This window comes from Mobula birostris, chromosome 13 (assembly GCF_030028105.1).
Source record: "Mobula birostris isolate sMobBir1 chromosome 13, sMobBir1.hap1, whole genome shotgun sequence".
NCBI lineage: Eukaryota > Metazoa > Chordata > Chondrichthyes > Myliobatiformes > Myliobatidae > Mobula > Mobula birostris.
In genome coordinates, this window is record NC_092382.1 from 27,889,180 (window position 1) to 27,961,268 (window position 72,089).

The 72,089-nt window shown below is 45.4% G+C and overlaps 1 protein-coding gene across 2 annotated transcripts; it reads left to right on the top strand.

The window, feature by feature from the left end:
- Positions 1–20,558: 20,558 nt before the first annotated feature.
- Positions 20,559–59,270, top strand: LOC140208631 (NACHT, LRR and PYD domains-containing protein 3-like). 2 transcript variants are annotated; one of them, XM_072277454.1, is made up of 12 exons: positions 20,559–20,784; positions 33,788–33,880; positions 34,610–34,776; positions 35,695–35,866; positions 35,965–36,015; positions 40,328–42,065; positions 43,212–43,298; positions 43,452–43,622; positions 43,778–43,948; positions 44,106–44,276; positions 58,326–58,493; positions 58,658–59,270. In XM_072277454.1, the coding sequence occupies exons 3-12, from the start codon at positions 34,705–34,707 to the stop codon at positions 58,743–58,745; spliced, it is 2,889 nt and encodes a 962-aa protein (XP_072133555.1). In that variant the 5' UTR covers positions 20,559–20,784; positions 33,788–33,880; positions 34,610–34,704; the 3' UTR covers positions 58,746–59,270. The 2 variants fall into 2 exon arrangements, with proteins under 2 accessions (XP_072133555.1, XP_072133556.1); XM_072277455.1 differs by having other exon boundaries at positions 20,559–20,730.
- The last annotated feature ends 12,819 nt before the right edge of the window (positions 59,271–72,089 follow it).

Genomic DNA, 72,089 nt, shown 5'->3' on the forward strand with positions numbered 1-72,089 from the left:
TTCAATAAACTGGAGTAAACCCCATAAGGCTCTGGGGACACATTTAACTATCAAAGGTTACGGGGAACAGGCCAGGGAGTGGGGTTGAGGAGGGGTAACAAAGGATCTGTCATGTTTAAATGGCGGGCAGACTCGATGGGCCAAATTCGATAATTCTACTCCTATGTCTTCTGGTCTGATAGTCTTAATACTACTCACTAGGAGCCCAACACCTCCTCCTCCTTGACTTCGAAACGCCCTAACGCTCCATATCTTCTTTCTTCATAAATATTGAAACAGGATATTCATTAAATACCTCACTCACATTCTCTGTATCCAAGCAAATATTTCCCCTTTATCCTTGAGTAGTCCCACTGATGTCTGTACGGAATGCCTTAGGTTTCTATAAAGGCATACCTTAATCCAAATTGCCAAGGACTGTTCATAACTCGCTTGGATTTCCTAATGCCTTTATTTAGTTGCACTTAACAAATTCTACCCCAGCCAAACCCTTACACTAAGTAGGACCCCGTTCATATTAGAGACGTTGGAATGCACCATGACAACAACCTTATTAATTTTACAAATTTTCTTAATTTGTTTACATAACTGTGCCTTCATGTTCCAGTGGTTATTAGGGGGTTTGTAGTACATTACATCCTCCCTCGTCCTCAGTTCCACCGAAATGGACTCAGTGTCAGACCACTTCATATATCTCCCGAGTGCAGCTGAGATATTGTCCCTGTTTAGTCGGCACTTCCCCTCTTTTCACTTTCACCGCCTCTTCTATCTCTTATAGAACTTCGAAAACCTGGTACATTAATCACCCATTTCTACCCATCTCTCAACCAAGGTTCAGTTATGCCTGCAGTGTCACCCTGACCCATAATGCTCCCGGTATTAAAATATACACACTTCAGGCTGTCCGATCAACCGTACCTGTTAAATTGATTTTGCTTTTCAGCATATTCCCTCAGACCTACCTTCTCGTCCGATGCTTCCCTTAATGACCTGGATCTCTCGGTCCCAGCCCCATGCAAAACTAGTTTAAACTCTCCTGAATAGCATCAGCAATCCTTCCGGACAGGATATGGGTTCCCCGTCAGTTCAGGTGCAGCCTCCCTTCTTGCACTGGTCATCCCTTCCCGACAAAAGGATCCAATGATCAAAGAACTTGAAACCCTGCGACTTGCACCATCTCCTCAGCCACTGGTTCATCCGTGCAATCGCCCCATTCCTACCTGCACTTGCCATGGCACAGGGAGTAACCCGGAGATTACAACCTTGGAGGTCCTGCTCTTCATCTTCTTTCCAACTCTATGTACGCACTCTCTAGGATGTCTTTCCCTTTTTTGACTATGCCATTGGCTGCAAAATGCTCCACGATCTCTGGCTGTCTCCCTAACCCCTCCTTGAGAATGTCCTGCAGACGTTCTGATACATCATGGGTCCGAGCAGCCGGCAGGAAACTCACCCTCCTGGTGTCTCTTCTGTTGATCCTTCTCACACCTTGTGGCACAGCGGGCGACATTTTCTGCACTTTCCTTAGCACGTGACTGCTGTTTACATGAGGCCGAGTTGCTAGCTGAAGGCTCAACACAGCACGGATGGAAAGAGTGCCAGGAGCTGGCCCGATTCGAACTTGGGCCTTTGCGTCCGATGCGGTTGTCACTGCACCACCGCTTCTCTGTTTCCGTCCCAATATCTACGTTCTGTCTCCCTAATTACCGAATCTAACGAGGCTTCATGACTGGAACCGAGGAATAAAGAAAAGGTACGATGGAGTTAATGGACTATAAACCACGTGTTTAGACAACCGGTTTGCAGAGAGATCGCATTATTGCAAGAAACTTAATTTGTTTAGGGTAGGAGATTTTAACTTTCCACATATGGAGTTGGAATCAAATACTGTAAAATAACTAGATATTAGAGTTTGTCAAAGGTGTTCAGGAATGTTTCCTTAATCAGTGTGTAGAAGTTCCAACGAGAGTGTCTGTGAGTGATGCTTGATCTCTAATCAGGGAATAACATAGAACATAGAATATAGAAAAGTACAGTACAGTGCAGGCCCTTCGGCCCACAATGTTGTGCCGACCCTCAAACCCTGCTCCCATATAAGCCCCCACCTTAAATTCCTCCATGAAACAGGACACGTGACACAGGCTTATGTAGGGGACCGTTTTGATTCCGGTGATCACAACCTCTTTATATTCAAAGGAAATATAGAAAATATTAGCTTTACTTCTTGTTGAGAGTTTAAATTGGAAAAAGGACAATTTTGATGGCATCAGAAAGTGTGGATTGGAACAGTTTGATTTCTGGCAAAGGTGAACTGTGTCAGTGAGAGAACATGAGAGGTGAAATACTGATTCAAAGCTTGTATGTGCCTGTCAGAACTAAAAGTAAATGTACAAGCTTTTAGGAATCTTGGTTTTCAAGAGACATTGAGCCCTGGTAAAGAGAAAAGTGGAGGTGTGTGGCATGGAGACACAGGTAGGGATAAATTAGGTACTCATGAAGAATAGGAAATTTCAGAGAACACTTAGGAAGGAAACCAAGATGGCTATAAAAAGGCACGAGGTTGACCTAGCAGGCAAGGTGATGACGAATCTTAAGGGATTATACAAATATATTAAGAACAAAGGGATTGCAAGGGACAAAATTGACCTTCTGGAGTTTCAGTATGGTAATTTAGGCCTGGAGACAAAAAGAAGATGAGGGAGTTCTTAAAGGGACTTTGTACATCTGTATTTACTCAGGAAATGTATAAAATCTGTAGAGACAAGGCGGAATCGGTCACGAACGCGACACAGATTACAGAGGAGAATGTGTTTGATGACCTGAGGCAAATTAGGGTGGATAAATCCCCAGTGACAGACAAGTTGATCCCTTGGACCCGGAGTGAAACAAGTACGGAAAATGCAGTGGCCGCAGCCGATATATTAAAATTATGTTCAGCGACAGGTGAGGTATCAGAGGATTGGGGGATTGCTATTTTTGTTTTGCTGTTTAAGAAATGTTCAAAAATATTAAGCAGGAAAAAATGGGCCGGTGCGCCTGATATCAGTAGTGGGAAAGTTATTGATAGGAGTGGATATATGAGTATTTGAACATTTGAGGACAGATTAGGGATTGTCAGCATGACGTTCTGCTTTCCAGACCATCTTACGAGGAAAGTTGATGAAAGCAAGGCAGACGATATTGTCTATTTTGCATTTGAGAAGTTCCCGCGTTGAGTGGTTGACCAAGAAAATTCATTTGTTTGGCATTCAGAGTGAGGTAATAAATTAGAGTAGAAATTGACATTGTGGGAGAAGGCAGAGAGTGCTAATAAATAGCTACCTCTCTATGTAGGCCTGTGGCTAGGAGAAAGACAGCTCCCTGTACCTGAACAGGTGAGGGACGTTTGCGCTGAAACTGTACCTAGACCGGGCAGTAGGGTGGAGCTCAGACCCTGTCAGAACCGGTACTGGGTCAAATTCGCAGCCTGGGACTCGCTGAGTTAAACAGAGAAACTCCGCCCCGCTGGTTGCGCTGAAAGAAAAAGGAGAGACCTACACGGAAATCCGGACAGAAAGGTTAACGCAGCCTGTTTGTTTTCATCTTTAGGGTTGCTACATTGATCCCGCTCCCGCCTCCTCCCGCTGTCAGACCCGTCCTTAGCCGGTGAGAGTTAATGTTTGATGTGTGTTGCTTGAATTTCCAGCATCTGCAGAATTCCTCGTGTTGAGAGTTAGTGTGACCCGGACTGCGGCAGTCCCGCTCTACCCCGGCTCACCCGGCCCCGTCCATCTGTAATGAGCCACGGACACATCACAGCCGAGTGGCCTCGGGAGCAGCAGCTCAGACTCAGCTCTCCGTACAGGGTGAGAACACCGGTGCGCGAAGATTGTCGGTCACCCGGGTAGTCAGACTGATTTCCCGGGACCACACTGAAGGCCATCTGGTTACAACATCAGAGGTAAGTGTTGTCTGTGATTCTGTACAACTATTCAGTGTGTACAGCGAGGCTCGGCTTTGGTCAGGATCGGGAGTGAATTTAGTGGGAGAAGGGAGTCCTGACATGTTCATCTTAACGAGTCAATTACTGTCCAAATGGATTCAGAGAAGCGAGGTCTTTGCCATTAACCAGAAATACTCTCCAGGGTGTTTTCTACTGAGTGCGAGCAGAAGGCGTCTTTCACCCCAGTAATGACATGCGAAATATCCCACGGGGCAGTGACCCGTCACCGATCTCTCTGAAACAAGAGAAAGTTAGCAAATGCTGGAAATCCAAGCAACCCGCACAAAATGCTGGAGGAACTCAGCAGGCCAGACAGTATGGAAAAAAAAAAGTACAGTCAGCTTGGAGGCTACATGTAATGTTCTTTACATCGCGCCATGTAGCAGCAAGAGTTAAATGCAACATTAAACTTTCTTCACATTTGAACAACAGTGCTCGGTCGAAGCGGTTTGGATTTGATTTCAGCGGAACGGCCGCTCCCTGTTCTCAGGAATGTGCACGGACGGGAAGCTGCTTGCTCGCAAACCCTGAGCACCGAGTCTCACAGAACAACAAGCCGCACCTTCCAAATCAGTCAATCAACTGCCCGCTTCCCCTTTCCATTCCAGTCCTGTTGAAAGGACTCGGTCCGTAACGTCGACTGTTTACACCCATCCGTAGAGCTGCCTGACCTGCTGAGTTCCTCCAGCATTGTGTGTGTTGCCATGGTTACGAGAGATCCGTGTGGGGCGGTGGGCGGGCTATTTGTAAAAAAAAAACGATACACCGTATTCACATTGTCAAAATATTCTCTGGGAATTGAGGTGAGAATAATTCAGCTTCTGATATTTATTTCGGATCTTTATTTCAAAACAACCAGTTGTCTGTGCATTGGATCAGCGATCAAGGAGATATTTTTTATTTTTAAGCCACTTCTGGCGGGGGTGCATTTTGTGTTCCTACTGTTAGAATTTTTTGACGATACGACTAAACACATTGACGAAGGAAGAGCAGTAGATGTAGTGTATATACATTTCAGCAAGGCATTTGATAAGGTACCCCATTCAAAGCTTATTGAGACAGTAAGGAGGCATGGGATCCAAGGGGACATTGCTTTCTGGATCCAGAACTGGTTTGCCCAGAGAAGGCAAAGAGTGGTTGTAGACGGGTCATATCCTGCATGTAGGTCGGTGGCCCGTGTTGTGCCTCTGGGATCTGTTCTGGAAACATTACTTTTCGTGATTTTTAAAAACGACCTGAATGAGGGATGGCTTAGTAAGTTTGCTGATGGCACAAAGGTTGGGGAGTGTTGTGGAGAGTGTGGAGAGCTGTCAGACGATACAGCGGGACATTGATAGGATGCAAAACTGGGCTGAGAAGTGGTAGATGGAGTTCAACCCAGATAAGTGTTAAGTGGCTCACTTTGGTAGCTCAAACATGATGGTAAAATATAGTATTAACGGTAAGACTCTTGGCAGTGTGGAGGATCAGAGGGATCTTGGGGTCTGAGTCCATAGGACGCTCAAAGCAGCTGCGCAGGTTGACTCTGTGGTTAAGAAAGCGTACGGTTTCTTGGCCATCATGAATCGTGGAATTGAATTTCGGAGCCGGGAGGTAATGTTGCGGCTATATAGGACCCTGGTCCGACCCCACTTGGAGTACTGTGCTCACTTCTGGTCGCCTCACTACAGGAATGATGTGGAAACCATAAAAAGGGTGCAGAGGAGATTTACAAGGGTTTTGCCTGGATTGGGGAGCATGTCTTATGAGAATAGGTTGAGAGACTCGGCCTTTTCTCCTTGAAGTGATGGAGGATGAGAGGTGACCTGATAGAGGTGTATAAGATGATGAGAGGCATTGATCGTGTGGAGAGTCAGAGGTTTCTTTTCCTCTGGGCTGAAATGGTTCCACAAGAGGACACAGATTTAGGGTGCTGGGGAGGAGGTACAGAGGAGATGTCAGGGGTAAGTCTTTTACTCAGAGAGTGGTGAGTGCGTGGAATGGGCTGCCGGCAATGGTGGTGGAGGTGGATACGATAGGATCTTTTAAGAGACTTCTGTATGGGTACATGGAGCTTAGAAAAATAGAGGTCTATGTGTAACCCTAGTAATTTCTCAGGTATGGACATGTTCGGCACAACTTTGTGGGCCGAAGGGCCTGTATTGTGCTGTAGGTTTTCTACGTTTTATGTTTTCCTACGTTACGTGTTTGCACAATTGACAATTTAGACAGGTTAGGTAAAGATTAAGAAGAGCTCCAGAACAACGGCCACCTGTTTCAAAGCAAGTGTGCGAAACCAGTACAGCAAACACCTGTTCCGTTTCCAGAATTTCTAATTTCAGACGAATAGATCTGTTGGTCCTGTGTCGATTGAGGGTGTATTGAACTCTTCTCCTCAATGGCCAGTGGAAGCAAAGGCTGTGATTCTGTTGAAGGCCGAGACTCTTGATAAACAGGGGGTTACAGGGATGGACATGGGGGAATGTGGAATGAAATTTTAGATCAGATCCGCAGTGATTTCATTATCTCTATCGTTGGTTTTGAGGGGCCGTGTGGTCCAGTTATGCGTATCGGTATGTTGACTGGAAAAGCTCTGACAATTTAATTAATGTAAGCTGCTATAATGACTGCATTCGAAGGGAGATATATTTTTATTTATATGGTTGAGCTGAAAACATACATTAAATTCATGAACTATTTACATCCAACATTTTGCTTTAATTGTATGCCCCAGCTGCGTCAGGGGACGGAATTTATGACTAACTCGGTGAGCTGGAGATCACGGTGTTGGACCGAGAGGCAAGCTCCCGATTGCATGTTAATCCTGTTGCAGACTCCGTGTGTCTTTCCACGACCCCTAGCCAAGTCCCCTCAGCACCACCAATGGTCTAAGGACCTCAGATGGCCATCAGTTGCCGGAGATCCTGCGGAGCCACCATTGGTCGGAAGCCGTTTGGACAACGGAGAGGGTTCGGCTGACCGGCCCTTTTACTATGACACGCACGACCTCCACATGAACTCCATCCATCGGACTCTGTGCGAACTTGAACAATTAACAAACATAATTCCTCTCAGCGACCAGCTCTCTGAATGATCCCCTGGCTTTTAGAGGAAGGGTTACCTATGGTTCACATTGTCACAGTGTTTTGTTTAGCAGGACTTAAAAACTGCACGAACGAGAGGTCTTCTGGTGTCTAATACACTGTGTGTAGACCCGGCAGGCAATTCTAGCCTACAGTCTCAAAATACTGAACAGCGAGACACTGCACTGATTAAACTCTCTAAGCCAGATCTGCCTAGATAGTTCTCCCCAAACAAGTGGGATTTTGTGACCAAACTCAAGACAAGCAGCACGCTGCCCACTCCAACAACCACACAGCCGAGTGAATCCCATGATTGATTTTGTCGTCGCTCTGAAACCATATTGAACGGACTTTCAGGTGTTTTAAAATACAAGTGCTCTCCCACACCGGGATTTGATGACACGTTTGCGGTACTTTACATCACACACACAGAAACAGAAAGCCAACAGCAAAATATGGGCCCTTAGAACTACCTAGGGTTAGCGATAGTCCTCTATTTTTCTGAGCTCCATGTACCTATCCAGGAGTCTCCTAAAAGACCCTATCTTTTCCGCCTCAAGCACCGTCGCCGGAATCCCATTCCACGCACTCACCACTCTCTGCTTAAAAAAAACTTACCCCTGACATCGCCTCTCTACCTACTCCCAAGCACCTTAAAACTGTGCCCACTCGTGTTAGCCACTTCAGCCCTGGGGGAAAAAGAAAGCCTCTGACGAGCCACACAATCAATGCCTCTCATCATCTTATACACCTCTATCAGATTACCTCTCATCCTCCGTGGCTCCAAGGAGGAAAGCCCAGTTCAGTCAATCGCGCTGCCCAGCTGCATTGAGACGGGTTAACGGCTGAGGTACTAATCACGTCATCCCACCCCCACCGACGCTGTCAACAAAGTGTTTACAAGCTACGTTATTCCCATTGGTGAGAAGAGATGTCAATCACTGGTTACACCCAATAGCGGAGAGGCGGAGCAGCCGTGACGGTGTTACCGCCATTGAACCGCTCTTCCGTTCCCGAGTCAAACTCTCCGTCAAAGCGCAACAAACCCCAAAGTAAATGTCCGCTTTCTGATTTATTTCCATTTCCCTCCGAGGGAAGTTGGGGGCGTTTGTGAAGCGTCTTCTGCAGACAGAGTCTGATGTATGGCTGAGAGGTAGGAGGAGACCACTTGGCCCATCGGCTTGATGCCGGCTCCCCGGGGAGGGAGGGATCCCGGCAGAAATGGTGGGGGGGGGGGGGGTGGAATATGGAAACGTCTGAGCCCACGGTGGTGGCGAGCAAAGGGATTCTCCACATTGAGGGGCAAACACCGGCAGAGTGTTGACCTGTAAGTGGGGCCAATAGTCCGGGCTAAGTGGGGATTAGAGTGGTGTTGGCGGGGGGGGGGGGCGGCAAGGATGGACGGGCCCGGGATCTTATTGACTGACAGGACGGGCTGCAGGGGCCGAGTGGCCTTTTACTGGTCTTGATGTCTGTGTGTTTAAAGAGAAGGAATAACCAGACTGAAGGATTTCCGAGTGGGTGTTGTAGGGACCGGTGCTTGGAGCCCAGTTGTTTCCAAACTGTGTCAAGAATTTTGACTGACGGACCAAATTCAACATTTCTAAGTTCGTTATTGTCACAAAATGTATATTTATAAATTTATCACGTTACAAAACTCTATATTTATATATTGGTAATGATATAAAACGATATTTTATATGATATTAACAGAGATTCCGTGTGTTATCTGAATGTACTTGCCTGTGACGCTGCTACAAATCAGCGTTTCTCTGTAGCTGTACCTTCCCCTACTTGTGCACTTGAGAAAATTTCAGTTAGATTTGAGTAGTGATGATCATCTTAACACCTCGGTAGGTCAAATGGAAATAGACAGTACACTGTTAAATACAAGACTCTTAACAGTGTTGATGAACAGAGGGATCTTGGAGTCCAAGTTCATCGTTCCCTGAAAGTAGCTACACAGATTGACACGGTGGTTAAGAAGGCAAATGGCATGGTTGTCTTTTTTAGTCAAAATATTGTATTCAAACTTCAGAAAACTCCAGTTAGACCACATCTGGAGAATTTCATACAGTTCTGGTCGCCCCATTCTGGGAAGGATGTCGGTGCTCTGGAGAGGGCGCAGAAGAGAAGTTGACACGGATATTGCCCGGATGAGAGGGCATGAGCTTGTAATGAGAGGTTGGACAAACCTGGGTTGTTTTCTCTGGAGCCGTGCAGGCTGAGATGAGACTTGATAGACATCTATAAGATTATGAGAGGCATAGATAGAGTAGATAGACAATATATTTTTACAGTGGTGGCAATGTCTAAAACCAGAGGCCATGCGTTTAAGGTGAGAGAGAGAATAGTTTGAAAGGAGATGTGAGGTGCAAGTGTTTCATACACAGAGAGTGGTGGGTCGCTGGAATGTGCTGCCTGGGGTGGTGGTAGGTCAGACACATCGGAGACTTTTCAGAGACGTTTTGATAGCCACACGAATATGAGGAAAACGGAAGAATATGCACATTTTGTAGTCAGAGTGGATTTGATTCGTTAACAATTTGATAGCAAATGTAATTAATTGAGCTATCATTGTGGGCCGAAGGGCCTGTTCCTGTGCTGTACTGTTCTATGTTCCGTGTCTATTATCGAGAGATTTCAGCGTAACGGAGGTAAAAAGAGTGAGTGGGAACAACGGGTCAGCTGGAGCCTAACATGGGGAATGTGAGATCACCCACTTCTGTAGGAGAAACAAAAACACTGAGTGTGATTAAACGGTGAGGGTCTGAGGCGCTGTGAGTAGGAAGGGAGGTCACAAGTACATCGTATTGATTGTAAGACTCATTGGTATAAGACTGAAAATGACTTTAACAATTATTTGCGTTTTGTTGAGATTGTACTTGGAATATAGAGTAAAATGCTGCTCCATATACTAACACGGGTTATACAGACCAAGGAACAAACGGCCGGAGAAAGTCAGTGGGTCGGGCAGCATCTGTGGAGGGAAATGGGCCGTCAACATTTTGAGCTGAGACTCACACTCTGGACTGAGAGGAGATGGGAAATAGTCAGAGAAAACAGGAGAGGGGTGGGGATGGAGCAAGAGCTGGGGAGTGAGAGGTGGATCCAGGAGAGGGGGGAGGTGGAAAGGCGGAAATAGTGACAGAGGTCCGCAGATGCGTGGAGACCGAAGGGATCGAGTGAATGAGGATTGGGACGAAACGTGGCTGAGGTGGGACAACAGCCATCATCCTGTTGATGGTTCGAGACGCCGAATGGACACCTCCTGCTGTTTGGCTCTTGATGTTTCAATGTCCCTGTCCAGTGACCCCGGGGGAATGTGAATTGATATTAGTGTTTGTAAACATAGAAATGGTTTGAATGAAACCTGCACAATTGTTTTTTGGGTCTGAATTGTCTGTTGGACAGTAATGGGAATCGAGCCTCTGTCTCTCTGGCCCAGGAGGTGCAGGGATGGGACGGCGAAGATACAGAGAGAAAAAATAAAAATGTAGCTGATGTTAATTTGAAATGTGGAGAATGTGGCAGGTGGATCAGGCAGTGTTTGAGGATCGAGGAGCAGAGTCACGGGTTTAAGTGAGAAACCCTGCACCCATCACATGATCTGTTTCCCTCTCCCTTTTTTACCGCAGATCGGCAGCATCGGCAGGATTGTTTCTGAGGCTCTGCCCCCGCTCTATGACGCAGGATCACATTGCGCATGCTCAGTCGTGGAATGGGCAGTGATTTTTGTGTGGATGGATGCGGCGGATTGTTTGTGGGATTCGGATCAGGAGAGTGACCTCGCCCCCTGGGGTGGGGAGGCAGGGGAAAGATCATTCTCTGCAGGGCGAGACCAATGAGATCCCGTAGGTGAGAATTGAGGCCGGTCCCGAGCGGTGTTGGGCAGTGATTCCCATTATTTCACTGAACAGCCTGCCTCCCCCAGCTTCCCGGACAGAACCTGCTGGGTGGGTCCGGGTTGTGGGACCTTCACACTGAACCTCCTGAGATGAGCCACCGCTCAGCCCCTGGTGCTGTGGTCCTAGGAGCGGGATCAGGTGGTCAAGCCGGGACTGAACCCATCCATTGAGATGTATCCTGGGAACTTTATCTCCATCACCTGGCCCTGTAGAGGATCCAAACTTCACCTGGATTGATACCTGAGTTCTATAATTGTTTCCATGTATCTGGGTTCCTAAAAGGATTTTTTAAACTTCACTTAACTCGTCGTGCAGAAGGTCCAACCCGGCAACCCAGGCTGTGTAATAATTTCCACACCATTAAAATGAGGAATCTGTTGATTATTGTCATATATAGAGGTTCACTGAAAATCTAGTCATGCTTACCATCCGCACACATCAATTCATTAAACAGTACATTGAGGTGATAGAAGGTAAAACAATAACATTGTTAGAAAACATTATGGGTCCAGAGAAAGCGCAGTGCAGAGAGTGTCAGGTCACTTCAAGTAACACAGTGTGGTCAGCTGTCCATCTGATCACACTGGTCATATTCAGTTCTCTTATAACAACAGAATGGAAACTATCCTTGAGCCTGGTGGTTTCAGGTTTTTTCAGCTTCTCCCCGATGGGGAACGGGTGAGAAGTGCGAATGTCCCAGGTTGTGGGTATCTTTGAGTACACGGCCTGCTTAACTGCGGCAGTGGGAAGTGTAGACAGAGTCCATGGAGGGGAGGTTGGTTTCTACGATGTGCTCAGCTCTGTCTACAGCTCTCCGCAGTTCCTTGCAGTCATGGGCAGGGCAGTAGCCAGACGAAGGTGTGAAGTATCCGGATGGGATAATTTCCATGGTACGTTGATAACATTTGGTTAGGGGAGAAGGGGATATGCCAAATTTCCTGTTGTTCTATCTAGGTCATTTTAGAATCCTTTATATAGTAGTATCTACTATTAATTCAGTATCTGTTTATTGCTGCAGGACCATCCGTGATCGTCCTTGATCCCTTCTCCCATCTGGTTCCATCTCCTCATCCACTGCCCATGTTGTTCAACCTGTGTCCCCCTCTAATTTTACCGCAGATCTGCAGCATCTGCGGGTTTCATTTCGAGCACCCCCCCCCCGCCCCCCCCCCCCCCACAGCACATTCTCACTGTTTCTGGATGAGCGGCAGTTTCCTTTCCATTCTGTGTTGGGATAGTCTGCGGGGGTCGGGATTGGGAGAGCACTCTCACCCCCTGGGGCACTGAGCTGAGGGAAGGACCACCAGCACAGGTCGAATTAAACGCAGCATGAGGCAGGGTAAAAGGAGCCATTACAACTTTAATTTGATTTTTACGGAATGCTGCCGAGTTACTCTTGGTCCTAATTAAATTCAGCATATGATGTAGAGCTTTGTTATTCGCTTTTTCGTTTATTTTTGGTGAGCCATTATTCAGTAACAGCCCACGAAAGAGTGTTGCATGTTGTTTTGTTTTGTTTTGTTTTGTTTTTTGTGGCTGTCTGATCTCTGCCCCTCAGTGAAGAGACAAGTGACCTCAGGAGCAGATGTAACAGATTGACAGTGAGGTGGGGAGAGGGGGCGGTGGGATGGATGTTGTGAACATTGGCTGTAGGAACTGTATTGGAATGAAGAGAAAATTATTGAATACGGGCATTGCATTTCTTCAAAATATCTTCAGGATTTCACAAGCATCTTGCGAACAGTCGGTGTTTGTGCATCATTCAAAATCCAAAAGAGAAATTACTGGAAATTCTGGGAGACCTCCAGCCGTCCAGATAACCACATCTGCACCAGTTGCACCAAACTGCAACTCCTCAGAGAATGAGATAAGGAACTGGAGCTGCAGCTCGATGTCATTTGCCTCATACAGGACACTGAGGAAGTTCAAAGTAAAAATTATCAGAGTACCTTTAAAACCATCATCCCCTCAAAACTAATCATTAAACACCACGACCTGACCTCAATACCTCCTTGTACAATTGGATCCTGGATTTCCTCACTTGTAGACCCCACTCAGTTCAGATTGGCAAAAACATCTCCTCCACAATCTCCATCAGTACAGGAGTACCACATGGATGTGTAATTAGTCTCCTGATCTACTCGATTGAAACCTGTGACTGTATGGCTAAGTACAGCTCCACAACCATATATCAGTTTGCTGATGACACCACTGCTGTGGACTGTATCAAAGAGGGTGGTGAATCAGCATACAGGAGAGAGACTGAAAACTTGGCTGAGTGGTGTGATAATAACAACCTCTCACTCAATATGAATAAGTCCGCAAAAAAACTGATTGTAGAATTCAGGAGAGGGAAGCCAGAGGAACTTGAGCTAGTAATCATTGGAGGATCAGAGTTGGAGGGGGTCAGTAGCTTGAAATTGTTGGGGGGTCACTCTCAGAGGTCCTCTCCTGGACCCATCATATAAATATAATTGTGAAAAAAGCACGACAGCTCCTGTACTTCCTCAGGAGTCTGTGGAGATTCAGTACGTCATCAAAAACCATAAGACCATTAGACTATAAGACAAAGAGGCAGAAGTCGGCCATTCGGCCAATCGAGTCTGCTCTACCATATCATCATGAGCTGATCCATTCTCCCATTTAGTTCCACTCCCATGCCTTCTCAACATAACCTTTGATGCCCTGGCTACTCAGACACCTATCAATCTCTGCCTTAAATACACCCAATGACTTGGTCTCCACTGCTGCCCATGGCAACAAATTCCATAGATTCAATACCTTCTGGCTAACAAAAAAATCTTCGCATTTCTGTTCTGAATGGGCGTCCTTCAATCCTTAAGTCATGCCCTCTCGTACTAGACTCCCCAATCATGGGAAACAACTTTGTCACATCCACTCTGTCCATGCCTTTCAACATTCAAAATGTTTCTATGAGGTCTCCCCTCATTCTTCAAAACTCCAAGGAATACAGTCCAAGAGCGGACAAACGTTCCTCATATGTTAACCCTCTCATTCCCGGAATCATTCTAGTGAAACTTTTCTGTACCATCTCCAACGTCAGCACATCCTTTCTTAAATAAGGAGACCAAAACCGCCCACAGTACTCCAAGTGAGGTCTCACCAGTGCCTTATAGAGCCTCAACATCACATCCCTGCTCCTATACTCTATCCCTCTAGAAATGAATGCCAACATTGCATTCGCCTTCTTCACTACTGACTCAACCTGGAGGTTAACTTTAAGGGTATCCTGTACGAGGACTCCCAAGTCCCATTGCATCTCAGAACTTTGAATTCTCTCCCCATTTAAATAATAGCCTGCCCGTTTATTTCTTCTGCTAAAGGGCATAACCATGCACTTTCCAACATTGTATTTCATTTGCCACTTCTTTGCCCATCCTTCCAATCTATCCAATTATCTCTGCAGACTCTCCGTTTCCTCAGCACTACCGGCCCCTCCACCTATCTTCGTATCGTCAGCAAACTTAGCCACAAAGCCATCTATTCCATAATCCAAATCGTTGATGTACAATGTAAAAAGAAGCGGCCCCAGCACTGATCCCTGTGGAACACCACAGGTAACCGGCAGCCAACCAGAATAGGATCCCTTTATTCCCACTCTCTGTTTCCTGCCAATCAGCCAACGCTCTATCCACGTATGTAACTTTCCTGTAATTCCATGGGCTCTTATCTTGTTAAGTAGCCTCATGTGTGGCTCCTTGTCAAAGGCCTTCTGAAAATCCAAATATACAACATCCACTGCATCTCCCTTGTCTAGCCTACTTATAATTTCCTCAAAAAAAGTGTAATAAGTTTGCCAGGCAGGATTTTCCTTTAAGGAATCCATGCTGAGCTCTGCCTATCTTGTCATATGCCTCCAGGTACTCTGTAACCTCATCCTTGACAATCGACTCCAACAACTTCCCAACCACCGATGTCAAGCTAACAGATTTATAATTTCCTTTTTGCTTCCTTGCCCCCTTCTTAAATAGCAGAGTGACATTTGCAATCTTCCACTCCTCCGGAACCATGCCAGAATGTATCGACTTTTGTAAGGTCATCGCTAATCCCTCCGCAATCTCCACAGCTACTTCCTTCAGAACACGAGGGTGCATTCCATCTGGTCCAGGAGATTTATCTACCTTTAGACTATTCAGCTTCCTGAGTACTTTCTCTGTCGTAATTGTGACTGCGCACACTTCTCTTCCCTGCCACCCTTGAGTGTCGGTATACTGCTGATGTCTTCCTCAGTGAAGACTGATGCAAAATACTCGTTCGGTTCCTCTGCTATCTCCTTATCCCCCATTACAATTTCTCCACCATTATTTTCTATCGGTCCTATATCTACTCTCACCTGTCTTTTACTCTTTATATACTTGAAAAAGCTTTTAGTATCCTCTTTGATATTATTTGCTAGCTTCCTTTCATAGTTCACCTTTTCCCTCTTAATGACCTTCTTAGTTTCCTTTTGTAAGCTTTTGAAAACTTCCCTACCCCCTGTCTTCCCACTAAGTTTTGCTTCCTTGAATGCCCTCTCCTGTGCTTTAACGTTGGCTTTAACTTCTCTTGTCAGCCACGGTTGCATCCTTTTTTCCATTCGAAAATGTCTTCTTTTTTGGAATATACCTGTCTTGCACCTTCCTCACTTCTCGCATAAACTCCAACCACTGCTGTTCTGCCGTCCTTACCGCCAGTGTCTCTTTCCAGTCAACTTTGACCAGTTCCTCTCTCATGTCACTATAATTTCCTTTACTCCACTGAAATACTGACACATCAGATTTCGGCTTCTCCTTTTTCAAATTTCACAGTGAACTCAATCATGTTATGATCACTGCCTCCTAAGGGTTCCTTCACCTCAATCTCTCTAATCACCTCCGGTTCATTACACAACACCCAATCCAGTACAGCCGATCCCCTAGTGGGCTCAACAACAAGCTGTTCTAAAAAGCCATCTCACAGACATTCTACAAATTCTCTTTCTTGAGATCCAGTGCCGACCTGATTTTCCCAATCTACTCGCATGTTAAAATCCCCCACAATTATCATAACACTGCCCTTCTGACAAGCCTTTTCTATTTCCTGTTGTAATTTGTAGTCCACATTACTGCAGCTGTTTGGAGGCCTATAAATAACTACCATTAGGATACTTTTACCCCTGCTATTTCTTAACTCAATCCATAAACATTCTGTACCTTCTGATCCTATATCACCTCTTTCTAATGATTTAATATCATTTCTTACCAATACAGCCACACCTCCCCCTCTGCCTACCTTCCTATCCTTCCAATACACAGTGTATCCTTGGACGTTCAGCTCCCAGATACATGCATCCTTTAGCCAGGTCTCAGTGATGGTCACAATATCATACCTGCCAATCTGTAGCTGTATGACAAGATCATCCACCTTATTCCTTATGCTGCGTGCACTTAAGTATAACAGCATAAGACCAGTATTTGGTACTTTTCGCTTTGATTTCACTGCAACTTTATTGCACTACAGCTCATCCCAATGGCTACAAATTTGCCCCATCACCAGTCTGTCTTTCCTGACATCTTTACTGCTCACTATCTTAGATTTATTTCTTATTTCCCCTTCCTCCGCTCTATCATTCCGGTTCCCAACCCCCGCCAAATTAGTTTAAACCCTCCCTAACAGCTCTATTAAACCTTCCCGCCAGGATACTGGTCCTCTTCGGATTCAGGTGTAACCTGTCTATTTTGAACATGTCACACTTCCCCCAGAAGAGATCCCAATTATCCAAGAATCTGAAGCCCTGCCCCCTGCACCGCTCTCTCAGCCACGCATTCATCTGCCTGATCCGACTATTCTTGCCCTCGCTAGCACGTGGCACAGGTAGCAATCCCGAGATTACTACCCTGGAGGTCCTGCTTCTCAGCTTCCTTCCTAACTCCCAGAAATCTCTCTTCAGGACTTCCTCCCTTGTCCTATCTATGTCATTGGCACCAACATGTACCAAGACAACTGGCTGCTCACCCTCTCCCTTTAGAATATTCAGGACCCGATCCGAGACATCCTGTACCCTGGCACCTGGGAGGCAACACACCACGCAGTTATCTCTATCAGGCTCACAGTATCTCCTGTCCGTTCTTCTGACTGTGGAATCCCCTACGACAACCGCATTTCTGTTCTCCCTCCTTCCCTCCTGCACAACAGCGCCAGGCTCAGTGCCAGAGACCCGGTCACCCTGGGCGTCCCCGTCAGATCCTCCCCCTCAACAGCATCTAGAACAAGATCTTTGTTGGCAAACGTTGGCAAACCTCTGCAGATGTGTGATGGAAGGTCTGATGACTGGCTGCATTATAGACTGGTCGGGGAACACCAATGCCTTTGAGCAGAAAATCCTACAAAAGTTAGTGGACTTGGCCAATATGTCACGGGTCTTAACCATTGAACACATCTAGATGAAATGTTGCTGTAGAAAGGCAGCATCTATCATCAAAGATCCTCACTGCCCAGGCAATACATTTTTCTCACTGCTGCCATCAGCTACAAAGTACAGGTGTCTCAAGACGCATACCACCAGGTTCCCGAACAGTTACTATCCTACACACATTTGGATGTGAATGTACAAGGCTTGATCAGTAAGTTCACAGATGACACAAAATTAGTAGATGGTGCTCACAGTGAAGATTATCGTAGCTTATAGGGGATCTGAATGGCAGAGGAATGGTAAATAAATTGTAAAGCCAACACAAGCAGCAACGGTTGCATATAGAGGCTGGTGATAATGTGGAGGGAAGTGCCAGAGGAAGTGGATGAGGCAGGCACAATTGTATAATTCCAGAAGCAGTTGGGATGTGTAGGTGGAGTGAAGAGGCCAGGAGGGAAATGGGCCAAACACAGGAAATTGGGACCATCTCTGTGGGCACTGTGGTTGTCATTGTCCCATTGTGCTGAAGGGTCGGTGTCTGCGCTCTGTTGCTCTGTGATTCTGTCAGTAGGATGCACCAGATATCACTGCACAGACATACAGATGTGGTGTGGGAGTTGATGTTAAAAGGGAATGTTTGCTCCCTAAGCGAACTGCTGCTCTGATACAGGGGATGTAGATACTCTCATATTTGCAAAGTAATCCTACTCTCTCTGACTCACTGTCTGCTTGTTGTGTGTAATTCAGGGCATCGCCAGCAGGTGGAGCTGTCCTGCACCGCGACCAAAGTGTAAACAAGACGACAACAATCAACAATCGTCAGTCAGAATCAGAATGGCTACAGGTATGTTCACTGGGATCTTTATCATTAAACCTCTGCCCTATGGTGCACAATACTTCAGATGACGAAACTTACATAGGCGCTAACAGGGCAGAGAAAAGTTTCATCAAGCAGTGTCATTGATGCCACTGGTAAAGCGGCTTTGTGTAATCGATCAGTCCAACAGTTCCAGCGCAGGGACCTGACACCAGTAATGGTCGAATCACTCCGCTCACCAGGCAAAGCTTCACCTGAGTGAAAGGAGCCAGAAACCCTGAATCCGGTGGTTGAGAGTCAAACATACAGGAATGCGACAGCGGTGTTGTGTTGTTTGTTATGTAAAAGTCCAGGTTCAGGGTTTGTTGCACACCAGGGCCTGTTTAGAGGTGACAGACATCTCCAACTTTCATTTACACAATTCAGAGCCAGATGATTGGAGCATTTCAGGGATTTCAGAGATTGTGTGATAACACAACATTGCAGGTTTTGGAAGGGTAGCTATCAACTCCCGCCTGGTTTTCATGACTGCTGTGCGAAGGAGATGAGGCTGAGGTGTGTTTCTGAAATCTGTTTTCTGTAGCCGAGCGAGAATAGCTGAGAATCAGGATGTAGCTCGTTGTAGATAAATGTGTGGTCTGCTTCGATGTTTTAATACCCCAATGAATGACAGGTCTGTGGACAAATGGTGAACGTGGGTCTCTCAAAAAAAAAGTTTAAGGAGCTTCAATGGCACAGGAAATATAAAACAACAGGAGACAAACATGGAATCAAAGAAAGCTATCGGGACAATGCAATGTCATTGGTGATTAGGATTAATGTGATTCAGACGGCGTTTCCAGAGGGGAACTAAAGCGGATAACACAGAAAATGATATAGGAACTCAGCATATCAGGCAACATCTATGAAGGAAGATGATTTTCTCTGAGACAGAATATGTTCTCATCCGATTAAATATTTTGTAATTGAATATTCAATCTGCAATCTCTCCAGTACTAATATAACCTTCCTGTAGTATTGTTACCAGAACGCACACGCTATTCCACCTGGTCCAACAAACAGTTTATAACCTTGTCACAAGATCTTTCTGCGCCTGTATTCTGTGCTGCAGCTAATGACGGTAAACATGCTGTCAACCCCACACATTGTTTACCCGTAATCTTTGGAGTATTAAAAGTTCAAAGTTCATTGCGAATTTATAATCAAAGTACATTGTGAATTTATAATCAAAGTACATGTATGTCACCGTAAAAAAAAAAACACTGAGATTCATTTTCTTGCGGGCGAAACAGCCGACTGGATATGGAGCTGGCAAGCTGGAAGGAATCAGATGGTTAATAATAGAGGGCTAGTCAGTTTGGAGGCTTGTAACTGTGGTGTGGGTGGGTATTGGGTCCACTGTTTGTTCTTTCAATTAAAGACTTCGTAGATAAAATTAATGTCGTTCGATAGTTTGTGGATGACGTCAAACTTGGTGGTATAGTGGGGTTATGTAAACTCACAAGGAGACTGAGTCGAACATGGAAAGTGCTCCAAGGAATGCGTTCACTTTGTAAAGTTAAACCAGGGCAGGAGTTGTATTGTAAATTGTAAGGCCCTGAACATTGTTGTAGAACGAGGGGAACCAAGGGTACAGATGCACGATTCCCTGGAGCAGTTCATACACGTAGATAGGGCACAGAATGGATGTCATTATGATGGAAAGGGTACAGAAAAGATTCCTCCAAGGGACAGGACAGTGTGCGTCTTAAGGGAAAGGTCAGTCTGTGAACCAGGGGACTGGACAGTGTGCGTATCAAGGCAATGGTCAGTCTGTGACCCAGGAGACAGGATACTGTATGTCAAAGTGTAAGGCGAGTATGTGGGGCATCCAAGGTTATGGGAAGAAGGCCGAGAAATATGATTGAGGAGGAGAAAAAAGATCAGCCATGATTGAATGGCAGAGCAGATTCGATGGGCCAAATGGCCTAAGTATGTTCCTATATCTTATGGTCTTATTGTAGCCACCCTTTGTGAATCCTTGTTTTGCTGAGCTCTAAATCACTCCAGTATAACTTGTAATTCATCATTTATTTCAGGCGGGAAATTAAATCGGCTGAGGAAAGCACTCAAGAGGTTTTCACGAGGCGGTTCATCGAATGAAGATGATTGGGACACCGGAAACAATGCACCAAAGCAGGGTCAGATTGAGAACAATGTCTCAGTTGAATGTGGTCCGGCCGCAGAGGAGGGAGAGCAAATTCAGCCCAGAGACAGTGACGTCAGAGACACTGATCAGGACCCTAAAACCGGCACAAGTGAGGCGACTGTCTGTCAGCCCAGAGACAGTGACGTCAGAGACACTGATCAGGACCCTGGAACCGGTACAAGTGAGGCGACTGTCTGTCAGCCCAGAGACAGTGACGTCAGAGACACTGATCAGGACCCTGGAACCAGCACAAGTGAGGCGACTGTCTGTCAGCCCAGAGACAGTGACGTCAGAGACACAGAGCAGGACCCTGGAACCAGTACAAGTGAGGCGACTGTCTGTCAGTCCAGAGACGCTGCTCAGGATCCTGGCACCGGCACAAGTAAGTCGACTGCCTCGTTAAATACAGAATTGTCAAGCCAACAGCAAGGAATCAGTGAGTAAAATCTGAGGGTGATGTGTTCACAGAATGTGGCAGGGAGGAGGGAGGCCTTGTTGGAGGGATGGTCAGGGGAGAGGGGAAATGTGTGGCTGTGGTACATGTGGTGTAGTGGGGCACCCGTTATCCCACTACAGGAAATCTATTACCTCTTCCGAGGATTTCCAGGATGTGCATTAGAGGAAATGCAGCTGTCCAGATAAAAGAGCATTTCTGGGATATGAATTCAGGGAAATGTTTTCGCCAGGATGCTGAGAGCATCTCTGGGAAGCGACTCTCATTGACAGCCCCAACATTTATTCCAATCCTAAATTGAAAGAGGTGAGTGGGTGGGGTGGGAGGGCTTGGTTTCTGGTAAAGTGGTCCTTATGGTAAAATAATTCCAAGAGCATTGTTGGGTAGGTTTTTGAGGCCACTTTTGGAGAGGGGGACATATATGGCTGATACCAGTGTGGTTCCTTGTGGATAATCACTGGTCAAAGATCGTCAGCCAGGTTAAGCCTCATTACCAACTGTCTGCTATGAAGAAGAAAACTATGAATCCAAAAGGCCATTTCACCACAGTTCCCAAGCATGTTAATTTTCTGTATGAGACTCCGATGTGGGACCTTGTCAAACACCCGACTAATATCCAAGTAGACAATATCCACTGTGTAACTTCATTTGTCACCTCCTGGAAGTACTCCATCCAGTTAGCAAAACACTACTTCCCCCACCCAAAGCCTTGTTTGCTGAACCCTAACCCACCGCAAAACTCTCTCTTTCATACTCCCGTGGGGCAGAGGATATCAAAGGCTGAATGGAAGTACCGCCAGCCAAAAGGACATCTCTAATTCTGCATTTTATAAGACTATTGAATGGTCACTATTCAATGTTCTTATTAGCTCTTAATAATAATGAGACAATTTTATATTTAAAATTGTAACATTGTGCATGTCATATCTAATAACCACTCACTTAGCGAACCACAATATACTTACAGAAGAGCAGAAAGAATACTGTTAATGTATGAACAGATTTAAGAAACAATTGGTAATATATTATCTAATTCTGTATCAAGTCTTGGGGAAAGCAGAAATCTTTAAATTTTATATTGTCTATCAACAACCATTTGATTCTGTCCCTCATTCACGGTTAAAAGAACTTCCTAATATATACACCTGATACTTAGAACATCTGAAGCATTGGCAGACAGTAATCACCCTATTAACAACCTCAAAGGAACAACTACTGTTTTCAAAATAAATGGAGGCATTTTCCAGAGCAAAACACAACGCCTGCTATGGTTTAGTCTAGCCTTAAACCCGCTCTCTAATTTACTGAATCGGACAAAAATCGGATATTAAAGCAGGGGGAAAAAAAAAACAAAAGAAGTATACCTTGACACATCTACTGTACAGAATGATTTGAAATTATTCACTCTTGCATCAGTAAAGCTAAAACAATTAATTCAAATAATGGAACTGATGTCCAAAGATTTAAACGTGAGCTTTAGACTAGAAAAGTACAGAACATTAAAAATTACAAAAAATATTGTAGAGCTTATAGCGTATGACAAAGCATCAGCATTCAATACAACAGATGGATGGATATGAAACATGACGATACTAAGGATATCAACAAACAAAGAAAATTGATCATCATGTGATAAAGAGAACTGTTTCAACAGAATTTCCTTCAAAGCTTAAGAAAATCTGCTAAACTGAGCTGAATAGTAACAATATAACAAAGGCAATAAACATGTTCGCTCTGCCTATATTAACGTATTCTTTTGGCATAATATCTTGGTCTGAAACCGATCTGGAAAACTTACTTAAAAAAAAAGGACTGAAATAACACTCCAGTGCACTTAAATTAACACTACCTACCACAGTATGAGGAAGAGGATTAACAGACATAAACAAAAATACGCAACAGTCAGGTAAAACTTCTCAGAATTAGAAACAGGCTTACTATCACAGATATATGTCGTGAGATTTATTGGCATTTATTTATATATAATTTTATACTATAGATAAATAGTATACACATCCCGCATGTCTAGTCCTATTTAGTAGATGACACTTTGGCAGCAATTACAGGCTTGACTTGTGCGGATAGGTCTCTATCAGCTTTGTGCATCTGGACACTGCAATTTTTCCCCATTCTTTCCAAAACTGCTAAAGCTCTGTCAAATTGCGTGGGAATCGTTAGTGAACAGAACATTTCAAGTCCAGCCAAAAATTTTCAGTTGGATTGAGGTCTGGACCCTTACTTAGCCTCCCCAGGACATTAACTTTGTTGTTTTTAAGCTCTTCCTATATAGCTTTGACTTTACGCTTGGGGTTATTTTGCTGCTGAAAAAATCTTTTCCCAAGTCGCAGTTCTCCTGCAGACTACCTCAGATTTTCTTCCAGGATTTCCCTGTTTTTTGCTACATTTATTTTACCCTCTACCTTCACAAGCCTTCCAGGGCCTTCTACTTGTGCAATGTCCCCACATCATGATGCTTCATGGTAGGAATCTTGTGATTTTGACGATGTGCACCTCCTGACTGCAAGGGGGATAGATGGGGCTGAATTTGTCAGGGGTGTTCAAGAGGGATTCCTGACACAGTATGTGGACCGGCCGACGAGAGGACAGGTCATACTGGATCTAGTTCTCGGTAATGAACCTGGTCAGGTGGCAGATATCTTGGTGGGGGAGCATTTTGGTGAGAGTGACCACAACTCCCTTAGCTTCAGCATAGCTATGGAAAAGAATAAAAACAGACAAAATGGGAAAGTGCTTAACTGGGGAAGGGCTAAATATGAAGGGATGAGGCAGGAACTAGCAAGAGTAATTTGGAAACAGATGTGAAACAGGGTGAAAGCAGAGAAGTAATGTGGAGGAAGTTTAGGGACAACTTGTGCTGGGTTCAGGATAGGTTTGTCCCACTGAGACAAGGGAAAAAAGGCAGGAAAATGGAACCGTGGCTGACGAAACACATTAGACAACGCGTCAAGAGGAAGAGGGAAGCATATGTTAGATATAAGAAGCAGGAAGCAGGAGGGGCTCATGAGAAATATAGGGTAGCCAGGAAGGAGTTTAAGAAAGGACTTAGGAGAGCTCGAAAGGGGCATGAGAAGGCCTTGGCACGTAGGATTAAGGAGAACCCCAAGGCGTGCTGTGTATGTGAAGAACAAAAGGATGACAAGAATGAAGGTGGGGCCGCTAAAGGACAAAGAAGGCAACATGTGCCTGGAGGCGGAGGAGGGAGGGGAGGTCCTAAATGAATACTTTGCTTCAGTATTCCCAAGTGAAAAATACCTTGATCAGGGTGAGGTCAAATAGAACAGGCCTGTGCGCTGGGCAATGTCGACATTAAGGAAGAAGAAATGTTGGATCTTGTTAAAAACATCAAGATCGCTAAGTCCCCAGGGCCGGACGTGATATACCCCAGGTTGCTGTGGGAAGTGAGAGAAGAGATCGCTGGAACAGTAACTATCATCTTTGAATCCTCTTTGGCTGCAGGGGAGGTGCCAGAGGATTGGAGAATGGCAAATGTAGTTCTCTTGTTTAAAAAAAGGTAATAGGGAGAAACCTGGGAACTATAGACCAGTGAGTCTTACGTCGGTGGTCTGCAAACTATTGGAAAGGATTCTTAATGATAGGATCTACGAGCACTTGGAGAAGTACAGTCTACTCAAGGATAGTCAACATGACTTTGTGAAGGGAAGGTCGTGCCTCACGAGCTTAATGGAGTTTTTTGAAGAGGTAACAAAAGAAATTGATGAGGGTAGGGCGGTAGATGTGCACTACATGGATTTTGGCAAGGCATCTGACAAGGTCCTTCACGAGAGACTCATCCAGAAAGTCATGAGGCATGGGATCAGTGGAACTTTGGCTGTTTGGATAAAAAAGGGGCTTGCAAGGAAGAAAGCAGAGGGTAGTTGTGGAAGGAAAGTATTCTGCCTGGAGGTCGGTGACTAGTGGAGTGCTGCAAGGATCTGTCCTGGGACCCCTGCTCTTTGTGATTTTCATAAATGACCGGGATGAAGAGGCAGAAGGATGGGTGAGTAAGTTTGCGGATGACACGAAGATTGGAGAAGTGGCAGGAGCTGTAGGTTGTCGAAGGTCACATGAGTATACAGACAGGATGCAGAGTGGAGCAGAAAAGTGGCAGATGGAGTTCAAACCTGATAAGTGTGAGGTGATGTATGTTGGAAGGACAAACCAGAAGATTGAGTACAGGGTTAATGGTCGGTTAAGTAAGAGTGTGGATGAACAGGGGGACCTTGGGGTTCAAATCCATACATCACTCATGGTTGCTATACTGGTTGATAGGACAGTTAAGAAGGCCTGTGGGAAGCTAGGCTTCATTAATAGGGGGATTGAGTTCAAGAGTAGAGAGGTCATGTTGTAACTCTACAAATCTCTGGTGAGACCACAGTGAGAGTATTGTGTACAGTTCTGGTCACCTCATTAGAGGAAGGATGTGGAAGCTATGGAGAGGGTGCAGAGGAAATTTACCAGGTTGTTGCCTCGATTGGAAAACACGTCTATGAGGCAAGGTTAGCAGAGCTGGGACTTTTCTCTTTGGAGCATGGAAGGATCAGAGGGGACTTGATAGAGGTCTACAAGATTATGAGAGGCATAGATAGGGTGGATAGTCAGTACTTGCTTCCCAGGGCACGAATTGCAAACACCGGAGGTCATATGTACAAAGTTAAGGGAGGGAAGTTTAGGGGAGACATCAGGGGTAAGTTTTTTACACAGAGGGTTGTGGGTGCCTGGATTGACTTGCCAGGGATGGTGGTGGAGGTTAAAACATTAGGGATATTTAAGAGCATCTTGAATAGGCATATGGATGGAAGAAAAATAGAGGGTTACGGAGTAGTCTGGGTTTAGTACACTTTTTTTAGGAATATATGAGGGCCGAAAGTCCTGTACTGTGCTGTAGTATTCTAGTCTCTAGTGTGGTGTTTTGCTTACACCAAATATAGCATTTAGACTGAGCGCCAATAAGCTCAATTTTGAGTTAATCAGACCTTCGAACTTCAGGGTCTCCCAGATGCCTTCTGGCAAACTCTGGCCGAAATTTCATGTGAGTTTTCTCTTTTCAACAGTGCGTTTGTGTTTGCCACTCTCCCATAAATCTGTGACTGGTGAAGCGCCCGGGCAACAGTTATTGTCTGCGCAGTCTCTACAATCCCAGCAACTGAAGCTTGTAAATCCTCACGAGTTGTCATAGGTCTCTTGGTGGCCTCCCTCACCCGTCCTCTTATTGCACTGTTGCTCAGTTTCTGAGGACAGTTCCTCCAGGCAGATTTACAGCTGTGCCATTTTCTTTCCATTTCTTGATGATTGACTTAACTGTACTGCAAGGGATATTCAGTGACTTGGACATTTTCTTATATCTATCTCCTGACTTAAGCTTTTCAATAACCTTTTTGCGGAGCTGCTTGGTGTGTTCTTTTGTTTTCGGGTTTTTTTTTTTTTTGCCAGGATACTGACTCAGCAGCAGTTGGACCTTCCAGATACAGGTGTATTTTACTACAATCGGTTGAAACAACTTGACTGCACACAGGTGTCCAAAAACAGATCTTATTTAACTAATCATGTGACTTATAAAACCAATTGGCTGCAACAGTGTTGATTTGGTGTCACATTAAAAGAGGATGAATATTTATACAATCAATTATTTTGTGTTTTATATTTGGAATTGAGTTAGATCACTTTAAATAGATGTTTTCACATTGACTTACGTAAGTATTTTATGTTGATCATTGTCAGAAAAGACACATTAAATCAAATGTCATTGAACGTTGTGAAACAATAAAACATGAAAAGAGAGAACATAGAAATCTACAGCACATTACAGGTCCTTTAGCCAGCAATGTTGTGCTGACCATGTAACCTACTCTAGAAAATGTCCAGTATTGTCCTACAGTATAATCCTCTATTTTTCTAAGGTCTGTATACGTATCTAAGAGTCTCTGAAAGGACCCTATTGTGTTCGCATCTACTATCTTGCTGGGAATGCATTCCATGCACCCACCTGTATCTGCATGATATCCCTCTGTACCTAATTCCAAGCACCTTAAAATATGACCCCTCGTGCTAGCCATTTCAGAACTTGGATAAAGCCTCTGTCTATCTACAAGATCAATGCCCCTCATCATCTTATACACCTCTATGAGGTCACCTCTCATCATCCATCGCTCCAAGAAGAAAAGGTCAATTTCACTCACCGTACTCTCATAAGGCACACTCTCCAATCCAGGCAACTGCCTTGTAAATCTCCTCTGCATTCTCTCTACGGTGTCCACATCTTTCCTGTAGTGAGGTGACCAAAACTGAACACAGTATCCAAGTGAGGTCTAACTATGGTCTTATATGGCTTTAAGCATCATGTGGATAGTCAGAGGCTTTTTTTTCCCCAGGGCTGAAATGGCTAACACGGGAGGCCACAATTTTAAGGTGCTTGGATGTAGGTACAGAGGAGATGTCAGGGGTAAGTTTTTTTTTACACACAGTGGTGAGTGCGTGGAATAGTCTGCTAGCGACGGTGGTGGACACGGATACGATAGGGTTTTTTAAGAGTCTCCTGGATAGGGACATGGAGCTTGGAAATATAGAGTGCTGTGGGTAACCCCGGGGAATATTTAAAGTAAGTACATGTACGCACAGCATTCTAGGCCGAAGGGCCTGTATTATGCTGTAGGGTTTCTGTGTTTCTGTTTCTGTCTCACAGGTCTCGAAATCAATCCCACAGCTGATGAAAGCACTCACACCATACGCCTTCTGAACAACACTGTCAACCTCCACAGCAGCTTTGAGTGTCTTATGGACACAAACCCCAAGATCCCTCTGATCCGCCACACTGCCAAGAGTCTGACCATTAATACTATATTCTGTCTTGAAATTTGATACCCCTGGTCACCGTTCTGAATGCAGAATTCGAACCATCTACAACTATCTTTTGCCTTCTGTGAGCAGCCAATTCTGGATCCACAAAGCAACGTCTATTGGATCCCATGCCTCATTACTTTCTGAAGGAGCCTTGCCTGGGGAACCTTGTCAAATGCCTTCCTGAAATCCATAGGCGCCACATCCGCTGCTCTACCTTCATCAAAGTGTTTTGTTGCGTCCTCAAATAGTTCAATCAGGTCCGTAAAGCATGACCTGCCCTTGATAAAGCGAAGTTGACAATCCCTAATCAGATTATTTGTTTCCAAATGCTCATAAATCCTGCCTCTCAGAATCTTCTTTAACAACTTGCCCATCACTGAAGTAAGATTCACTGCTCTATAATTTACTGGGTTATCTCTAGACTCTTCCTTGTACAAGGGAACAATATTTGCAAACCTCCAATTCGCTAGTATTTTCCCCATCATATTGATAATGGAAAGATCATCATCAGAGGCTGAGCAATCTCCTTCCTTGCTTCCCATGGTAGCCTGGGGTATATCTCTTACAGTCCTGCGACATATCTAACTTAATACATTTCACAAGCTCCAGCACATACACTTTCTTAATGCCTATACACTCAAATACCTCAGAATATTCCGCAGGATGTGGAATTCTCCTCAGGACGGAGGAGAAGATGGCGGCGTGACGCAGCGTGCGCGGCCTCTGCGGTGAATGATATCTGTATGTGTTAAGTAGGGTACCGTGAACAATTCTGATTTGATGGAGACACGTGAAAACACGGCGGAACATCTGGAGAAACTTCTGAAACGTCCACTTCGCTGCCGCTGTAACTGTGTGGTCCGGAATCTCCGGAGGTGAAGGCCTCCTGACTTTCCCAATCCACTTTCATATTAAAATCCCCCATAATTATCTTGACATTTTCCTTCTGACACGCGTTTTCTATTTCCAGCTGCAACTTGTAGTCCACATCCCGGCTGCTGTTTGGAGGCCTGTATATAACTGCTATTAGTGTCTTTTTACCCTTGCCATTTCTTCATTCCACCCACAAGGATTCTGCCTCTTCAGATCCTATGTCCCTTCTTTCTATTGTTTTGATATTGTTACTTACCACCAGGGCCACGTCACCTCCTTTACCTACCTTCCTTTCTTTCCTATACACTGTGTATCCTTGGATATTCAGCTCCCAATCACATCCATCATTTAGTCATGACTCGGTGATGGCCACAATGTCATATCTTTTAACCTGCAGCTGTGCAGCAAGGTTATCCACTTTATTTCTAATGCTGCGTGTATTTAAGTACCGTACATTTAGATCAGTATCTGCTGCCGATTTTGCTATATTTCTATTCTGCAGCAAATTATCCTGTACATTTACCGGCCTGTCCTTCTTGCCATCTTTGCTGCACAGTATTTTTGACTTATTTCTATTTTCCTCTTCCTCGATCCTAACAGATTGGTTTCCTTCCCCTTGCCGACTTAGTTTAAACCCTCCCTAAGAGCTATATTAAACAATCCCGCCAGGATATTACTGCCTTTTGAGTTCAGGTGTAATCCATCTTTTTTTGTATAAGTCATACCTTCCCCAAAATACATCCCAATGATTCAAGAATTTGAAGCCCTGCCCCCTGCACCCGTTACTTAGCCACACATTCAGCTGCTTAATTCTGCTATTCTTAGCATCATTAGCGTGCAGCTCAGGCAGCAATCCTGATATTATTACTCGGGAGGTCCGACTTTTCAATTTTCTTCCTAGCTCCCAGTAACCTTTCTTCAGGACCTCCTGTCTTTTTCTGTCTATGTCATTGGTACCAACATGTACCAACATGTACCATGGCCCTCTCTCCTCAGAATACTCTGGACTCGATCTGAGACATCCCGTACCTTGGCACCAGAGAGGCAACACAGAATCCGGGTATCCTTGTCCGGCTCGCAGAATCTCTTGTCCATCCCCCTTATGACGGAATCCCCTATAACTACCGTATTTCTTCTTGCTCTCTTGATTTCGGCACTGGGCAGAATGCCAGAGTCTCGTTCACTGTGGTCCTCCTCTGTCAGGTCTGCCTCTTCAACAGTATCCAAAACAATATATCGATTTCTGAGGGGGACTGTCACAGGGGTGCTATCCACTACCTCTGTATAGGTAGTACCTATCAGCTCCTCACTTTCCCTAATTAGCCAAAGGTCATCAATTTCCATCTCCAGCTCCTTAACACGGTCCTTCAGGAGCCTCATCTCAGTGCACCTGGTGCACATGTATCCTTGGGGGAGGCTGCGGGTCTCCCAGGGTCCCCAACCTGGCACTCCAAGCACAACACTAATGCTAGATGCATACCTCTAATGCTACTGTTTGTATTAAATACCAGAAAACTGTAACTTACTCCGTTACTGTGAGACTCAACGGTCGAAGTCCGTTGAGCCAAAACCCCTTCACTCTGCACCCTCTCACTCCGCAGCCCGCTCCGACACTGCCCGCAGGATATAGCGGTTTTCTTTTTGAACTGTTCGCGCTCAACCGGCTGACGTCACCCGCCTGCGCAGTCTGGCCTCTCTCCTACTCCGGGAAATAAAATGTCTTCTCGCTGGAAATCCTTAGCCTCATACCGCTGTCTTCTTGATCCGAAGAGAAAATTATGGTATTGCTTTGCACTGCTGTAACTATGTGTTATAATTATATGGTCTTGTCAGCGTTAGTCTTTGGTTTGTCCTTTTTTTGTGTGATATCATCTGGAGCAACATGTATCATTTCTTAGTGCATGATTTCTAAATGACAATAAACGAGGACTGAGTGTCTTCATAATCTAAGGTAATCTAATAATCTAATATTTAAAATAACCTACAGATTGAGAAACATCTGTTGAGAATGTAGCGTGAATTCTAACAAAATCAACTTGACATTGCTGGCAACCCCCAATGATATGTTATACTTGCATGACGTTCCCTCAACTCCAATGATAATTATTACAAAAGTCGATGATATGTTATTATTATTATTTAGGTGCCTTACCGTTCGGCATGGGCGATCATGTCTCTCCATCCATCACGGTCTCTGACCCTCCGAATTGTAGTTGTTGCCTCCCTTGTTTCTAACCATGATGTTAATCCAACTATAATTTTCATTCTCTGTCTGCCTCTGCTTCTTCTTCCTTCCAGCTTTCCAGTTGTACCTAAATGTTCTAATGTCTCTCTTCGCATGAAGAGTCCAAAGAACTTTGATGGTTGTTTTCTGAGTTTTTTAAAAGTAATGTACGTCTTTTTTTCGTTCTTTGCAGAACTTCTTCGTTGGTTATCCTGTCCGTATATGATATGCATCGCATTCTTCTGAGGAACCACATCTCTGCTGCATTGATTCTTTTTTCCATTGCATTTGTGATGGTCCATGAATCGCAGCCATACATCAATATAGGGAGAATGTAGCAGCTGTCAGTTCTAAGGCGGATGTCAATCATTATTTTCTTGTTCGTTAGGATGTTTCTTATTTCTGTAAATGCTGTTCGTGCCATTGCTATTCTTGCTTTTATGTCTGTTTCACATTTGCCATCAGATGTTACCCATGATCCAAGGTACTTGAAGTTGTGAACTTGTTTCAGGATTTCGTTTACCAATACGATCCCACAGTTTGGATATCAGCTTTCTTTGATATTACCATTACTTCAGCTTTCTTTTTGTTTAAGGTTAGGCCAAGTCTTTCGCTCTCTGTGTTGATGGTAGATGCTAGTTTCTTTAAATTTACTTCACTGTTTGCTATCAGTACTGTATGATCCGCATAGCGGAGGTTGTTGATATTGTATCCTCTTATGCTTATTCCAGGTAGGTCTTGTATGGTTCTCATGATGATTTCACTGTACAGGGAGAACAGCTCTGGTGATAGAACACAACCCTGTCTGACTCCTCGCTTTATTGGCTGATATTCACCAATCTCGTTGTCTATCTGTATGGCTGCACTTTGTTGCCAGTAATTCTTAGATCTTTTCCGTCGATATTAACATCTTTAAGCATTTTCATGATGACCTGGAGTTTCACTGTGTGAAAGGCTTTTGTGTAGTCAATGAAACAGAAGTATAGGTCTTGAAGTCTAGGTCTTAATTTTTCTACACCAAAATCTTCTAGCGCTTCATGCAGTTTTACCAGAAAGTTATCTGGACACGATAATTTTCCCTTTCACATTTTCTTCATAGTATGTTCCACTTCTTCTTTCAGTATTGGCAACAACAGTGATATGTATCCGATCCTTTATTAGCAATTAGCAAACATACAATCGCGAAGCAATGGAACTGAAGTGTAGCCAAGTGTCAGTTCAGCGTATTTGAATGGATAATAATAAAATATATGACATCGGTCAGTTCCTAGCTGTGTATCGCATGGAACACAGCACAAATATGTAACTAATTCCCTCCGCGTTTACCAAACCCCGGCTGATGCGGATCATAAAAAAAAGCATCATAAATACACAATGCAGATAGAGAACAGATACATGACTCCGACACACAGGCTCAGCTCCGATACATGGTCTTCCACCTGAAATATTAACATACCCTCTGTCTTGTTGAATAATTCCAGCATTTTGTTTTATTTATTTAATCAACAATCAACAATCTCCTCCCTCAGTTCCCGCAGCAGCTTGGGGTATAATTCATCCAGTCCCGGCGACTTATCAAACTTAAAGACTTTCAAAAGCTCGAGCACATCCTCTTTCTTCAAGTCTATACACTCAAGCATTTCAGTCCGCTGTAAGTCACGCCCACAATTTCCAAGGTCCTTTCCACTTGTGAATACTGAAGCAAAATATTCATTAAGTACATCAGAATGTTTTAAATGATCGGCAGATTGAGAAACATCTGTTGAGAATGTGGTGGTGAATTCGAACAAAACCAAGTTGCTGTTGCTGGAGACCCCACAGGTTTGTTATATTTTCATGGCTCCCGTCAGCTACAGTGATAATTGTTACAAATGTCGGTGATATGTATTCCATTCTTTATTAGCAATCAGCAAACATGCAATCGTGAAGCGATGTAACTGAAGTGTACCCAAGTGTAAGTTCAGCATATTTGAGAGGATAATAACAAAATATATGACATCCGTCAGTCGCCAGCTGTGTACCCCATGGAACAAAGCACGAATATGTAACTGATTCCCTCCGCGTTGCTAGTTACCATAAGAAGCATCATAAATACGCCACACAGAATACAATGTAGATAGAGAACAGTACATGGCTCCGACACACAGGCTCAGTGCTGATACAGGGTCTTCCACCAAAAATATTAACACACTCTCTGTCTTGTTGAATAATTCCAGCATTTTGTTTTATTTATTTCAAAGATTTTTTGCCAAATGTTGTTTTGGATGTATGGCGCCTACATTGTGTTTAACAATGTGCCATGTAACTATTTGATAATAACCAGGTGATATGCTCAAAGAAATTTTGATCGGAGCACTGAAGATAATTATGGTCTTAAAGTCCTGCTAGAGAAACTGTAACGGTTTAGGACTAGATGTCTTGATGCTGTGGGTGGGATTGCGTTGTTAGGGATGTCAGAGTGTTTCTATGTAGAAACAAATCATATATTGCTATAGGTGTCAATGCCAGGCGATGTTAAACTGAAAGGAGACGATGAGAATCAGTTCTGACTAAGAAATCTGTATAATTCAGTGACGAGAGGAATAGATGTCCCATTGGTCAGCAGAAATGTTTCACCCCACACTGCTGTAATAGCTGTCCATTACTCACCACAGCGCCACCAGTGGTAGGAGGACCAAAGCAGCGGGCGCTGTCAGCTCAACCTGCCTTGCCTTTCTGTTAACACATCCCTCCCGGTCCAGGACGCAAGTTTGCTCCCTAAAAGGGAATTGCCTGCAATAAGGCGAGTAGATACCCTGGAGAATCCTGGCCCAGTGTACAATCCATGAAGACAGCGGAAATGTGCATTGTGTGACTGTGGGTGGATGGGCGCAGGTGGACCAGGCCATGCCAAGGCTTCAGTGGGCAGGCCCAAGATGTTTGGAAGTGTTTGCCTCCGTTTATAAACAAAACGGTGTTCTCCTTTAAACCCCAATTAACGTTTGACCCTTCCGTTATTTTTTTTATTTTTTTATTTTTTTTTTGTTACAGAGCAGCAAAAACTGGTCACTCCCGTCGTCAAAAAGGGTCAAGATGTGAGCAGTGGAGGAGTTCCAGTGACGTCAACATCGGGAAAGGACACGGGTATGTTAGCGTCCGCTCCTGCTCCTCTAACAGATTGTGATGGACATTAAAATAGCGAGTTACTCCAGAAGACAAGTCATTCCACAGGTGCTGAAAGTTCTGGGCAGCAAAAAGACACACAAAACATTTGCAGAACTCAACAGGTCAGGCAGCATCCATGGAGAGGAATAAACATTTTACGCTTAAGATCAGGACCACAAGGAATAGAAAGTAATGTGGCAATATCTGGAATTTTGTCCCCTTCATTTTCAGTCCCAATGAAGGGCCTTGGCCCGAAACGTTGATTGTTTATTCTCCTCTACAGATGCTGCCTGACATGCTGAGTACCTCCTGCATTTTCTGAGATATTGCAGAGATTTTCTGAGGAAGAGTTTGACCAGGCAGGCAGACAGTGACTCAGAGCAAAGCGGTCGTGATGGGCAGTACCAGGGAGTGATGGTGATGGGTTACTATATTCTCAGGAATAAACAGAGTCCTTTCCAGACAGAGAGATATACTCCTGGGACCAAGAAGGCTCAACAGATGGAACTAAACCCCCTCCTACACCCCCGATTCTCCGACCCCCTGGCCGCATCCATTCTCCTCATCCGCAGCCCCACACCTGTCTACCCCTTCCCATCTCGGATTGTGTTCCATGACCAATTTACCAATTTTAGTTTCCTGAGAGAAAGTTGCTGTCTAATGGGACGTTGATAATTTATTCAATTGTTTCCCCATTTTCCTTCACAGATCCGAGCTCAGCGATCACTGAGCTCCTGGCAAGCTGGAACAATTTCCAGCTGCTGCAGTTGACGGATTTCTACCGGGACAGGCTGGAGCAGGCGATGGAAGGAGGGGTGCACGGAGTGAGCCTGGCGTTAACGGCCGAGAATCAGTTCAGTGGAGAGGAACATCGGGTGAGTGGGAGGGAGAATGGGTTTGAATTTTCACACATCACAGGACTGATGGGTGTCGGAACTCTGACTCATCGGATATGAAATTAGATAAACAAACAGCTGGAAAATAAATACTGTACATGCAATTACAAACATGTGAGTCTGAACCAGTGATAGAAAGGGGTGAAAAGACCCCGCGGACTGGTGGGTGGCTGCTCAGTGTTCAGACTGAGTTGAGCAGGTAACAGTTGTGTGAGTTTACAGTACTAAATGGAAATATGACAGGAGGTTTCGGTTTGGGAAGACCGTGCAGCGTGACGGCAGGATGTCATTGAGAACCGGGACATCATCAGTGGGTGCCGCGGGAGCTGGAGTGTGTTCTGTTCTGGGTGGAGATGATTGTGTTACAATCTATAACTGCAAACAGTGTGGATCGGGGAATACTGCCATGTTGTAAAGTGTAATCACTGAATAAACCTTCACTGGAAAAGGCAAAGGAAAGGCGTCAGGTGTCAGCCGGTAATCCGCTGTCATGTTGGAACAGGTTGATTAAGGAGATGAATTACGTCACCTTTTCTGCAACTTCTCTGCAACTGCTCACTGTTATAAAATCTCCCCTGACTTCTTTCTTCCTCTGCGATCATTATTTTCTGATTTTTGTTCTACACCATCAAATCCGGTGAGGAATTATTTATGGATTTGGAGCCACATCAATGAAGCGGTCACAGACCAGCCAGGATCTCATTGACTGGCAGACCAGGTTCACGGTGAATGTCCCTCCGTGTTCTCTGCACTCAGAATGTACAGTCCGTGTCCAGACAGGATCAGCACCCGTCCGGGTGACTGCTCAGTGTGATCCCGTTACAGAGCACATCATTTACTCCTCATTCTCTGTGTGAATCTGTCAGTCCCCAATATGTTCACTGTTACTCTTCACAGAAAATCTCTGATCTCGCTGATAAGGGAGAGCGGGCGGACAGTTCTAAACTCCTCCTGAGCCTGGTGATGGAGAAAGGCTCCCGCGCCCGGAGGGTGATGTGGGAAACCTTTGTCAAAATGCGGATTGGTGTTCCAAAGTTGGACAAAATACTGAAAGAAATACAGGCACATGGTGAGATAATACCAGATATTAATTTAGTTTTGGATTCAAACATCACACACTTAATAATTTTACAATTTTCAATTCCTTAATTTTTTTAATCCGAGCAGGTTGTGTTCCGGTCCATCAATCCATACCGACGATTCCCGGTGAGCTGAAAGGTAAGTGAAGAAACAGTTGTTTCCACCAATGGTTGATATTGTGTAGGGCCATATTGTTGTTGAGCCATGTGAATTTGACCAGATAAATGTTTGCAACATAGCACAATGACACACATGGAAAATGTTTGCTGGAGGGAGAGCTTTCAGAGGACACTATGAGGTAGAATTCGAAGAGTTAGGGGGCGGGGTTGCTGAAAGGGATCACACCTCTCTGGGTTCTGCAACTAAAGCTCCTTCCACCGGGGTCAGAGTGGAAAATAAGATGATCTGGAAGAGTGAAAAGCTGATTTTGTTTTTCATTTTCTTTATCGTGAAACGGAAAATCAATCCCTTACAGCCGTCCAATCCCCGGAACAGCCCTCAGCCTAAATCGCTTTTCTAAATTCTCTTACATCCCACAGGTCATCATTTTTAGAGTTGGGAGTCAATTGAAGTTCACGTCAGAGAATGACAATGACGGTTTCCATTTAATGAGAAAAGCAGATAACACCCCAACTAGTCTGTTCAACGCCGGAGCAGCATATGAACCCCACTCTGTTCACACCGGCACTCCCTCAGTTCAAACAGTGATACTGTTACCCAGTTTAATTTCCAAATCAATAATCCTGGGAAGTCCATCAGGAGACGGTGTTAGTGAGGGTGAGATTCGGGACAAAATCCTCTGCTCAGTCCGCAGAAACTGACATTCATGTGTGCCGGTGTTATGTGACGGACACTGTGGAAGGGTGAGAGATGGGAATTGGGACAGGGAAACCGAGGGTTGTGGGATTCTGGGAAGGAAGCTGGAAAGGACTGAAAATACCTATAAACAATATTGCAATTAATTAAATTGTGACCGTCTGGATGAGAAGCTCACTACATCGGTAAGCACATCGTCTCAGTAAGACTGGAGCACAGAGCAGCGCATGGGCTCAAGAGATTGTGAGGATTCCTAACTACAGACTGAATTGGATCACACAAATGCACATTTAACAGAGGAGAGGGCGAAGAAAACACATATTGTAAACATTATCAATATTGCATCAGCCCATATTTTATCTGATTACTCGAAGCTCTTGAACAGATACATAAGAAATCTTGGCCAGAACCATGATTCAGCCTCCATTCAGTTCCATAAACAATTTCCAAAGATGTTAATTTTCATTTGGGACCAGAATAGTTGAATCAGGAAGTTTACAAAACTCTCACGTCTCTGTCGCCTCTGTTAATGCTTTTCCAGTCCATATTTAGAGAAAAAGCCCTTCAGTTTCCCTGCACCATGGATTTGGTAAATCCCTACAAATTGCCTGCAAACTTGTTATTCACTGTTCTTCATGTTGTTTGCTAAGGAAGCAGACATGGCAGTGAAATTCCCACACATATTTCTGAATTCGAAACAAGTTCAATCCTTGGTTATTGAAGAACTTCATTTCTACCACTGTCACATTGTCTAAAGTAACCATGTCAACATCAATGTTTTCCTATTTCACCCGAATACATTGAATAGAGACCCACACACCCCTGGCGAGGTCCCGACCTATTGGACTGGCAGACCTCTTACTCATTCCCATTGAAGCTGCCTCACCTGCTGAGCTCGTGCAACTCATTTGTAAGTTGCTTTGGAGTTCCGCCAGCATTTTGGATTTCCAGCATCTTGAGCTTCTCGAGTTCACCCTTTTAAGAGTCTCTCTTCAGCTGTAGCATGGCTGCAAGTGACAGTTCCCACACTTCATCCAGACCCTGTCTTACACTAATATCTGCCTTAAGGTTCTCAATACTCGGGGCATCGCCATCCCTTTCCAAAACTAAGACAGATGACCTTATATCCAGAATGCTCTCCCACTGACACTCCAAACACTTGTCCAGCTACATTATCTTCAGTCTAGTCGATGGAAGTTGCAATTTGGGCTAATAAGACTTATGGTAAGACAGGCTGGCAGGGCCGGCTAAATAAACATGATGGGATAGCTGGATCTGAATTGTTTAGTTCAGTGGAGAGAGTGTTGTGGGTCAGGTAGTTGGGCCTTGAGAGTGCATCAGCACATGGAAGTGTGATGTTGTTGCCTTTATGAAGACTTGATTGAGAGAGACAGAATTCGCAGCTCCATCTTTCAGAATTCCCATATTTCAGATTTAAGGGCGAGGAAAAGTGGTTGGGGTAGCTTAATAACTGATCTGGGGAATTTGAAAGCTGCATTCAGAGAGGACACATTGGGGAGGTCAAGCATCTCTACAATATGGGGAGAGTTCAACCATAAGACAGATACAATCACCGATGGGTCTTTACTAAACATCTCTCAGTAGAACATCAGGAAATAGAGGAACTGATATGCAGGCAAAGTCTGGAAAGATGCAAAAACAGTGTGTTGTAGTGGGTAATTTTAATGTTCCTTCTGTTTTTGAGGATATAAAATGTTCTTCCTCATCTTTCCTTAATGCAGGAATATTTTAGGAGTTTCTCTGGCGAGATCTGCCCTTGGACAATTATGTGTATTGTCCAACGGGAGGAGAAGCTGTACTGGGATGTGAACCTCCAAGGTGCTCGGGTTTCACTGGAAGAGGTTTTCGGAGCTGTGAGCAAAACTCCAGTTCTGAGATTGTTGTGAAAAATAATAAATCTGCAGCTTGTGCACTATGGGGCTGTGGGGAATTTAAATTGGGGGACATTCAGCAGGTGACATGCATTGTGGAAGTATGGAGTGAATGTCAGGACACTGACATCAAAGATGTACGGAGGGATTTTGGTGTCAATCTCCATAGCTCCGTGAATGTGACAACACGTCAGAGAGGACATGGCCGCATATCCCCCTTCATTAGGCGGACCACTGAGTATACCGATCTTTATGTTACAACTGTGTAAAAATTTGGTAAAACTTTGACTTGTCTGCACTTGGATTATGCGAACAATTCTGTCTCCCATTACAGGAAGAATGAGGAGTCCTTGTACAGGGAGCAGGAGGTTTTACCGGAGTGCTATCAGGATTAGAAATCATCCTGCTCTTTAAGATGTTCGTTCCCTTTGCATCATAGGTCTAGAGCATCCACTGTGTACCTTTCTGTTCAGATGTTGTCAGACCTGTTGAGTATTTCCACGCATCCTCTTTAGGAGACACAAACGATCTTCTGGAGCAACCCAGTGAGTTGTGCAGCATTTGTAGTGGTTGTAGGCAGATGAAAATATTGATGTTTGATATAGAAACGCTCACTGTCCACGATGCTTGCCAAGATCTTTACAATGGCTCCCCCTGGCGTACAGGAGCTGACTGACATGCAGTAGTGTTTTATATATATATATATATATATAATTAAACATCAGAGAGGAGCGTATTGCGGGAGATGTGATTCCCAGACCTAGTCCTTGGACAGAATGCCCACTACACTTCTTTCTCAGTTCATATGTCACATTAGCACTGGGGATTAAACTTTTCTTCCACAAGAATATGATATTTGTGGCAGTATTGGGAGGGTGCCGTTTATGGGACAGTCGGAAATCAGTAAAATATCAAGGAAATATTCACCTTCACAGCACAGTTAATTTGGAATCTGAGGACCTGCTGTTTATGTAGGCCAGGCCTCTCTGTTCTTTATCTGAGTTTTTTTTTGTCCTACATCAGGTCCGCAATAGCAATTATTTCCTTCTCCTTTACGCTTATCCATCTTGAATCTTGAATCTGTTGAGTATTTACAACACACACTCTTTAAGAGACACGAGACTGCAGATCTGTCGTCTCATACCATTTCCTTCAGGGACTCAGTGAGCTGAGCAGCATCTCTGATTCTGGAAGGGGAAAACTGCGTTTTGTGTCAAAATGCTGACTGTCTCAATTTTCTGAACAAGACATTGACATTTTCTCCACCAACCACCGACCCACAGTACACGTGCTGATCAACAACTATACTTTGTATTTTGAATCAGTGAGGGGGTGGGGAGCTGTGATTCCCCGACCTGCTCCTTTGAGAGAATGCACACTACCATTTCCTCCATCTCCATATGCCACATCAACACTGAGCTTTCAATGTTCGTGTACAGGAACAATGGCAGCTGTGACAGTAGTGAGAAGGTGTCCAGTGCGGGACAGTCCGGGGTTAGTATACAACCAGGGAAATACTCACCTTCACAGCAAAATTAATGTGGAAATGTGATGATCGGTGTTTATCTAGACCAGGACCCTGTGTCCAGTCAGGAGTCTGTTAACCCAATTTACTTTACTGTACGAACATCCATCGAAGAATTCAATTAATGCAATAGCTTTGAGCTAACCCTTGTGTGCTTAAATACTGAGTTCTGAGTTGAGGCATCTGACAGTTTGTCCACTCTCTGTTCCCATGGAAGATGTTCAGCAGAAACACAAGGAGACTCTGCGGGCACAAACTGAAACACTGAGAGTGAACACGATCCTGATGAGGGAGAAGGTGAAGGTTTTCCAGCTGGTTGATCGATACGCTGAGCTCACGGTCATTTCTACTGTTCGAGATCGGAGACTGGTGGAACATGAGCTGCTGGCAAGAGGCAGAGACCACGAGGAGTGGACAGAAAAACATCTCCGCAGAGAGCTGGAAAAAATCCGGACTCATCAGTTGATCCAGAGCAACTTTTCCCGGAGTAAATCCAAATCTGGGAGTTCGGCAGCAGTGGCCGGAGTCCCGGGGATCGGGAAAACAACAATGGTACAAAAGATTGTTTATGACTGGGCCACGGGGAAAATATACCAACAGTTCCAGTTTGTCTTCAGTTTCAAATTCCGAGAGCTAAACACTATCAATTGCATAATAAACCTCTCGAACCTGGTGCTGTTTTTCTATCCATACCTGAGGAATGTTCTGGAAACATTGTGGAATAATCCAGAGAGGTTGCTGTTTATATTCGATGGTTTGGATGAATTCAAGGACAAAATTGATTTTGCTGACAGTTGGAGAGACACAGAACCTCAGCACCAGTGCCTAGACCCTGAATTCCGTTGCAAAGTGTCTGACATTGTGTACAGTTTAATCCAGCACAAGCTGCTCCCAGGGTGTTCAGTGCTGGTGACCACCCGTCCCACTGCGTTACATTTATTGGAAAAGGCGAAGATCGGTATCTGGGCTGAAATCCTGGGATTTCTTGGAGAGGAACGAAAGGAATATTTCATCAGGTATTTTGAAGATCGGACGGTGGCAGAAGCTGTTTTCAAACACGTGAAGGAGAACGAGATCCTGTACACCATGAGCTACAACCCCTCCTACTGCTGGATCCTCGCTCTGGCACTGGGCCCCTTCTTCACACAAAGAGTCAGGGACCCGCAGCGAGTTCCCAAGACCATCACCCAACTGTATTCCTACTATATTTACAACATCCTGAAAAACCATGGCCGTGAGATTGAGAACCCCCGTGATGTGTTACTCAGGGTTGGTCAGATGGCCTTCAGAGGAGTATCTGAGAAGAAGATTGTGTTTACCGATGGTGATTTGATCAACTACAATCTGCAGCCTTCCCAGTTCCTGTCTGGGTTCCTGATGGAGCTTTTGGAGAGAGAGGATTCTGGCCGGTGTGTGGTGTACACATTCCCACACCTCACCATCCAAGAGTTTGCAGCTGCAGTCGCACAATTCCTGACTCTAAATCCCGGGGATATCCTGAAACTCCTCCCTGAAGCCCACAGCACGACAGATGGGCGATTTGAGGTATTTCTCCGTTTTGTTGCTGGTCTCTCCAACCCAATGACAGCTCGGGGCCTGGAGGAGTTTCTGGGTCCATTTCCTCATGAAACAACCTGCCAGGTGATTGACTGGGTGAAGGAGGAGGTTAAACGCCAGAGTGGAAACACGAAGAGTGAAGCTGGTAAAAGGAGCCTCCTGAACACATTGCACTACCTGTTTGAGTCTCAGAATCGTGGACTGGCTCAGGCCGCACTGGGATCTGTGAAAACACTTTCCTTCAGTGGAATGACGCTGACCCCGATTGACTGCGCGGTCCTGTCTCATGTCATCGGACTCTGTGATACAATAAAACACCTCGACTTGCAGAGCTGCCACATTCAGAGTGAAGGAATCCAGCGGCTGGGACCCGGGCTGCACAAGTGCCAGGAGTTGGGGTAACTCTATTAATCTCTCACTCTGAACTGTGAAACTGTCCCATTGCGTTGTTTCAATGTAAATGAATTTGGGTAAAACTGTAGTAAATCAGATTGTGTAGAATTCTGACAAGTGACCAGGGAATCGATCAGTCATTCCCCAGAAATGGGGTGGCTCTGTGATTAATTGTGAATGGATGTTGGAGGCTTCATCAAATCAGTGAACAACGGCCATTGGTTTAATGGTAGTAAATCACAGGAATGGCTGTGTTTCTCACTGCTTGTGACACGTCCATTCACAATGTTCCTGATCACTGTTACTGACACCCAGACCGACACTGACTGCAGCAGTTGGGTCAAAGCTTCACACCCTCTTCCCAGTGAGGGACAAGAGACCGCCAACGGACTGTCCCAGTGAGAGGGAGAGAATTACCATTGTGAGATTGTCCTCCCCTCCCCTTCCTCATGTGTGACTATCACCATCAGTCCAACTGTGTGACTGCGCTCACTATCAGATACCCAGACCCCATGGGTGCATATCCTTTCCCGATTGTGGGAGTAAATTCAGACACACCCCATCCGTTCAGCCTATCGCTGCATCCCGTCGTCTCGTGGGATAGCCTCCTCTGTGACCTCCCCAACCCCTTCCTCCCGTGGGGATCGCTCTTCCCTACACTCCTTCTTCCTGTGCTAACTCTGATTCGCATTCCCCTTCCTCCTATGGGGATCGCTCTTTCCTGCCCCTTCCGACTTTCATCTCAATCCCCTAACCTCCTGGTGGAGCTCTGTTACCGACCTCCCATCTCCTATACGTTCTGTGGAAATATCCCATCGACATTTTCAAATTCGCAAATCATCCTCACTGTGGGACTTTCGTCTACCCTTCAACCTTGCCCCTCCCAACATTCTCATGTCAGTAACACTTTTTTTGAACATCAGGGAGTGAGACAGAATATGTGGAGTTTGCGGGGTCACACCGACAGACTAAATTACTGACATTCGGTGAATAGCCTGGAGCTGGGCAGTGAGGGACATTGACAGTGATGGGAACTCTGATCAGTGATTTACTGAAGGGTTTAATGTTTCCTGAAATATCCGAGTGAGAGAAATTCCCTCAGACCCACAGTTTGAATCACTTTGTTCATCAATTTGTCTGTTTGTGTTTAGACTTGGGGCGAATAAACTGGGAAATTCAGGAGTGAAACTGGTGTCTGCGGCTCTGAGGAACCCGGAGTGTAAAATACGGAAACTGGGGTAAATACCAAACGGTGAGAGACTGTGTTTACAGTCACTGGGAATCTGACACTGAACATTAATGTGATCAGTAATTGTGTTACTGATAAACACGGGATTTGTACTGTCTCCTATCTCTCTGTGTCCCTCACCCTCACTCTCTCTTATCTCCAGGTTGAGGGGTGTCAGAATCTCAGATTCTGCTGTCGACGATCTCGTCTCCTCTCTCAGTGCAAACACATCACTGACGGAGCTAATCCTGAGTTTTAATCAAATGGGAGATTCAGGAGTGAAAATGTTGTCTGTTGCTCTGAGGAACCCGGGGTGTAAAATACAGACACTGGGGTAAGTACCAGACTGTGGGAGATTGTGTTTACAGTCACTGGGTGTCTGACACTGAACATTAATGTGATCAGTAATTGTGTTACTGATAAATACTGGAGATTTGTACCGTCTCCTGTCTGTCTGTGTCCTTCACCCTCACTCTCTCCCATCTCCAGGCTGGAGAGTGTCAGTCTCAGAGAATCTGGTGTCGAGGATCTCGCCTCTGCTCTCAGTGCAAACCCATCACTGACGGAGCTGAACCTGAGCAAAAATAACCTGGAAGATTCAGGAGTGAAACTGGTGTCTGCGGCTCTGAGGAACCCAGAGTGTAAAATACAGAAACTGAGGTAAGTACCAGACTGTGGGAGATTGTGTTTACAGTCACTGGGTGCCTGACACTGAACATTAATGTGATCAGTAATTGTGTTACTGATAAACACTGGGGATTTGTACCGTCTCCTGTCTCTCTCTCTGTCCTTCACCCTCACTCTTCCTCATCTCCAGGCTGGGCAATGTCGGTCTCACAGGTTCTGGTGCCGAGGATCTCGCCTCCGCTCTGACTACAAATCAATCACTGACGGTGCTGTACCTGAATGATAATAAACTGGGAGATTCAGGAGTGGAACTGCTGTCTGCAGCTCTGAGAAACCCGGAGTGTACAATACGGGAACTTGTGTAAGTACCAGACAGTGAAAGATTGTGTTTACAGTCACTGGATGTCTGACACTGAACTTTAACAAGACGATAAGTAAGGGGAGCAATATTTGAACATTTGGCCCATTGAGTGTGCTCCGCCACTCATTTATGGCTGATACTTTTTTCTCTTCCACAACCCCATTTCCTGGCCTAACCTGCTGTAACTTTTGATGTCATGGCCATTCACGAACCTGTCAATCACTGCCTTAAATACACCAAAGGAGCTGACCTCCACAGCTGCACGTGGCTACAGATTTCACAAATTCACCACTCTCTGATAAAGAAAGGAATCCGCATCCCTATTTTGAATGGACGCTCCTCCATCGTGAGGCCGTGCCTCTTATGCTAGACTGTCCCAGCACGGAGGCATCTTTTCATTTCTACTCTGTCTCGTCCTTTCAACTTTGAAACGTTTCAATGAGATCTCACCTCAGCTTTCTAAATTCCAACCAGTACGGACCAACAGCCATCAAACGTTCTTCGTATGATAACCCTGTCATTCCTGGAATCATCCTTGTGGACCTCCTCTCGACCCTTTCCAATGCCAGCAAATCTCTTCTAAGATGGAGTGCCTGTATTGGGCAGTAGGTTTTCTATGTTTCTATGAGGAGCCCAAAACTGTACACAGTAATCAAGGAGAGGGCCTTATAAAGTCTCAGCATTACATTCTGGACATCTTGAGGTGAACGCTAATGTTGCATTTGCCTTCCTCGCTACCGTCTCAAACTGCAAGTCACTCGTCAGACCACACACATCAAAGTTGCTGGTGAACGCAGCAGGCCAGGCAGCATCTCTAGGAAGAGGTACAGTCGACGTTTCGGCCCGAGACCCTTCGTCAGGACTAACTGAAGGAAGAGCTAGTAAGACATTTGAAAGTGGGAGGGGGAGGGGGAGATTCTAAATGATAGGAGAAGACAGGAGGGGGAGGGATGGAGCCAAGAGCTGGACAGGTGATTGACAAAAGAGATATGAGAAGATCATGGGACAGGAGGCCTCGGGGAAGGAAAAGGGGGAAGGGGGGAAAGCCCAGAGGATGTGCAGGGGTTATAGTGAGAGGGACAGAGGGAGAAAATATAGACAGAGTAAAAGAATGTGTGTACACAATTAAATAATGAATGGAGTACGAGGGGGAGGTGGGGCATTAGCGGAAGTTTGAGAAGTCAATGTTCATGCCATCAGGTTGGAAGCTACCCAGACGGAATAAAAGGTGTTGTTCCTCCAACCTGAGTGTGGCTTCATCTTTACAGTAGAGGAGGCCGTGGATAGACATATCAGAATAGGAATGGGACGTGGAATTAAAAGGTGTGGCCACCGGGAGATCCTGCTTTCTCTGGCGGGCAGAGGATGTCCCCCTCTCACTTTCAAATCTCTTACTAGCTCTTCCTTCAGTCAGTCCTGACGAAGGGTCTCGGCCTGAAACGTCGACTTTACCTCTTCCTAGAGATGCTGCCTGACCTGCTGCGTTCACCAGCAACTTTGATGTGTGTGGCTTGAATTTCCAGCATCTGCAGAATTCCTCGTAGTCACCCTTCAGGATGTTCTGCACGTGGACTCCTTAGTCTCTTTGCCTCTCGGATTTTTGGATTTTCTCCTCGTTCAGAAAATAGTCCACACTTTTATTTCTACTACCAAAGTGCATGGCTATCCATTTTCCAACATTATATTTCATTTGCCACTTTCTTGCCCAGTTTCTTAATCTGTCTATGACCTTTCTTATCCTACCCACCTGCCCCTCCACCAATCTTTGTATCATCTGAAAATTTGGCAAAAACCATCTATTTCATTGTCTAAATCATTTATATACAGCATAAAATGAAGTGGTCCCAACATGGAACCCTGCGGAGCAGTAGTTACTGGCAGCCAACCAGACAAGGATCACTTTATTCCCACTCACTGTCTTCTTCCAATCAGCCAATGTTTTAACCATCTGAGTAACTTCTTTGCAATACCAAGGGATTCTAGCTTGGTAAGCATCCTCATATCTGGCACCTTGTCAAAGTCCTTCTAAAAGTCCAAACATACAACATCCACTGCAACCCCTTTATCTATCCTACGTGTAACGTCCTCAAAGAATTCCAACAGGTTTGTCAGGCAGCATTTTCCCTTCATGAAACCATGCTGACTTTGTCCTATTTTGTCCTTTGTCAGCATGTACTCCACCATCTCATCCTTAACAATCGACAATAACATCTTCCCAAACATTGAGGTCAGGCTAACTGATCTATAATTTCCTCTCTGCTGCCTTCCTCCTTTCTTAAAAAGTGGAGTGAAATTTGCAATTTTTCAGTCCTCTGACAGCATGCCAGAGTCTAATGATTCTTCAAAGATTATTTCTAATAGCGCCACAATCTCTAACGCTACCTTTTTCAGAACCCTAGGGTGCAGTTCATCTCGTCCGGGTGATATGTACCTTTATGTCTTTCAGCTTTTTGAGCAACTTCTCCCTTGTAATAGTAAATTCACCCATTTCCCTTTCTTAACACACCACAACACCTGGAACACTACTGTGAAGACTGATGTAAAATATTTATTTAATCTCCTTGTCCTACCTTTTTATTTCTCCTGTCTCATTTTCTAACAGTCCTATATCCACTCTCATCTCACCTAATTTATACACATTTGAATATGTTTCTACTATTCACGTTGATACTATTGCTAGGTCGCTTTCATATTTCTTCTGTTCCCTTCTAATGATTCTTTTTATTTGTCTCTGTAGATTTTAAAACTTCCCAATCCTCCATATTTCCAGGTTTTAAAACTTCCATTATTCAATATTCCCATTATTTTATTGCTGTGTTGTATGCCCTCACTTTTGTTTCTACATTAGCTTTGACTTCCTTTGTCAGCCACGCTGGTACTATTTTGCCAAGTGAAGCATTTCTTCACTTTTGGAATACACATGTCCTACGCCTTTCTCATATTTCAGATAAATGCACGCCATAGCTGCTCTGCGGACATCCCTGCCAACAACTCCTTCCAATTTACGTTGGCCAACTCTCTCTCATACCACTGAAGTTCCCCTTACTTCTCTGAAATGTTGCTATGTCAGACATTGCTTTCTCCCTCTCAAATTTCAGGTTGTACTCAATCATATTGTGATCACTGATTCCTAAGGGTTCTTTTACCTTAAGCTCCCTAATCGCCTCCAGTTCATTACATAACACCCAATCCAGTACAGCTGCTCCCCTCGTAGGCTCAACGACAAACTGCTCTATAAAGCAATCTGTGGCATTCAACAAACTCAATCTCTTGAGATCCGTTACCAACCAGATTTTCCCAATCGACCTGCATGTTTAAATATCCCATGACTATCATAATATTGCCCTTTTGACTCCCGTTTCTCATACCTGTTGTAATCTGTGGTCCACCTCCCAGCCACTGTTGGGAGGCCTGTATACAACTGCCTTTCAGGTCCTTTTTAACCTTGCAGTTTCTTAACTCAACCCACAAGGATTCAATATCTTCTGATCCTATGTTGCATCTTTCTACTGATTTGATGCCATTATTTACCAGTAGAGGCACGCCTCCCCTCTGACTACCTTGCTATTTCTCCGATACAACGTGTAACCTTGGACATTCAGCACCCAACTGCAACAGTCCTTCAGCCATAATTCAGTGAAGGCCACAACATAGACATAGAATAGTACAGCACTGTACAGGCCCTCCGGCCCACAATGTTGTGCCGACCCTCAAACCCTGCCTCCCAGATAACCCCCCACCTTAAATTCCTCCATATACCTGTCTAGTACTCTCTCAAACTTCACTAATGTATCTGCCTCCACCACTGACTCAGGCAGTGCATTCCACGCACCAACTACTCTCTGAGTAAACAACCTTCCTCTAATATCCCCCTTGAAAATCCCACCCCTTAGCTTAAATCCATGTCCTCTTGTACCGAGCAGTTGTGCCTTGGGGAAGTGGCCCTGGATGTCCACTCTATCAATTCCTCTTAATATCTTGTATACGTCTATGATGTCTCCTCTTATCCTTCTTGTCTCCAAAGAGTAAAGCCCTAGCTCCCTTAATCTCTGATCACAATGCATACTCTCTAAATCAGGCATCATCCTAGTAAGTCTCCTCTGTACCCTTTTCAATGCTTTCACATCCTTCCGCAGTGAGGTGAACAGTACTGAACACAGTATTCCAAATATGGCCTAACCAGAGTTTTATAGAGCTGCATCTTTACCCCGCGACACTTAAACTCTATGCCTCGACTTATGAAAGCCAACACCCCATAAGGTTCCTTAACTACCCTATCTACCTATGAAGAAATTTTCAGGGATCTGTGGACATGTACCCCCAGATCCTTCTGCTCTTCCAGACAGCCAAGTATCCTGCCATTTACTTTGTACTCTGCCTTGGAGTTTCTACTTCCAAAGTGTACCACCTCACACCTCTCCGGGTTGTTCTCCATCTGCCACTTCTCAGCCCACTTCTGGATCCTATCAATGTCCCTATGTAATCTTCGACAATCCTCTACACTAACTACAATACCACCAACCTTTGTGTCGTCTGCAAACTTTCCAACCCACGCTTCTACCCCCACATCCAGGTCGTTAATAAAAATCACGAAAAGTAGAGGTCCCAGAACTGATCGTTGTGGGACACCACTAGTCACAACCCTACAATCAGTCTGTACTCCCTCCACCACCACAAACCTCTGCCTTCTGCAGGCAAGCCAATTCTGAATCCACCTGGCCAAACTTCCCTGGATCCCATGCCTTCTGACTTTCTGAATAAGCCTACATGTGGAACCTTGTCAAATGCCTTACTAAAATCCATGTAGATCACATCCACTGCACTACCCTCATCTATATGCCTGGTCACCTCCTCAAAGAACTCTATCAGGCTTGTTAGACACGATCTGCCCTTCACAAAGCCATGCTGACTGTCCCTGATCAGACCATGATTCTCTAAATGCCCATAGATCCTATCTCTAAGAATCTTTTCCAACAGCTTTCCCACCACAGATGTAAGGCTCACTGGCCTACAATTACCCGGGCTATCCCAACTACCTTTTTTGAACAAGGGGAAAACATTCGCCTCCCTCCAATCCTCTGGTACCATTCCCATGGACAACGAGGACATAAAGATCCTAGCCAGAGGCTCAGCAATCTCTTCTCTCGCCTCGTGGAGCAGCCGGCGGAATATTCCGTCAGGCCCCGGGGACTTATCTGTCCTAATGTATTTTAACAACTCCAACACCTCCTCTCCCTTAATATCAACATGCTCCAGAACATCAACCTCACTCATATTGTCCTCACCATCATCAAGTTCCCTCTCATTGGTGAAAACCAAAGAGAAGTATTCATTGAGGACCTCGCTCACTTCCACAGCCTCCAGGCACATCTTCCCACCTTTATCCTAATCGGTCCTACCTTCACTCCTGTCATCCTTTTTTTCTTCACATAATTGAAGAATGCCTTGGGGTTTTTCTTTACCCTACTCGCCAAGGCCTTCTCATGCCCCCTTCTTGCTCTTCTCAGCCCCTTATTACGCTCTTTTCTTGCTGTCCTATATTCTTCAATAGACCCATCTGATCCTTGCCTCCTAAACCTCTTCTTCCACCTGACTAGATTTTCCACCTCACTTGTCGCCCATGGTTCCTTCATCCTACCACTCTTTATCTTCCTCACTGGGACGAATTTATCCCTAACATCCTGCAAGAGATCCCTAAACATCGACCACATGTCCATAGTACATTTCCCTGCAAAAACATCATCCTTATTCACACCAGCAAGTTCTAGCTTTATAGACTCATAATTTGCCCTGCCCCAATTAAAAAAATCCTGTTCTCTCTAATTCCATCCTTTTCCATGCAAATGCTAAAGGCCAGGGAGCGCTGGTCACTGTCCCCCAGATGCTCACCCACTGAGATATCTGTGACCTGACCCGGTTCGTTACCTGATACTAGATCTAGTATCGCTTTCCCCCAGTCGTCCTGTCAACATACTGTGACAGGAATCCGTCTTGGGCACATTTAACAAACTCTGCCCCGTCTAAGCCATGGTAACTAATCAAGTGCCAAAAAATGTTAGGGAAGTTAAAGTCACCCATGATAACAACCCTGTTATTTTTGCAGGTTTCCAAAATCTGCCTCCCAATCTGCTCCTCTGTATCTCCGCTGCTACCAGGGGGCCTATAGAATACTCCTAATAGAGTAACTGCTCCCTTCCTGCTTCTGATTTCCACCATACTGACTCAAAAGAGGATCCTGCTACATTACCCACCTTTTCTGTAGCTGTAATGTTATCCCTGACCAGTAATGCCACCCCTCCTCCCCTTTCCCCCCCACCCCACTCTATCCCTTTGAAAGCACTGAAATCCAGGAAAATTGAGAATCCATTCGTCTCCTGGTGCCAGCCAAGTCTCTGTAATGGCCACTACATCATAATTCCATGTTTGTATCCAAGCTCTCAGTTCATCACCTTCGTTCCTGATGCTTCTTGCATTGAAGTATACGCACTTTAGACCATCTACCTTACTACCTGTACACCATTTATTCTGCTTCTCTCTCCTCACATCCTCTCTATCTCTTAGATCTCGCTTTATTCCATGCACTTCATCCACTGCTCTATCGCTCCGGGTGCCATCCCCTTTGCAAATTACTTTAAAACCTCCCGAACCATGTTAGCAAATCTACCTGCAAGGATAGTGTTCCCTCTGGAGTTCAGGTGCAACCCATCCAATCTGTACAGTTCAGACACATAATTCCCTGAAATTGGCGTCACAGGTAGACAGGTTTGTAAAGAAGTATAGGAGTTGGGATGTTATTCTGAGGTTGTGTAAGATATCGGTGATGCCAAATTTGGAATATTGTGTGCAGTTCTTGTCACCTAACTATGGGAAGGATATCAGTAAGTTTGAAACAGTGCAAAAAAGATTTACTAGAATGTTGCTAGGTCTTCAGGAGTTGAGTTACAGGGAAAAATTGAACAGGTTAGGACTTTAAACCTTGGAACGTACAAGAATGAGGGGAGATTTGATAGAGGTTTACAAAATTATGAGGGGTATAGACAGAATAGATGCGAGCAGGCTCTTTCAACTTAGATTAGGAGAGATAAATATGAGAGAACATGGCTTTAGGGCGAAAGTTGAAAGATTTAGTGGGAACTTCTCCACTCAGAGAATGGGGAGAGTCTGGAACGAGCTGCCATCTTATGTGGTTAATGCGGGATCACTCATATTTTGAGAATAAATTGGATAGGTACATGGATGGGAGAGGTCTGGAGAGTTATGGAGTATGTGTAGGCCAATGGGACGAGTGGAATAAAGTTTCGGCACAGACTAGTAGGGTGGAATGGGCTGTTTACTGTGCTGTTGTGTTCTACGGTTATATGGAATTTATGGTGCCTTTATGAAGTGGTGAAGGGCATTCATAAGTTTGTATTTTAAAGCAAGATACTGGTACATGATATTTGCCACTTGATTGTATGTTTGTAAGTAAACCTTAAGACCATAAGACAAAGGAGCAGAGGTCGGCCATTCGGCCTATTGAGTCTGCTCTGCCATTTTATCATGAGCTGATCCATTCTCCCATGTAGTCCCACTCCCCCGGATTCTCACCATAACCTTTGATGCCCTGGCTACTCAGATACCTATCAATCTCTGCCTTAAATACACCCAATGACATGGCCTCCACTGCTGCCCGTGGCAACAAATTCCACAGATTCACCACCCTTTGGATAAAAAAAAAATCTTCGCATCTCTGTTCTGAATGGGCGCCCGTCAATTCTTAAGTCATGCCCTCTCGTACTAGACTCCCCCATCATGGGAAACAACTTTGCCACATCCACTCTGTCCATTCCTTTTAACATTCGAAATGTTTCTATGAGGTCTCCCCTCATTCTTCTAAACTCCAAGGAATACAGTCCAAGAGCGGACAAACGTTCCTCATATGTTAACCCTCTCATTCCCGGAATCATTCTAGTGAATCTTCTCTGTACCTTTTCCAACGTCAGCACATCCTTTCTTAAATAAGGAGACCAAAACTGCCCACAGTACTCCAAGTGAGGTCTCACCAGCACCTTACAGAGACTCAACATCACATCCCTGCCCCTACATTCTATTCCTCTAGAAATGAATGCCAACATTGCATTCACCTTCTTCACCACCGACTCAACCTGGAGGTTAACTTTAAGGGTATCCTGTACGAGGACTCCCAAGTCCCGTTGCATCTCAGAACTTTGAATTCTCTCCCCATTTAAATAATAGTCTGCCCGTTTATTTCTTCCATACACTTTCCAAAATTGTATTTCATTTGCCACTTCTTCGCCCATTCTTCCAATCTATCCAAGTCTCTCTGCAGACTCTCCATTTCCTCAGCACTACCGGCCCCTCCACCTATCTTCGTATCATCAGCAAACTTAGCCACAAAGCCATCTATTCCATAATCCAAATCGTTGATGTACAATGTAAAAAGAAGCGGCCCAACACGGACCCCTGTGGAACACCACTGGTAACCGGCAGCCAACCAGAATAGGATCCCTTTATTCCCACTCTCTGTTTCCTGCCAATCTGCCAACGCTCTATCCATGTGTGTAACTTTCCAGTAATTCCATGGGCTCTCATCTTGTTAAATACCCTCATGTGTGGCACCTTATGAAAGACCTTCTGAAAATCGAAATAGAAAACATCCACTGCATCTCCCTTGTCTAGCCTACTTGTAATGTCCTCAAAAAATTGCAATAGGTTTGTCAGGCAGGATTTTCCTTTAAGGAAACCATGCTGAGTTCTGCCTATCTTGTCATATGCCTCCAGGAACTCTGTAACCTCATCGTTGACAATCGACTCCAACAACTTCCCAACCACCGACGTCAAGCTAACAGGTCTATAATTTCCTTTTTGCTTCCTTGCCCCCTTCTTAAATAGCGGAGTGACATTTGCAATCTTCCAGTCTTCCGGAACCATGCCAGAATCTATCAACCTTTGAAAGGTCATCGCTAATGCCTCCGTTTTCTCCACAGCTACTTCCTTCAGAACACAAGGGTGCATTCCATCTGGTCCGGGAGATTTATCTAACTTTAGACTATTCAGCTTCCTGAGTACTTTCTCTGTTGTAATTGTGACTGCGCACACTTCTCTTCCCTGCCACCACCGAGTGTCCGGTACACTGCTGATGTCTTCCTCAGTGAAGACTGATGCAAAATACTCTTTCAGTTCCTCTGCCATCTCCTTATCTCCCATTAAAGTTTCTTCAGCATCATTTTCTATTGGTCCTATATCTACTCTCACCTGTCTTTTACTGTTTATATACTTGGAAAAGCTTTTAGTATCCTCCTTGATATTATTTGCTAGCTTCCTTTCATAGTTCATATTTTCCCTCTTAATGACCTTCTTAGTTTCCCTTTGTAAGCTTTTAAAAACTTCCCAATCCTCTGTCTTCCCACTAATTTTTGCTTCCTTGTATGCCCTCTCCTTTGCTTTAACTTTGGCTTTGACTTCTCTTGTCAGCCACGGTTGCGTCCTTTTACCATTCGAAAATTTCTTCTTTTTTGGAATATACCTGTCTTGCACCTTCCTCACTTCTCGCATAAACTCCAGTCACTGCTGCTCTGCCGTCCTTCCCACCAGTGTCCCTTTCCAGTCAACTTTGGCCAGTTCCTCTCTCATGCCACTATAATTTCCTTTACTCCACTGAAATACCGACACATCGGATTTCGGCTTCTCTTTGTCTAATTTCACAGTGAACTCAGCCATGCTATGATCACTGCCTCCTAAGGGTTCCTTCACCTCAATCTCTCTAATCACCTCCGGTTCATTACACAATACCCAATCCAGTACAGCCGATCCCCTAGTGGGCTCAACAACAAGCTGTTCTAAAAAGCCATCTTGCAGACATTCTACAAATTCTCTCTCTTGCGATCCAGTGCCGACCTGATTTTCCCAATCCACTCGCATGTTAAAATCCCCCACAATTATCATAACACTGCCCTTCTGACAAGCCTTTTGAATTTCCTGTTGTAATTTGTAGTCCACATCACTGCAGCTGTTTGGAGGCCTATAAATAACTGCCATCAGGGTCCTTTTACCCCTGCTATTTCTTAACTCAATCCATAAAGATTCTGCACCTTCCGATCCTATATCACCTCTTTCTAATGATTTAATATCATTTCTTACCAATTAAGCCACGCCTCCCCCTCTGCCTTCCCTCCTATCCACCGTGTAATCTTCGACGTTCGGCTCCCAGAGATATGCATCCTTTAGCCACGTCTCAGTGATGGCCACAGTATCATACCTGCCATTCTTTAGCTGTACGAGAAGATCATCCACCTTATTCTTTATGCTGCGTGCACTTAAGTATAACACCTTCAGACCAGTATTTGGTACCTTTTGCTTTGATTTCACTTAAACTTTATTGCACTGCAACTCATCCGAATGGCTACAAATTTGCCCCATCACTTGCCTGTCTTTCCTGACATCTTTACTGCTCACTATATTAGATTTATTTCTGTTTTCCCCTTCCTCTGCTCTATCATTCCAGTTCCCATCCCCCTGCTAAATTAGTTTAACCGGTAAAATATTAAATAAAATCCTTAGAAATAAGTGGCATAGGGTTGGAAGCTGTAGAATCTGTGGGTAGGATTAAGGGACAGCAAATGTAAAAAGAATCCCTGATGGGAATTGTATAAAGACATCCGTTAGTCTTACGAGACCATGGATCTGCGCCTGGAAAGTCTTCACTCTTCAGGGTGCAGGCCTGGGCAAGGTTGTATGGAAGACCAACAGTTGCCCATGCTGCAAGTCTCCTCTCTCCACGACACTGATGTTGTCCAAGGGAAGGGCATTAGGACCCATACAGCTTGGCACTAGTGTCGTCGCAGAGTACTGTGTGATTAAGTGCCTTGCTCAAAGACACAACACGCTGCCTGAGCTGGGGCTCGAAATCAAGACTTTCAGATCGTTAGTCGAATGCTTTAACCATCTGGCCACGTGCCCACACAATTGTATAGAGACCTCCAAACAGCAGTAAGTATGTGTTCCACAAATTACAATGCGAGATAGAAATTGCGTGCCAAAAGGGCAATGTTACAATAGTCATGGGGAATTATCATGCTGGTGATTAGGAAAGTTAAGATGGTGTTGGTCTGAAAAGGAGGAATTCCCAGAATGCCTACAAGATTTTTTTTTAGAGCAGCTTGTGGTTGGGGAACAGCTATTCTGGATTGGGTGTTGTAATGAACCGGAATTAATCAAGTCAATTAAGTTCAAAGAGCCCTTAGGGGCAAGTGATCATAATATGATCAAACTCATTCTGACATTAGAGAAGGAGAAGGTCAAGTCAGATGTGGAATAAAGAGAATTGGAGAGGCATGAGACAAAAATATTGGTCAAATTGATTTGAAAAGAACATGGGCAGGGATGAAAACAGAGCAACAATGGCTGGAATTTCTGGAAACAATTCAGAAGGCAGAGGATGAACACATCACAAAGAGGAAGTAGTACTCTAAAGTTAAGGGGACAAAGCTATGGCTGATAAGAGAAACCAAAGACAACAAAAAACCAAAGAGAGGGCATAGAGCAAAAATTGCTAGGAAGTCAGAGGATTGGGAAGCTTTTACAAACCAACAGAATGCAACTAAAGTAATTAAGAAGGAAAAGATTGAGTACATTGGTGAGCTAGCCAGTAATATTCAAGAGGATACCAATTTTTTCTTCAAGTACATAGAGTGTAAAAGAGAGGCGGAAGTGGATAGCAAACCTCTCAAAAATGATACTAGAGAGGTAGTAATGGGGTGGGGGTGCCAGGTGATGGCAGATGAAGTGAATAAGTATTGTACATCACTCTTATCTGTCGAAGACACTGGCAGGAATATGGAAGTCCCAGATGTCAGTGTCACAAGGAGGGCGCTAGGAACAAACCCAAATGCAACACACAGACACTGATGTACTAGGAACAAGACTAGGACCAGAGTTAAGCAAGCAAGGGAACTGGAGAAGAAAGGACGCTGGACATGACACAGGCCCGGGGCGAGACAAGGATACAAGGCCTGGGCTAGGACTTGACTAGGATATTGGAACCAGGACATGGAATTATGAACTAGGAGCCTGGGCTTCGACTCAGAGCCAGGGACTGGTCAAGGACCCAGAACCTGGGTCTTGCCTCAGGCTCGAGCCCCAGAACCAGGCAAGGCCATGACATGACTGCAGGACTGGAGGCTGGGGACTTGAGGCTAGAGCTTGGAGACAGGCTTGGGGTCTTGAGGCCTGAGCAAGGTGACAAGTTTGGGGTCTTAAGGCTTGAGCTAGGGTTTTGAATCTTGAGTCTTGTGTATTTGAAGACCAGACGAGGACATGACAGGGCAAGGGTACTTCGAGGCAACTCCTGGGCAGTACGCAGGACTCAACCCGACAGAGGTATGGAACAGTAAGGAACAGAACCAACCGCAGGGTAACGGCAATCGGCCTGGCTTACCCGATGGAGGTAAGTGACAGGAAGGGGCAGGAGCACAGAGCCTTGGAATCGGAAGAGACAGGAGCACGGAACATAGAGCCGGGTCCCCTCCTTGGGAACAGGACGTAGTGCCGGGACTCATTACATAGAACGCAGAATATGACAAGACAGTTCCAAACACAAGGTACCGGCAAACGGCCGGATCTACCTAGCGAAGGCGTGGGTATAACGACAGATCCGAACACTAGGTAGCAGCAAACGGCCAGACCTACCTCGTGGAGGCGTGGACACAGAGACAGTTGAAAACAACAACAGACAGTTCCTTATCTTGCTCCAGCGATTGAACTAGACAGAGGTGCAGGCGAGGGATACAGGCGGGGTATCTAGGCTAGGTGAGCAGGCAGAGAGTCAGGCGAAGTATCCAGGCAGAGAGTCAAGGGAGGGGAACAGAACAGGCTAGCAGCCAAGCCCTGGTCTCTGGAGGTATTTATGAGTCTGCCCAAACTAGACTAATGTGCCTCAATTAGAGTGCTCAAGAGAAACGGGGTAAACAGGAAAACCTGGAACAAGGGTCAATGGACCGGACCGTGAACTGGAATGCGGACTTTGCGGACCGGACCATGACAGTCAGTGGTCAGAATGTGTAAAGTTACATTACTCGGGAGAAGGTTCTTGGGAAACAGAGATGGTCTGAAGGTGAATAGGTCACCTGGACCAGATGGTGTTCACCCCAGAGATCTGAAAGAGGTGGCTGAAGAGATGTGGGGGTATTAGCAACGATCTTTCGAGAATCGTTAAGGAAATTATATCCCAAGAAATTTTTCCCTTCACTACTCCCTCTCTCCCAGTTTTTCCTATCACCTACCACTTCTTCCACCCCTTTCACCCCCACACTTCTTCCTCTGATGTCTCATTTTTTTTTCTCTCCTGATGAAGGGGCTAGGCCCGAAACGTCAACTATTTACTATTTCCCACGCATTTATCTGCCAAATCAATCTATTTCTACCCTCACTGGCGCTTGGCACAGGCATCAGTCCAGAAATTACCAGCCTGGAGGTCCTGCTTCTCAGTTTTCTACCCAGCTCTGTAAACTCCCATCTCAGGACCTCTTTACTTTTGCTTCCTATGTCATTTGTACTAATATGTAGCAAGACATCTGGCTGCTCTCCCTTTATCTCCAGAATTTTGCGGACGCGATCTGAGACCTCCCTAAACCTGACACCTGCGAGGCAAGAAGCAATCCATGTGTCCTGTCTGTTCCACTCACTAATGAATCCCGTATCACTACCGTTCCCTTCTTTTCTCTCTTTCCCTTCTGCGCCACGGACCCATGCTCAGCGCCTGTAACTGGTCGCCGTGGCATTTCGCCGGGAGGTCAACACCCACGAAAGTATTCAAAGCGCTATACTTATTTTTGAGGGCAATGGCCACAGCTGTGCTCTGCTCTAACTGCCTATTTGCATTTCCATTCCTCTTGACAGTCACCCAGCTACTCGCCTCCTACAACTTCCGGCCGACTACTTCCCTCTAACTCTGATCAATGTGATCAGTAATTGTGTTACTGATAAACACTGGGGATTTGTACCGTCTCCTGTCTCTCTGTGTCCCTCACCCTCACTCTCTCTCATCTCCAGGCTGATTGATGTCGGTCTCACAGATTCTGGTGCCAAGGATCTCATCTCCGCTCTCAGTACAAACCCATCACTGACGGAGCTGGACCTGGGAGCAAACTCGCTCACAGACCGATCTGTCCCCGCTCTCCGCGTCCTCATACTGACCCACCCGAGTCTGAAGAAGATAGAGTAAGTGTTTGTATTAATGTTCAACGTATTAAAATATCAGCAGATCCACGGGTTTTCTGGTGATATTTGTCTGTGAGTGTTGTTGAAACATTAACCCCAGTCCCCTGTTACTAACGCTGTTGTGTAATCTGTTTATTTCATCTATATCTTTCCATATGTTTCAGCCTGGGGGACAATCAGTTCAGTGAGACCGGGAGGAAGGAACTGAGATCTCTGCAGGAACCCAGACCCGGACTGACAGTGATGGTGTGAACATCTGAATGTATGAACATCCCCGCCCGCGGGATGGGGACAATTTGCTCAGTGACTTAATTCCGCCTCTGGTCCTGCGGCACTTCGTGTCCGCGTTCGATTGCTCCCCCAATCCCCAAGTGGGGAATTACACAAGAAAAGCCCGGGTGAGCTGGGGCTCAGTCTGGGAGTCCAGTGTCCCGGGGTGGGATTATCCAGGGAGAGAATCCTTTTGCTGCCTTTGCTGAGGACGGTGCATTCGGCAGTCTGGCCGATGTAACGATGTTAAATTGACAAATACCTCGGCAGTGACCCTGGATCTGCAGCGATCTCGGACACGGCCCTGAAGTGTGATTTTATAATCATCGGTTCCCCGATGCAGAGTGACGGTGAGAAACGGGACTGATTATTCAATCTGTCACTCGTTGTCCCCGGTCAGGTAATTCTGTGTCACTATGAGTGAGACGGGAGCAGCTTATTTATTCCTGCATGTTAGTACTTCACACACTGTTTAATTTACATTTCCCATGATGAAATCAATAAATCGCTGTAAATTACTGTCTTGGTGTCGGACTTGATTCTCATTAAAGGAGAAAGAAGTGTCCTGGGGTTTACGACTGACTCTCGCACCCGGTGAAATGCAATAATGGGTCTGAGCTCCTCACACTGGTACAGCAGCGTCTCAGCTCCAGACTGAGGGATGTCAGTCTGATAGTGTCTGGTCCCCAGGATCTCTTCACTCCCATCCCCATCCTGGCTGACACACCGCTTCCTAACATCCCAGATACGCGCATTCTCCAGACCCCCACATCCCTGCGCTTTCGCAGACAGAAATGACAAAAGAGATTGGAAGCTCATATACTGATAGCGTCAGACACAGACTGAAGGTCACTCCACAGCGTCCTATCACACAATCCCGGGGACAAACACGGGGAGAAGCTTCCTACACACCATCCCAACACACACTCCGGGAGTCCGACCCACAGTGAAGTTCTCTCTGCTCCATCACATCAGTCTCTCCCGTGATCAGACACAGAGGGAATTTTCCTCCATATCTTTCCATCACACACTGAAAGGGTCAGACATTGAGAAACTCTCCCATCGCAGCACCCTACCTCAAATTCCTCGGAGCAGACACAGAAGGAAGCTCCCTCTGCACCGTCCCGTCACACACCCGGATCAGACACAGAGAGAAGCTCCCTTGTAACCATCTCATCACAAACTCCCCGGATTAGACACAGCGTGAAACTCCCTCCACACCGCCCAATCACACACTCACAGGGTTAGACAGAGATAATTCCCTCCAAGCCATCCCAGGATACACCTCAAGGGTCAGGCATTGAGACAATTTCTCCCTGCGTCATCGCATTACAAAATTCCTGCGTCAGACACAGAGTGAGACTCCCTCCACACCATCAATTCACAAAGTTAGAGGGTCCTGCATTGAAAAAATTACACACGGCACCACTCTATGTCAGCTTCCCCGGATCAGACATCGGTTGAACCTCCTTCAACACCGTCCCATCACAGAATCCCTGAATCAGAAGCAGAGTGAGGCTCCCTCCACGCTGTCTCGTCACACTTTTCCTGCATAAGAAACAGAGTCAAGCTCCCTCCACACCACTCAATCACAGACTCAACGGATCAGACACGAAGTGAGTCTCCCTCAACACAGTTGCATCACAAACTCCCAGGGTCAGATACAACATGGAGCTGTTCGGAATGAGTTGGGAGAAATCGTGGAAAATTTGCTATATTATGATCGTGATTTGGAGGTGGTTTGAAATGCCTATTGGATATGTGAGTGAGTGGCTGTTTTAGCGTGGAAGCTTCGTTTGGAGTTTCTCTGCCAGTTTGGACCGGATTTGTTGACGGCTGCTAACTGCGTAGCTCTCAGCTGAGGCCGCTGGCAACTCGCCAGGAAACCGGTTCGCTCCAAAAACCGGAGACAAACGTCGTTGTTTCCCCCCACCCCCCCCCCCCCCCCCCCACCACCACCCGTCGTCGTGATTCTCGTTCGGTGTAGGAGCCGGAGCAGCGATTGAGACCTCTCATCTCTCACGGTCTAGGAGTTCTCCAGTACCGATGGAGCCTTTCCTGGCTTTGGAATTTCTTGCGCCTAGTCAGCAAGGTACTGTCGAGTACTAACTTTTCCGGCCAGTTACTCTACTCGCTCCAGGACTTTATAACCGACACCGCCGTAGATTTCTCGATTCAGACATGGTGCCAGCATGCCGGACCGGTCTCCAGGGAGTCGCAGGCCTTCGGGGAGCGCGGGGTGCAATGTATTTTGCGTCCTGGAACTACTCTGGAACAGTGTGCGGAGGCCATGGAGGACCTGGTTGGGAAAGGTGGTATTCTGGGCACCGAGGAAGAGTTCGGGAAGGCAGCGTTTTATCTGGGGAATGATGAGTTGGTGCATCGGGCTTTCAGTAGCTGCATCACTGTGGAAAACATCTTTTTACAGATGGAGATGGTGGCAGCTCCCACGCAAAGCATCGTCCTCGGTCACGTTAAGCCTTTCATCCCCAACGAGGACCTGCTTCCCCCACTAGCCCGCTTGGGACAAGTAAGGTCGGAGATAACTGCCATCAGACACAAATTTAAGAGACGCACCCTCCGCACCGTAATCTCTTTCCGGCGTCAGGTATTCATGCAGCTGGAAAGGGAGGATGACGTTGAGTTCCCCTCTACCACCACTCTGCTCCATCTAGCAGAGTTAGTCCTTACTCTTAATAATTTCTCCTTTGGCTCCTCCCACTTCCTCCAAACTAAAGGTGTAGCTATGGGCACCCGTATGGGTCCTAGCTATGCCTGCCTTTTTGTTGGCTTTGTGGAACAATCTATGTTCCGTGCCTATTCTGGTATCTGTCCCCCACTTTTCCTTCGCTACATTGACGACTGCATTGGCGCTGCTTCCTGCACGCATGCTGAGCTCGTTGACTTCATTAACTTTGCCTCCATCTTTCACCCTGCCCCCAAGTTTACCTGGTCCATTTCCGACACATCCCTCCCCTTTCTAGATCTTTCTGTCTCTGTCTCTGGAGACAGCTTCTCCACTGATGTCTACAATAAGGGCACCGACTCTCACAGCTACCTGGACTATTCCTCTTCTCACCCTGTCTCTTCCAAAAATGCCATCCCCTTCTTGCAATTCCTCCGTATCTGCCGCATCCGTTCTCAGGATGAGGCTTTTCATTCCAGGACGAAGGAGGTGTCCTCCTTTTTTAAAGAAAGGGGCTTCCCTTCCTCCACCATCAACTCTGCTCTCAAACGCATCTCCCCGCATTTCAAGCACATCTGCTCTCACTCCATCCTCCCGCCACCCCACTAGGAATAGGGATCCCCTTGTCCTCACCTACCACCCCGCGTTTGGGTCCAACATATAATTCTCCACAACTTCCACCACCTCCAACGGGATCCCACCACTGAGCACATCTTTCCCTCCCCTCCAGCTCTCTGCTTTCCGCAGGGATCGCTCCTTACGCGACTCCATTGTCCATTCGTCCCCCCGCCCCATCCCTCCCCCCCCCCGATCTCCCTCCTGGCGCTTATACCTGTAAGCAGAACAAGTGCTACACATGCCCTTACACTTCCTCCCTCACCACCATTCATGGCCCCAAACAGTCCTTCCAGGTGAGGCGACACTTCACCTGTGAGTCGGCTGGGGTGATATACTGCGTCCGGTGGTCCCGATGCGGCCTTCTATATATTGGCGAGACCCGACGCAGACTGGGAGATTGTTTCGCTGAACACCTACGCTCTGTCCGCCAGAGAAAGCAGGATCTCCCAGTGGCCACACATTTTAATTTCACATCCCATTCCTATTCTGATATGTCTACCCACGGCCTCCTCTTCTGTAAAGATTAAGCCACACTCAAGCTGGAGGAACAACACCTTATATTCCGCCTGGGTAGCCTCCAACTTGATGGTATTAACACTGACTTCTCAAACTTCCGCTAATGCCCCACCTCCCACTCGTACCCCATCCGTTATTTATTTATATACACACATTATTTTCCTCTCTCTCCTTTTTCTCCCTCTGTCTCTCTGACTATACCCCTTGCCCATCCACTGGGGTTTCTCCCCCTCCCCCTTTTCTTTCTCCCTAGACCTCCTGTCCCATGATCCTCTCATATCCCCTTTGCCAATCACCTGTCCAGCTCTTGGCTCCATCCCTCCCCCTCCTGTCTTCTCCTATCATTTTGGATCTCCCCCTCTCCCTCCCACTTTCAAATCTCGGACTATCTCTTCATTCAGTTAGTCTCGACGAAGGGTCTCGGCCCGAAACGTCGACTGTACCTCTTCCTAGCAGCAACTCTTATGTGTGTTGCTTGAAATTCCAGCATTTGTAGATTTCCTCGTGTTTGCGTTTAGATGAAAAGGACGTTGTCACTTTGCAGGAGTCTGTTATATTAGAAGATTAGTTTGCTTTAACTCATAAGGTTAAGTTTACGCTGAATAAGAGTTTCCAAGAGAGTAGCAGGGATAACCAGGGTAAACCAGAAATTAAAGCTGGTGCTAATAACAAGAGTAAGGATGAAGGGAAGCAGTTGAAGGAGAAGTATTCTGGTCTTACTTGTGTAGGGTTCTCCGTAATATTAGATGGGCTGTTAACTGTTAATTGTTTATTTCAAAATGGCTTCTTGTACTGTTAACTGCTGAGTTCACTGTAACCTCATGTTTGTGTTATTATTAGTGATAATGGAAATTGTATTCATTGGGTAACCAACGGAAGTCATGTTTTGCTATCTTGTACGTGTGTGCTGGGTGAGGAGCGCGGGCTTTTTCGGGAGGCAAGCAGAGAGGACGGACGTGTGAGGAACAGACAGCAGTTCCAGGGCGGCGGATACCGGACCTCGGGGGTTCGGAGGGTAGCCGGAGTCTCTTAAGGAAGTTGTGGAGGGAATCGGAGGCGTGAGCTCCAACGTATTAAAATATTATGTGCGCAAGACTGATAAGTTACTTACGTGGCGCCTTTTTCTTTTATTTGCTTCCACTAACCCATCACTACAAATTACTTTAAAGTATATTTCGTTACTCACATTTGGTCTATTGTGTGATATTAGGGTCGGGGCTGATATTGGTGGGGTGGGGAGGGGGTGGTGTCTCACACCGTACCCGCACCAATCGTTTACACTGATTGGCAGCGTCGAAAAGGATGCTGCCACTTTGCAGGAGTCTGCTAGATTAGCAGATAAGTTTGCTTTAACTCATCACGTTAAGTTTACCCAGAATAAGAGCTTCCAAAGGAGTAGCAGGGATAACCAGGGTAAACCAGAAATTAAAGCTGGGACTAGTGACAAGAGTGAAGATGAAGGGAAGCAGTTGAAGGAGAAATATTCTGGTCTCTCTTGTTACTATTGTAAGAAAGCTGGTCATATGATGGCTAATTGTTCTGTCCTGAAGAAGAAAAAGGAAAAGGAGGCAGTCCCACATGCCTGTGATCAGTATGTTGAAGCACCTATAAACCCACAGGGTTCTGAACTTTCTGTTGAGGCTCAGTTAAGGACTGAGAGGTCTGACTGAGTTAAGTAGGGATTCCATCATTTTATGTCAGATGGGTTTGTATTAGTAATGGAAGGGTCAACACCGGTACCAGTGAAAATTCTTCGAGATACTGGGGCTTCTCAGTCACTTATATTAGACAGTGTTCTAAAGTTTGGTGATGAGACGAACAGTGATGAAGTAAATCTTATTAAAGACATTGGGGGTGACATGGTTTCTGTGCCATTGTACAAGGTCACTTTACAGTCAGGGTTGGTTTCGGGACCTGTTAAAATCGGATTATGCTCCAGTTTACAGGTGGAAGATGTTACTTACCAGCAGAGGTGAGGTGATTTGGCCCTGAATTTAGAGCATATTCACAAACGATAGGATATTTGTGGAGCATCTTGATAGAGTAACTCTCCTCGTCAGTTAGAGAGCTACAGAGAGGGGTCGATAAGGGATGCTCATTTCAAATGGAGTTGTGTGAAAATTCCAGGATTTTTTTTACATTTTATTTAATTTTGCTTTGTGATCAATGAGGTATCTATCTATTTGAGTGTGCAATCTTTGGGATTCACTGCCCCAAGTGTGTGAAGGCCGGTTGCCTGGGTATTTTTGAGGTGGAGATAGATAATAATTAAAGGGAATGAGGGGAATGAATGCAGGAGTTTAGATCATGCAGGGTCGTGTTGATTAATCATAAGATCATAAGACACAGCGGGAGAACTTTTCCTCTTCTCTGTTCTAAATGGAGGTCCCACTATTCTGAGGGTGTGTTCCCCTGGTCCCCGACTGCAGGAAAAATCTTCTCCACATGCACTCTTTCTCAGCTTTTCGGCATTCGAGAGTCTCCCTCGCTTTTTTCTAAATGGTCTCGGATACAAGCCCAGAGACATCAAATGCCCCTCATGCGTTAAACCTCCAGAATTAACTTTTCCCTAATGGGCACAATTGCAAGCTGTTCTAAAAGGCATCTCATTGGTATTTTCCAAATTCCCTCTCTTGAGATCAAGCACCAACCTGATTTTCATAATCTCCCTCCACCCATCCCACTCATGGACTGTTTGTCCCACTCCCATCTGGGTAGACTACGCAGCATCCTCACCAGGACGGCCAGCCTCTGGGACAGCTACTTTCCCCAAGCAGTAAGGCTGATAAATATCTCTACCCAACTAACCCACCCTTCCACACACCAAACACCTCTACTTTATCATTTCCTGTCTCTCATCTTATGTGCAGGCACTTTATGGACATACAATCAATCCGTGCACAGTTTATAAGCTGTGGATATATGTTTTTACTGTTGTGTTTTCGTGCTGCATTGGAGCCAGAGTAATAATTAATTCAATCTCGTTTACATTTGTCTGCTGGAAATGGAATTAAACAACCTTGAATAAACATTTCAGCAGACTGCAGCGTCACATTTCTGTCTCTCAGTGTTACTGCGGCAGAGCGTCACCCGGTGACAATGGAATCCACAAATCAGGGGCTCCTGTTATTGTGGCAAATCACCACCAAGTGGCAGTGTTGTCCACAAAAGGGAGAGGTTTGCAGCGATATGGAGGGGTGCAGGGGGCCGGAAGCCAACTCTGCAAGTAGATGAAGTGCCAGTCCTGCCCCAAACCACTCTCCCCACCACCAGTCAGGGTCCCAAACAGTCCTTCCACATGAGGCAACTTTTCAACATCATCACTTGTTGGGGTCATCTCCTATTTCCAGTTTTCCAGGTGTGGCCTCCTCGACATTAGTGAGACCCGATGTAGTCTCTGCATTCTGCACTCTGTCCCGATGAGATTCTGCAGATGTTGGAGATGCAGAGTAACAAAAATTTTGGAGGAAGTCAGGAGGTCAGATAGCTTCTATAGAGGGGGATAAAGTAAAACACAGATTTCCTGCCGAGACCCTTCATCAGGACTGGAAGTGGGGAGAAGCTGGAACAAGATGGTGCGGGAGTGGAAAGAGTCCAAGCTGGTAGATGACAGGTGAAACCAGGTAAGAGTGAAGGTGAGAGGGTGGGGGAGGTGGGAGATGATGTGAGACACTGTGAGGTGGGAGGTGGAAAATGCAAAGGACTGAAAAGAAGGAATCTGATAGGATAGGAGAGCGGACCATGGGGAAAAGAGGAAGTAAAAGAGGAACCAGAGGGAGACGATCCACAGTGGAGAAGAGAGAAGTGGGGAGACAGAATGGAGGAGACGGGTGTGTGGGTTGATGAAAAGAAAAGGAAGAGGTAGAAGTTAAAGATATCAATGTTCATGGCCTCGGGTTGTAAACTACCCGGATGTAATATGAGGTGTTGCTCCTTTAACCTGAGAGTGAACTCATCGAGTTAGTTAAACAATGAACCGGAAGGGAGAGCGGATTAATAATTTTCCCTTGGCATCCCTATTAAATCAATCCTCTCTCACCTTGAACCGATGCCGTCTGGTTGTTGGTTCCACAAAAGTGGGGAAAAGGACGGTGCACGTTCCCCAGTTCTGTACACTCAGGGTTTGGGACACCTGCATCATGTCAGCCTCAATCTCCTGCAGTTCAAGGTGTGAAGTCCCAACCTGCCCAGCCTCTCTCCAGAACTCAGTCCCTCGAGTACCGGCACCATTCTCGTAAATGTCTCCTGCACTCATTCCAGATTGACGTCCTCTCTCCTACAGCAGAACCACCAAAACTGAATACAATAATCCAGGCGCGGATACCCTAACAATACCCTAACCCTAACGCAACCTCACTAGACTCTTCTTCAGTCCATGAGCCATGAGATGTGAGACAGAGGCTGCTCAGCCAATCGAGTCTGTTCAACCATTCCTTTGTGTCCAATTCATTATCCCTCTGAACACCATTTTCCTGCCTTCTCCCCTTAATCTTTCAACATCCATTTAAAATACACTCACTGATTTGGCCTCTACTCCATCCATGGCAATGAATTCCAAAGATTAACCACTCCCTGACAACAGAAATTCTCTGCTGTCAGTGGATGCTCAATACATTGAGGCCGTGGCCTCTGGTCCCAGACTCACACAGCGTCGGGTGCATCTTCTTCATAGCCACTCTGTCCAGGCCTTTCAATATTTGATAGATTTCAATGAGATCCCCTCTCTTTGGTCTAGACCAGTGAGTACAGGGTCAAATCCGTCTAACGCTCCTCATACGTTAAACCTTTCATTCCTGGAATCATTCTCATGAACCTTCTCCGGACGCGCTCCAATACGAGCACATCTTTTTCTCAGACAGGAGGTCAGAAACCGCTCACAATACACCAAGAGCGAACTGACCGATGTGTTATAAAGCTACAGTGTCACATCCTTGCTCTTATATGCGAACATTACAGCTGTCATCCTTAATCAACTCAATCTGCAAGCAAACCTTCAGGGGCTCCTGCTCACCGACTCCCAAGTACCTATTTCTGATTTTTGTATTTTCTCCCATTTATTTTTCTTCTCTCCATCTTTATTCTTTCTACCAATTGTACATGACCGTACACTTGCATACAATGTATTTCATCTGCTACTTCATTGTCTGTTCTCCAAACCTATCAAAGTCCTTCTGCAGACTCCGGCTCTGCTCTAAACTACCTGTCCCGTACCTATCTTTGTATCAACTGCAAAGTTCATCACCCAGGTATCAATTCCGTCATCCATATCATTCAGATTTAATATGAAAAGATGTGGTCTCAATACTGACCCCTATGGAACACCATTAGTTACTGACAGCAAAACAGAATTCTCCACATTATTCTGACTCGTTCTCCCTTGTCAGTCAACTAATCTTCAATCCATACAAGTATCTTTCCTGTAATTCCATGAGCTGTGATCTTGTTCAGCAGCCTCACGTGCAGCCCCTTAGAAACATAGAAAACCTACAACACAATACAGGCCCTTCAGCCCACAAAGCTCAGCTGAACATGTTCTTACCCTAGAACTACCTAGGCTTACCTATCGTCCTCCAGTTTTCTAAGCTCCATGTACCTATCCAGGAGACTCTTAAAAGACCCAATTGACTATTCACACGATCAATGCCTCTCATCATCTTATACACCTCTATCAGGTCACCTCTCGCCCTCAGTCACTCCAAGGAGAAAAGGCCGAGTTCACTCAACCTATTCTCATAAGGCATGCTCCCCAATCCAGGCAACATCCTTGTATATCCACTGTGCACCCTGTCCATGGTTTCCACATCCTTCCTGTAGTGAGGCAACCTGAATTTAGCAAATTATTCCAACTGGGGTCTGACCAGGGTCCTATATATCTGCAACATTACCTCTCGGCTCTTAAACTCAGTCCCACAGGAGGCCAATGCACACTATGCCTTAACCACAGAGTCAACCTGCGTAACAGCTTTGAGTGTCCTATGGACTCAGACTCCAAGATCCCTCTTATACTCCTCACTGCTAAGACTCTTACCATTAATGCTATATTCTGCCGTCATATTTGACCTACCAAAATGAACCACCTCACACTTACAACAGGAATTCTGCAGATGCTGGAAATTCAAGCAACACACATCAAGGTTGCTGGTGAATGCAGCAGGCCAGGCAGCATCTCTAGGAAGAGGTACAGTTGACCTTTCAGGCCAAGACCCTTCGTCAGGACTAACTGAAGGAAGAGTTAGTAAGACATTTCAAAGTGGGAGGGGGAGGGGGAGATGGGGAGGGATGGAGCCAAGAGCTGGACAGGTGATTGGCAAAGGGGATATGAGAGGATCATGGGACAGGAGGCCCAGGGAGAAGGAAAAGGGGGAGGGGTGGAAAACCAGAGGATGGGCAAGGGGTATAGTCAGAGGGACAGAGGGAGAAGGAGGAGAGTGAGAGAAAGAATGCGTGTATAAAAATAAATAATGGATGGGGTACGAGGAGGAGGTGGAAGTTGTTGGAACTCGGCAATTAATGCTTTGGCACAGACTAGATTGGCTGAATGGTATTTTCCTGTATTGTGGTGTTCTATGACTCTAATGCCTTCACAATCTCTTCAGGTACCTCTTTCTGAACCCTGGGGTGTTCACCTTCTGGTCCAGGAGTCCTATCCACCTTCAGGCCTTTCAGCTTCCAAAACACCTTCTCTCCTTGGTAAAAGCATGTATCCTCACTTCTGCCCCAGATACTCCTGAATGTGTGGCACTTACGTAATAAATTTAAACACACAATTATAGTAGGTAACTTCAATCTGCAGGAGAATTGAGAAAGTCAGATTGGTGTGAGATCGCAAGAGAGGGAATGTATTGAATGCTTATGAGATGGCTTTTTAGAGCAGCTGATGTTTGAGTCTACTCGGGGAACTGCTACCTTAGATTGGGTGTCGTGTGACAACCCAGATCTTATTAGGGAGGTTAATGTAAAGGAACCATTAGAAGGCAGTGATCATAATATGATTGAATTTCTCCTGCAATTTGTGAGGGAGAAGCATAGGTCAGATGCGTAGAATCGCAATAGAATAAAGGGAATTGAATTGAATTGAATGATATTTATTGTCATTATACATGGGTACAATGAAACTCTGTTTGGCTTCCTCTCAGGCAATTAAATAAGCAGTAGATAAAAACAAGACAGTAATAGAAAAACAATATTAAATAGATAAGTAACAGAAAATAAATTACACCAGCACCAGAATGTCACAGTAATGCACAAGAATGTGTGCATGTGTGTGCTCACAGTTTCAGTCATTGTTCTGTGGGAGTGGTGTGATGGAGGCCACCGCTCTGGGATAGAAGCTGTTCCTCAGTCTGTTTGTTCTGGCTTTTAGTGTCCTGAACCTTTTGCAGGACAGCAGCAGGTCAAACAGGGAGTGGCCGGGGTGTGTGGTGTCTCTGGTTATGCTGATTGCTTTCCTCCTGAGTCTGCTGGAATAGATGGTGTCAAGTCCCGGGAGCTCCATCCTGACAATCCGCTGGGCCGCCTTCTCCACGTGATGCAGGTCCCGTTGCTCAGCGGCTGTGGAGCCGGCATACCACACGGTGGCGCTGTTGGTCAGGGTGGTTTCAATTGTGCTTCTGCAGAAGTTAAGCGACAGCTTTTGTGGGAGTTTGGCCTGTTTCAGCTTTCTGAGGAAGAAGAGTCTTTGTTGTGCCTTATTAACAAGCAGCGAGGTGTTGGTGGTCCGTGTCAGCTGTTTTGACAACATAACTCCAAGGAACTTTAGGTTTTCCACATTTTCCACTACCTCTCCATGTATATAGAGTGGAGGGAGTGTATTCTGTCCTTTGATCTCCTGATTACAGAGGCATGAGAGAGGCGATTCCCCAGGTGGATTGGAGAAGGATCCTGGTGGGGATGACGCCAGAGCAGAAGTGGCTGATGTTTCTGAGAATGGTTCATAATGTACTGGATATGTCCTGTGGAATTAGTTCTCAAACAGCGGGGCTAGGCTACCGTGGCTGACAAAAGAAGTTAAGGACGGTATGAAAGTCAAGGAAAGTTCACATAAGGTAGCAAAAGTGAGTAGCAAGTTTGATAATTGGGTAGCTTTTAAAATCCAACAACAGGAAACCAAGAAAAAAGCTCTATGAAGGGGAAAGGTGAAATATGAGAGCAAACTAGACAATAATATAAACCATGATAAAAAACGTGTTTATATTAGACCACTGGAAAATGATGCTGATGGGGTGGAAATGGGGACGAGATGGTAGATGAACTTGATGGGACTTTGCATCGTCTTCTCTGTGGAAGACACTAGCAGTGTGCCAGAGATCCGTGAGTGTCAGGGAGCAGGAGTGAGTGCCATTACTATTACAAAGTAAAACGTGCTAGGTTCCCAGGTTGTTAAAGTGGATCAGTCACCTGGACCAGATGGACTACATCCCAGAGTCCTGAGAAAGGTTGCTGAAGAGATAACAGATGCATTGCTCATGACCTGTCAAGAATCACTTGATTCTGGCATGGTCCCGGAGCACAGGAAGATTGCAAATATCAATTCACTCTTTGAGAAGGGAGGAAGGCAAAAGAAAGAAAATTATAGTCCGGTTAGCCTCACCTCAGTGCTGGGAAAGCGTTTGCATCTATTGTAACAGATGAGGTTTTGGGGTACTAGGAGACTAATGATAAAATCAGTCAAAGCCAGCACAGCTTCTGCACAGAGAAACCTTGCCTGGCAAATCTGTTAGAGTTCTTCGAAGAAGTCATAAGCAGAATGGACAAACGAGAGGCAGTGTACATCTTTTACCTGGATTTTCAGAAGGCATCTGATAAGGTGTCACACATGAGACCGCATAACAGGATAAACTTCAGAAGAAATACTGGCATGGATAGAGGAATGGCGGAAAGCCAAGAGGCAGCGAGTGGGAATAAAAAGAGCCTTTCCTAGTTGGCTAGCAGTGACTAGTGGTCTTCAGGGATCAGTAATCGGTCTGCTACTTTTCACATTGTTTGTCAATGATTTGGATAATGGAATTGATGGCTTTGTGGCAAGGTTTGCAGATGATACAAAGATAGGTGGAGGCGTTGGTAGTGCTGAGGAAGCAATGTGATTGCAGCAGGATAAAGACAAATTTGTAGAATGGGCAAAAAAAGTGGCAGATGGAATGCAATATTGGGAGATGTACGATAATGCATTTTGGCAAAAGGAACAACAGTGAACTATTATCTGATTGGGGAGAAGGTTCAAACAACAGAAGTACAGAAGGAAATATGAGCCCTCGGGCAAGACTCCCAGAAGGTTAATTTACAGGTTGAGTCTGTGGTAAAGGAGGCAAACGCAATGCTGGCATTTATTTAAAGTGAAGTAGAATATACAAGCAGGAAGGTAATGCTGATACTTAAAACACTACTTAGGCCGCACTTAGGCTACTGGGGACCCATATCTCAGAAAAGGTGTGTTGTCATTGGAGAGAGTACAGAGGATATTCAAGAAGATGATTCCGGGAATGAAGGGGTTAAGATATGAGGAGTGT

Coding starts and splice junctions, on each gene's coding strand:
- LOC140208631 (XM_072277454.1), top strand. CDS start 34,705: ATGGAAGGAGGGGTGCACGGAGTGAGCCTGGCGTTAACGGCCGAGAAT. Junction 36,016..40,327: donor GATTCCCGGTGAGCTGAAAG/GTAAGTGAAGAA, acceptor TTCCCATGGAAG/ATGTTCAGCAGAAACACAAG. Junction 43,949..44,105: donor TGTAAAATACAGAAACTGAG/GTAAGTACCAGA, acceptor CCTCATCTCCAG/GCTGGGCAATGTCGGTCTCA.